General features: G+C 39.1%; 2 protein-coding genes across 2 annotated transcripts; both read left to right on the top strand.

Annotated features, from left to right (window-relative positions):
* Window positions 1–210: 210 nt before the first annotated feature.
* LOC149838741 (serine/threonine-protein kinase CTR1-like) lies at window positions 211–43,181 on the top strand. Its single transcript, XM_090006779.1, has 15 exons — window positions 211–1,114; window positions 2,073–2,371; window positions 2,464–2,608; window positions 5,542–5,657; window positions 31,689–31,861; window positions 32,730–33,290; window positions 33,406–33,446; window positions 34,070–34,138; window positions 34,797–34,897; window positions 35,037–35,121; window positions 35,212–35,310; window positions 35,396–35,464; window positions 41,575–41,706; window positions 41,873–41,967; window positions 42,554–43,181. The coding sequence occupies exons 1-15, from the start codon at window positions 617–619 to the stop codon at window positions 42,648–42,650; spliced, it is 2,580 nt and encodes an 859-aa protein (XP_089862905.1). The 5' UTR covers window positions 211–616; the 3' UTR covers window positions 42,651–43,181.
* A 6,844-nt stretch (window positions 43,182–50,025) lies between these two features.
* LOC149838740 (uncharacterized) lies at window positions 50,026–50,611 on the top strand. The gene is made up of 2 exons (XM_090008308.1): window positions 50,026–50,171; window positions 50,305–50,611. The coding sequence occupies exons 1-2, from the start codon at window positions 50,026–50,028 to the stop codon at window positions 50,609–50,611; spliced, it is 453 nt and encodes a 150-aa protein (XP_089864434.1).
* Window positions 50,612–60,948: the final 10,337 nt, after the last annotated feature.

Raw genomic sequence — 60,948 nt, 5'->3', positions numbered from 1 at the left:
CATTAACGAGCCGGCCATGTGATCCTGGCTCGTTACCTGCGGGTCACTGTCCTAACAAAAGCTATTCTCCCAAACTTGTTGGCTTTCCCCGCAGCAATGATAGATGTCCCCTCGCCATTACGGAAAACCACCTCCTAAAGAAAAGACTATTTTACCCTTAATTAAAAACTGGGAAAGCGAAACAATCCGAACGACCAGCCCGTTATTGTTATCGTCAGAAGGGTATTTTAATCATTTTGGCTGATGTAATCTCCCCCACGCGCGTCGGGAAATATGGAGGGTGACGAAACGGACGGATCGGCCGCCGACCACAGAACCCCCTGCTCTTTCCCCTCGCCGGACCCCGCCGAAACCGCCCTGAGCCAGCTCGGAAAACCGGATTTGGGCTCTATCTTACCAGTTAAGTTCGTCGTTTCGGAGGGCCGGGAAACCGTTTCCCGGCGAGTTGGGAAGTCTTCGTCCTCACGTGGCTTCCTCCTCCTTTTCACGAGTCGGTGACGTACGAGAGAGAGAGAGAGAGAGAGAGAGAGAGAGAGAGAGAGAGAGAGATTAGGGTTAGGGTTTTAAAGAGAAATGCGGCTCGGGGCGGTGAGATGGCGAACCCGTGAGGCTCGTGATGGCGATGCCGACGTCCAACCGACCAGCGGACCCCGTGGCCGGACGCCCGCTCCGGCACGGAACAAACGGCGGGATTGATGGGGACGTCGACCGGAGGAGTCCGGAGATAGCGACGGGCAGGGCTGGGAGGCGGCCGAGAGGGGTTTATTACGGGGAGGGGCGCGAAGACCCGGTGGTGGGAGTGGACGGGATGATAGGCGGGGCTAGGGTTCCCGGCGTGCGGGAGCTGGGATTCCGGACGGGGCGGACGTCGTCGAGCGGAGAGAGCGCCGCGTCCGGCGAGGCGTCGTCGACGGCGATTGTGCGGGAGGTCCGCGAGGAGTCTTCGAAGGGGGAGAGCCGGGCGAGGCGGGCGCGCGAGAGCTACTACTTGCAGCTGACGCTCGCGCTCCGGCTCACGACGCACGCATTCCTGGCGGAGGAGGCGGAGCTCCTGCGCGGAGGCGAGCCGGCGTCCAGGGAGGGCTCGGCCGCCGCGATGGCGTACCGGTTCTGGGTATCACTCTCTCTCTCTCTCTCGTGTGTGATTTCGTGATCAATGGCATGTTGGAATTGTGATTAGTCCTTTTGATGATTGTTTTGGAGAGTTGATTGAATAAGTGATGGTAGTGTTAATTAATTGTTGATTAATCTAATGCAAGATAGTGTCGAGGGGGCTCTTGGGAGTTTGGTTAACGTGGTTTCTATTTTGGGGTTGAGAGTCTGGATTGCTTGGGGATTGATAAAAAAATGGAGCGGAGTTAGAATTTAGTTCAATTAGTATAATTAGAGTATGCTACTTCTGGTTTTTCGCGTTGTTGGGTGTTCTGATTAACGATGATTATTGGGGAGAGGGTCGAGGGGATTGGGGAGATGAGGAGATCGATGGATAGAGGGAGAAAAAGAAATTTTCGGCGACGTGCTGCACCGTTGGAATGTTGGTTCTCTGATATTCAACGACTCGGTGACTCGAGTAGTACGAGTCGGGCTGGCGTGGGTGGAGTCGGGGGACTGAGGCCATCCAAGTCTCGCTCATGGAAAAACGGAGACAGGGCTTAGGCTACCCGAGTCGTCACGGAGTTGTCTGAGTCTTTGAGACCTGTATCTCGTCTGGAGCATGCCACCCGAGTCGATTCGACTTCAGGTCGTCCAACGCTGCAGATTTTTTTCAAATTATGCGCTACTTTGCCGCTTGTTTTTTTTTAATACCAAAAAAACTTTGGATTAACTTAACATGGATTTCTTTCTTGACTGTTGTTTAGCAAATATCGCGTTTTTTGTGTTAAGTGAAACATATTTGAAGTAACAAATATCGGGTAATGCGTGTATGTATATAGTTTTCCTATAGTTTATTTGTTTTTCATTGCTATAAAAAATCTTGATTAAGATGTGTATTCGTGTTGGATGGTTCTTTTGTGTCCAAGTCTGATTTTTGAAATTTCATTCTCTTTGTTATGATTCGTTTCTTCTTACAGGTTACTGGTTGCTTATCATATACTGATAAGGTATCTGATGGGTTCTATCTTATTATGGGAATGAACCCGTATCTGTGGGTCATGTGTAATAGCGCAGAGGAAGGGAGACGCATGCCTCCGCTATCATCTCTTCGGTCTATTAATCCTAGTGACTCCTCGATGGAAGTGGTTCTTGTTAACATACATGGTGATCCACAGCTTAGGGAGCTTGAAGAGAGGGCTCTGTTCTTTTACCATGCTTCAGGCAACACCACAGAACTGGTAGATAAACTTGGAAAGCTCGTCTGCATGCTTCTGGGGTGAGTTTTGGTTTTTATATACAGGGTCTTCATGCTTATTTCATTGTTATGGATGCCCATTCCTTTTCTCTTTTCTTTTTATGGCATTGAAGTGGCTCGTTCCCATCTGAGCATGGTGAGCTCTATAGGCAATGGCAAGCGTCTAGCGAGATGTTGAGAGAATGTCATGGTTCTGTGGTGCTTCCTATTGGCAGCCTCACCAAGGGACTCTGTAGGCACCGTGCGGTGCTGTTTAAGGTGGGTTATTAAACTAGGTATGTTCATTCTCATGTGCTTCTGAATAGTGGAAAAGTATTGGCTGCCCTCATGGGTTCCAAACCCCCTAGTTGAAACTAATAGAGGCAGGCCGTTTTGATCAAATCTGACCCCATGGATGCGTTCAACGTGGTTGTGGTCAAAGTAATCGGAATCAATCCTTGGATCATAGTTTTTCAACGTAAAAATCTGATCTTAGATTTTTTGAGGGTTCATAATTTGGTACATTGTAGGCCATTGATTTTTCAACCCCAGAAAATCCAACATACACAGTGGAAAAACATGATCCAAAGGCCGGTTTCTACTAAACCAAACATGTAATCTGGAGGGTCAGATCTGAAAAAAAAATAAGGGAAGTTTTACTCTCGTGAACACCCACGAGTGTAGCCAACATTTTCCCGTGAATAATTAAGTTCTTTTTTTCTCTATCAATACATATCTAAATATGCACTCTTTTATTGACTGCGCTCAGTCACCTACTGGTGGACCGGTAACATGAATGGTCACTCTGCCCATTTCTTCCTTAAAAAAAAAGAACATGTGCAACCTAACTTACAAAAAGGTCCAATTTTCCCTTCTTGTCTCCTTACCAATTTTCCCTTCTTTTCTCTTCCTTTTTTCTCCCTTGTTCACATGGTTTAGCTAGCATTTACTATCTACTTGTGTTTGAAGTTTATCTTGTGTTTCTATGATCTTTCTTAATAATTCCTTTATTTTATATGAAGAACCCACCAGGATCGAGCCCTGATTGGCCTCATCCTATAGTGGTAGGTCCCAAGGAAGTGTGTTGGCTCCTTAGTGCTGCTACATACCTGTTGTCAGTTTGATCCCAGGGGCAATTAAAGATGTCCGAGGCCTCTTTGGGCATTGGACTCTTGCCCTACCAACTGGGTAACTCGCGGGGGCTTCCTGATGTTCATGATTGTTATCAGTTAGTTTGCAGTTTGAAGAATGAATTGCAAATCCAACAGAAACATAATGGATGAACATATGTTATCATCTGCATCAGATACTTGGTGCAATAAATGATTGTGTCATCTCTGTTTTGTAACTCTGTGAAGGGGACAAGCCTCTGCAGCTGCAGTTTGGTGGTTTTCTTGGCCTGTTGAGCAATGAATTGTTAGATAATTTGGGGCCTGCAGGAGCTTGGTTAGGTCACATTTCCATGTGTACATTGACCTGATATGGTTCTTACCATTGATCCTCAGTGTTTAATCCTCAACAACTAAGAACTTTAGGTAATGAAGATTGTTACCTTGGGCTTCATGTGTAATTTTTCTTGGGTGACCCTTGGGTCTGGAAATGATGAATATGAGTGTTATAGATTCTGAGAACAAGTTTCACTGAACTCGTTTCTGACAATGGTGGGATGCCTACATAAATAGGTTTCCCTTGGTTGCTCCGGTTATGTTGCATGACTTCTAGTTCTCTCATTTGGTCACTGCGGAGTGGAGTGGAAACAACTGAAGTTAAAGGGAGTGATTTCAACATGCATGAGTAGCTTCTTTCAGGAAAAAGGTTCATATGCTATGAATTTAGTTTTTAGAGTGTGTACTTCACCATTGTGCATTTAGAAGTAATGTCATTTTGCATGTAACACAAACCAGGAAGTCTCAAAGTTTTTTTTTTTTATGGATAATCCAAGGGAAAAAATCTCCCATCACCGACTGCACATTGGCTGGCCTCCGGTTGGTAAAACCCTTGAGGTCCTTTTTAAGATAGAAAGTTTTCCTTAAATTATTTTGTCTGAACCTCGAGGATTGACTTGAACTACCACATAAACGTATATTATTATTATTTGAAAACTAGCTGATTAAATTATTTTATCTGATCCTTGAGAATTGACTGTGAACTTGGTTGGAGGGTCACTTTTTCGGTGATACTGACACTGGAAGCATTTATCAGACCTTGATGACTTACAACAATCATTCAAGGACTTTTCTCAATGAACTTGGTCGGAGGATCAACTTTTCACTGATACTGTCACCAGAATCATTTATTTGACCTTGATTACTTACCAACAATTGTTCTTCAAGGTTTAGACCAATCTATCAATATTGAGCAAGGAATCCCTGAAACTTTAGCTACCAAGAAGATATCAATCCCAATTTCCCCCCTCATTGTGGGTGTATATTACAACATTGATCTGCTGGAACAATTCTTTTTTACTGTTTATAATTTTCATATTTTTTCTTTTCAGAATTTGTGTTTCAAGGAACAATAAAATGCAATAATATGACATGCTACTGGGCCATTGGCACATCAAGGAAGCTGAGGGAGACTGGGAAGTTTCTTGATCTTGACTTCAAGAGTAGGTTAGAAGTTGTTGGAGAATATCGTGGGCTGGTTACAATGGGCCATGATATCCAGTTCTTATCCCCTGGTTGATGCTTCATTAGGGCCCATCGGGCATATTAATATATTTAAAAAATTTGACATGCCTTATTGACTATCATATTTTATACTTGATGTTGTGTCTGGTGATCTTATATCATTCTTTACACCGTGTATCCTGAATAGAATTTGACCCTTTTACCGGTTATAGGTCTCTTTGTGAGTGAGACAAAAAAGTAGTGACAAATAAGGGAGGACATAACTCGTCTGGACATGCATTTTAAAGTATCCGCTAAACAATTCTTTCCAATACCATGACATTCTTATTAAGACATCTGTTTGTTGGAACTATTGCTTATCTCATTTGACAGCAAGTGATTGAAGCCTCTGCCAACATATTTTTGTCCAGTTCATTTTGTTGATTGGATTGCAAATGTGCATATCTTTGTGTTGTTTGAATATTTCCAGTATGTATTATTAACCTTTAGTGTATACCCTGCTCTTTGAATTACGACTGTTACTTCAGATGTATTGTATATGTGGTTCCCTCACCATCTCCTAAAATATGTTCTATGAAGCAGGTATTGGCTGATGCAACTAAGTTGCCATGTCGAATTGCCCGAGGCTGTAAATATTGTGCTTCAGAATGTAGTTCTTCTTGTCTCATCAAATTGGCAGTTGAGAATCGGACATGGAGGTTTGCATTTTTTCCTCTCCCTCTTTTCTCTTCTCATTCTGAAGTTAGTTTTGTTTACGTTTTCTGTTGCATTTTGTGGTTTTTTGTCATATACCAGTGCTGCCATGGGTTTTTTTGCTTGTTTGTCTCTTTTGCCATTGCCATGTTTAATGCTATACTTTATGAATGAGTTTTAACTGTCATTGCCTCTATATTTTACGAAGAGGTGAATGTTGATTGTAATCTATGTCACAGGGACTCGCCAAAGAGGCCACCGCACCCACGTTGACGTGACGCGATGCGGGTGCGGCACCTCAATGTGACACTAGGTGTGGTCAACCCGCACCTAGGGTTATCTTTGTCCAAAATGGACTTTGTCAACTTTGATCGAGTCCATTTTGGTCCATTAAAAAAAGGGACGGGGCTCCAAAATGGGTAGGGGTACCTCGAGGCCCCCTCCCATTAAAAAAGAAGGGGTACCTTGAGCCCCCCCCCCCCCCCCCCAAATTAAAAAAAGAATGGGTACCTCGAGAAGGGGTAAAGGGGTGGTGTTAAAAATTATATATATACCCTCCCACACCTAAGTTTTTTTAAAGTGCCGCACCCGCACCTATGTGACATAGATTGTAATTGTGTTGACTGATCTCAGAATTAGCACTTCATGTTTTTTGGCTGAGCGAATCTCCAGATATTTTGACAGTGATGTCATGTTCAATCCTTCTATTGCCTATCTACATTAATCGTTGGAGTTTTTGTCACTCCAATCGTCTTTCAAGCTACTTTTTGCACTAGTGGTACTCTGCGGAAACTCTGCTATGATTTGTTAGTACTATTGAGAATAATACTGTACTGTATATACAATAAAATAATAGCTTGAAACTCCACTGAATCTCTAGTAGACTTGGCACAAAGTTTGAGACAACACTACTTCATTTGCATCCAGAATCATGAGTTGGTGTATGGTTTTTGTTCTCTTTCCTATATCCAACCCACTAGTTTTGCCCACCAAATGTGACTTGGTTAAGTCAAATCTGGTTTTGGGCCACCCACATGGATCTGACTTTGTGTATCTTGAACTTGTGCCAACACAATGTGAAAGCTGCAACGTCTCTTGGTGTGCGTGCCATGTTACACAAAGAAAAGAGAGAGAAAGGAAAAGTTAAGAGAAGAATAGGAGGTCGTGCCCTAGCTGGGACGTCCCTCTTGTTTTTGTATTACGTTAAGATTACATGGATAAAATACAAAAATACCCTTTAGGTATTAAATACATTACAATCTATGTCACATGGGTGCGGGTGCGGGGATGCGGCACTTCCAAAAAACCCGGGTGCGGGGGTGTGGCAGGGGCAAAAATGTAAAAAAAAATTATATATATATATATATATATATATAATTTTGAAGTTTTAACAGTTTAACATTTAACAGTTAACATTGTCATAATATGATTCATCATGCATGCAGTATATCAACCTAAATATCAAATTATCAATCAAATAAGTAAAGCAATTACATAAATCTACCTAAATATCAATCAAATAAGTAAAGCATAAAAGAACTAAATTACATACCAAAGTATATCCTGATAAAGTAATGAATGTTAATAATTTTCTTCTTCACCATCAAATGCATAATTAGAAGGAGTACTGGGCTCAGCTAAATCCATGTTTGTTATGTTGAAATCATGTTCTCCCTCGAAGTCACACTCTTCTCGGTTTACGTACCAAAATTTGGATGTTCATTGTCTGCGTTACGAGCCCAATTTGAAAATGATAAATACAATACAAGTATATTTACATGAAAATTAAGAAATAATCAAATAAATAAGAGAGCAAATTAGTACCTGTATTCATCATTGCTTCGCGAAAGTTATCGAAGATTTGAATAAACATATACTAAATCCTCTGCACGCTTGCTGGTGAGTTTGTTTCTCTTCATGTTGTGGATTTGAGAATATGTGCTCCAATTTCTTTCACAACAAGATGAACTAGCAGGCTGCGATAGCAATCTTAATGTAAGACGTTGGAGAAAAGGTGTTTCTGATCCAAATGTTAACCACCATGTGATAGGATCTATATTATCTTCTTCTCTCGCGAATAATGTCGGTCCATATAATCTCGAAGATGAAAATTTTCTAAACTCTTGTGTGACTTGATGTAGAAGATATGCTTCTGGAAAAGGTTTTGTCATACACATATTTCTATGTCTTGATAGCTCTGGGTCTAAATTTGGAGGGACACGACCAATACCACCAGCCCGCACTTATTTGCATAATATTTTGGATTAAGAGAATGTGTCATGCAATGCAAATGAGTGTTGCTCTTATCCCATCTTCTGACTAAAATTGAATGAATATGATTAAAAAAATCTGAATCATTCAATGCAGGATTTTTTTCTGCATGCTTGAAAACTATAGCTTGTATTTTTTCAATCATATTATCTCACATTTCATAAACTCTGTGAAGCATGGGCGCATCCTTATCAACTTCTCTTAACATTTCCCAAATAGTTTGCGTAAATTGAAGGAAGTATACCACTTTGTTCCAAAACTCATCATCAAGAATGAATTTTTTAATTTCTTCAGCCTTGATATCATCATCAGCACAATAGAATGTCCAATTTTCATCCGTCACCATGTTAATCAAAGCATTATTCACTCTTTTAATCCTCTTCATCATCACAATGATGGACGCAAAACGTGTTTCAGCGACCTTCAACAATTTCAAATCAGAATGCCTATTAAATATAACATTAGCACGATGGTGGTTAACAACAAAATTCTTAATGCTTTTGACATTTCTTTCTAAATCTTCAATCCATGAACATAAAACATATGCTTGTGAATTTTCTTCTTCTTTGGGGTTGCAGATGCTCTTTAGGGCTAGATTTAAGTTGTGTGCTACAAAGGGAGTCCAAAAAATATGAGGGTATTCACTCTCCAAACTCAACGCTGCACATTTACAAACCGGAGCGTTGTCTGTAATGATTTGTACCACTTTCTGATCACCCATTTCTTTTATCACTTCTATAAACAATCTCTTTAAATACTCTGCATTTTTATATTCCCTAGATGCATCAACTGCTTTCAAGAATATTGGGCCACTAAGCGAACAAGTAATGAAATTGATTAATGGACGCCTTTGAATATCTGTCCATCATCATACACAATAGAAACTCCATTTTGCTCCCATGAATATTTTTTAATCTCTAGCAACCTCTCCACATTTGCCCTCTCTTCTGCAAAAAGTGTGGTTCGTATTTTTTCTGAACTTGGAGGCACATAACCACTCAAATTACAATTTGCCAATGATGCTACTAAATCCTTCCAATAAGGATTTCTAGCCGCATTAAATGGGAGTGAACCAGAATAAAAATATCTCCCAACTTTTCTATCCAATTCTTCTCTTCCATATGTATTGAATGCTGCTTGTATCGTTCCTCTACTTCCTACATTGATTTTTTTTTCAGCATCTTCTTGGTGGCTTGCAAATGGCACACTGACTGCAGAAGAATCGGCCATTGTCTTTCTCTTCTCATATTCTTCTTGTATTTTCTTGTATTGTCTTCGCATTGCCTCATCAACTTTTTTACAAGCGAAAATGCCATGTCCTGGTATCTTCAACAAATGAGCCTTCACTCTTGTGTAAGACCCAACAAAATCTCTTTCGCAGAGCTTGCATCGAAATCTCTTGTTTCCACCACCTCCTTCTCCAGTTTTTGCAAGTTTATCTACATGCACCCATAGTGGTCCCACATCATCAATCTGTAATGAAAAGAGGCGGAAGTTCCAATGGAGTAAAAAGCACTCTTTAAGAGTGACCTCAAGAGCCAAGAACACAAACACTAAAAGTGCACACACAAAACTCTCAAAAGTAGAAAATGACTTAAAGTCATAGGTTGGATTGATTGAAGAAAGGAAGAGAAGGGTGAAAACTCAATGCTTACAAGAGGAGAATACCTCCTCTATTTATAGAGGAGGGAGGCTCAAAGAAGGGACCACAAGGGGCTCCCTTGTAGTCGTTGGGAGCCCCAACTACTACAAGTGTGGGGCCCTTGTGGTCTTACAAAAGGGGAAAAAAGAAAAAGAAAAAAAGTAAAAAGAAAAAGAGAAAAAGAGAAAAAGTAAAAAAGTAAAAAAGTAAAAAAGTAAAAATACATTGTGGTTTTACAAGAATACCCCTATCGGGTATTTCACTAAAAAGGAAACTGTATATATATATACATATATGTATATATATATATACATATTTTAACACGCCCCCTCAAACTTTACGGGGAGAAGACCGAAAGTTTGCTAAGAAGAAACATAAATCGTGGAGTTGGAAGCGCCTTGGTGAAGAAGTCAGCTAGTTGATACTCTGAAGTAACATATGGTAATGAGATAGTCCTTCTGAGATATTCGTCTCGAACATAATGGCAATCCATTTCGATATGCTTGGTTCGCTCATGAAAGGTGTGATTGCTGGCAATGTATATCGCACTTTTGTTATTACAGCAGAGCTTGGTGGGAGTGGAAATGTGGACTCCCATGTCACTAGGGAGACTCCTGAGCCATACGATTTCCATAGTTGTCATTGTCATGGCCCGATATTCAACTTCAGTGGATGACAGTGAAACCTTCTGCTGCTTCTTGTATCTCCACGAAATGAGGGATTCACCTAAAAAAATTCAAAGGCCCGTTATTGAGATACGATCATTGGGATTTCCTCCCCGGTCAACATCAGTAAAAGCAGTTAAGTCAAGAGATGAAGAAGAGGATAAAAAGAGTCCTTTGGATATAGTATTTTTGATATATCGCACAATTCTCATTACGGCCGCCATATGAACCGAAGTAGGTGCATGCTGAAACTGGCTTGCTCGCATGAGCTATATATGGACGTGTGATGGATAGATAGGTGAGAGATCCGATTAATTGACGGTAGGGGGTTGGATCCTCAATTTTCATCAGATATTCCTGATTTGGTACAAATTTCTGCAGCTAATTTCATTTGAGATAGGATGTATCCTGGCGGGGAATAAGCCACTTCAATCCCTAAAAAATATCTTAAATATCCAAAATCAGACATATCAAAAGTTTCTTTTAGCATAAACTTTACATCATTTACTCCCTTTTTGTCATTCCCAGTGATGATCATATCATCAACATACAGTAGAAGCATAATAATGGAGTCACCTGTCCTTTTAACAAAAAGTGCAGTGTCAGTATAGCAAGAAGAAAATCCTAAATTGATTAATACATTACTAAACCTATCATACCAAGCTTTAGGAACTTGCTTAAGTCCATATAAAGCCTTTTTTAATTTCAAATTTTTTCCATTTAAATTCATACTTGGAGGTGGTTCCATATAAACTTCTTCATTTAAATTATCATTCAAAAATGCATTTTTGACATCAAGTTGAAAGATTGGCCATTTTTTAACAGAGGCTATAGCAATAAGAGCTCGAACACTAGTCATTCAAGTAACTGGGACAAAAGTTTCATCATAATCTACCCCATACTCTTGGGCATATCCTTTGGCTACCAACGTAGCCTTATATCTTTCCAATGAACCATCACTCTTAGTTTTAACTTTAAAAACCCAATTACATCCAATGAGTTTCTTGCCATTGGGAGGATCAACGATTTCCCAAGTTTGCACCCTTTTAAGAGCATTAAGTTCTAGTTCCATAGCTTCATTCCAATGAGCATATTGTTTAGCATCATTGTAATGAGATGGTTCATGAAAGGAGTGAAGAACAAGTAGGCATGCTCGAAAGTTAGGAGAAAAAAAATCATAAGAAACAAATCTATTGGGTATTTTGGAAATCCGATTTGATTTTCTTTGAGAGGTCTCTTCGATTGACTCACTTTGAGAAAATTTTTCAAGGGCACAAGGAGGATTTCTTTCATTCCTTCTAGAGTAGACTTGTATTTGTCTTGAAACATTTTCTTCTAAGTTTTGATCATCATTTGGATGTTCAAAATGATTTTCACCAAGGGGTTCACTAGGATCAATATGATCATCTATGATGTTTTCTTGAGGCAATAAGTCAAATAAAAAACAATAATCAATATTTTCATTTGGTTGGTGCGAAAAACCATTTTCTTCTAGGAATGTGACATCTTTTGAGATATAAAGTTTGTTTTTGAGTATGTCAAAACATCTATAACCTTTTTGTTTTTCGCCATATCTCAAGAAAATACATTCAATAGCCCTAGGAGAAAGTTTATCATTTTTGTGAGTTAGAACAAAGCATTTACATAAAAAAATCCTTAGTCTTTTATAATCGGGAGACATATTGTAAAGTTTTTCAAATGGAGAAAGATTTTTCAAAGAGGATTAAGGGGTTCTATTGATAAGATACGTTGAGGTTAGAACCGCTTCGGCCCAAAAGGATTTTGGGATATTTTTTGAAATTAATAATGTTCTTGTCGTTTCTATTATGTGTCTATGCTTTCTTTTCGCAAGACCATTTTGTTGCGGAGTGTTGGGACAAAAACGTTGATGACAAATTCCATTTTCTTTTAAATAGCTTTAAAAATCATTGGACATATATTCGCCTCCCGAATCGGACCTAAGAATAGATAGATTTCCCAAAAATTGATTTTTAACCATTGCATGGAATTCTTTAAAGAAAGAGAAAACTTCGGATTTGTGACTTAGGAAGTAAATCCACGTGAATTGAGTGAAGTCATCAATAAAGACCACATAATACGAAAATCCTCCTTTAGACAAAATAGAGGAAGGTCCCCACACATCGGAATGAACAAGTTCAAATGGCCGAGTGGTAAAGTAACTTCTTTGAGGAAATGGAGTAGCTTTAGATTTCCCAAAAATGCAATCTTTACAAGTCATGTGATTGTCTTTACAAGTATTGTTCAAAAACGGGAAAAGAGACATTTTTACAAAATTTGGATGACCAAGTCTCTCATGCCAAATTCCAATACTTTTGTCTTTTACAAGATTGCAAGATGATTTAGATGGAAGAGTCAAAAGGTCCATAAAATAGAGATCACCCCTTCTATGGCCTTGCCCAATCAGCTTCCCTGACTGGAGATCCTGCACGGTGCAATCTTTAGGTGAGAAAGAGACTTGACATCCATGATCGGTGATTTGAGAAACGGAAAAAAGATTTAAATTAATTTTTGGAACGATTCTTACTTTAGGAACGAAATTTTTTTGAGAATTTTTAAAATCAAGCGTTCCAATACTTTTAATTTTCAATGATGTTCCATCGACCGTTGAAACATAAGAGGATATGGGTTCGGAAAAACATTTGAAAGAGAGTTTTTATGAGATGTCATATGAAAAGAAGCACCAGAGTCTAGTATCCACATACCTGGAGGTGATGAAGAATAGGCGATGGCGGCTCTGGATGTTGAGGAAGAAGTCTTGAGAAGATGTTGGAGAACTTCAGAGATATGATTAAGAGTCTCTTTGATATCTCCCTCTTTGGCATTTTCTTCTTCCTTCTTTGGAGAATTTTCTCCAACCGCGACTACTTTTCCTTTAAGTTTGGGACAAACCGGTCTAATGTGTCCCGGTTTATTACAATAATGGCATATTATTCCCTTTCTAGGCCCATTACTATTTTTGTTATAGTGATGAGGTCTATAGACTTTAACATTTGATCCGGGCCTAGTAACGGCCAAAACTTCATCATTCTTAATGCTTAATCCAAGTCGAGTTTCCTCTTGGCATATTTCGGCAATGGCATCTTCAATAGGTAGGGCTTTGCTTCTATGGAGAAGAGATGCCCTAACTTATTCAAATTCCGGGCGAAGACCATGAAGAAATTGAAAGAAGTGCTTCTTTTCAATTTGTTCTCTTCTTAATTCAATATCTTCCGGAGCCACTCATTTAGGCTCAAGAAGAGCAAGTTCATCCCAAAGAGGGGTTAGAGAGCTAAAATAGTCCCGGACACTCATATCCATTTGTTTGGTGGAACGGATTTTTTCTTGACAAAAAAATTGTCGAGCAAGATCCTTTTGGGTATACATACTCTTAAGGAAAAACCATGCCTCATTGGCCCTTATAAATTTGGCAATATTAGCACAATTTTTAAGGTCAACATTGTTCATAAACCATGCCAAAATTTTGGCATGGTTACTTTCCCAATCCTCAACTTTGGATTGATGGTCATTGATAGCTTTGATGCGTTCATCGCCATCTAAAGCTTTTTCAATCTCATTTTCGATTTTAGTGAAAACAAGAGAGGGTTCGGGAGTAGTTCCCATAACAAAACCCCAAAGTTTCTTACCTCTTAGATGATTTTCCATTGCGGAGGCCCACATGAGATAGTTGGACCCATTTAGCTTAAAAGAAAGCTCCACTTTAGAATCACGTTCCATCGGCACCAAATCCTTCATTTCTTCTTAAAATTTGAGAGGCACACGTTCCAAGATAATAAAGAGAAGCCCAATCACCAACCGAGCTCTGATACCATGTAATGAAAAGAGGCAGAAGCTCCAATGGAGTAAAAAGCACTCTTTAAGAGTGATCTCAAGAGCCAAGAACACAAACACTAAAAGTGCACACACAAAACTCTCAAAAGTAGAAAATGACTTAAAGTCATAAGTTGGATTGATTGAAGAAAGGAAGAGAAGGGTGAAAACCCAATGCTTACAAGAGGAGAATACCTCCTCTATTTATAGAGGAGGGAGGCTCAAAGAAGGGACCACAAGGGGCTCCCTTGTAGTCGTTGGGAGCCCCAACGGTCAGAAATCTGACCGTTGGGGCCCCAACGACTACAAGTGTGGGGCCCTTGTGGTCTTACAAAAGGGGAAAAAAGAAAAAGAAAAAAAGTAAAAAGAAAAAGAGAAAAACTAAAAAAGTAAAAAAGAAAAAATACATTGTGGTTTTACAAGAATACCCCTATCGGGTATTTCACTAAAAAGGAAACTGTATATATATACATATACTTATATATATACGAATGTATATATATATATATAAGTATATATATATATATATATATATATATACATATTTTAACACAATCCCACTGCAACTATCAACAAAACTAGCAGCAGAACTCACATGTTGGGATGAAGATGACGCAAGTCCTTTTCCTTTATCCGTCATTTTTATCCTGAAAACACAAAAAAAAAATACATTAAATTTTTCAAATCAATTATACTCGACCCCCTCTCTCTGTCGAAAACACAGGGAGAAAGGGGGGCCCGACCCCTCTCTTGTCGAAAACAGAGGGAGCAAGGGGGGCTTAGCCCCTCCCCTGCCGACCCAACAAGAGAGCGAGAGGGGGGGGGGGGGGGCTCGGCCCCTCCCCTACCAAAAACAGGGAGGGGCTCAACCCCTTCCCTACCGAAAACAGAGGGAGCAAGGGGTGCTCAGCCCTTCCCCTGCCGACCCAACAAGAGAGCGAGAGGGGGGGCTCGGCCCCTCCTCCCTTGTCGAAAATAGAGGGAGCAAGGGGGGCGGATCAGTATGGGTCCGGGTCTGGTGTAATGTCCAGACCCGAAAGACCAAAAATGAATAAAACATACAGACTCGGGTCCTAATATTCAGACTGTACATACAATGGATTCGGTACATACAATGGATCCGGGTCTTACTATCCAGAATACACTTTTTCACCCCCCTCAAGTTGATCATGGTTTTGGACCATGAACAACTTGCCTTTAAGCATCCAAAAATGATCTTTTGTCAAACCCTTTGTAAATATGTCTGCAACTTGTCTTTCAGTATTGACGAACTCAGGCTCGATCTCTTTTTCTTCAACCTTTTGTCTCACAAAATGTTGGTCGATCTCAATATGCTTAGCACGACTGTGATGTACAGGATTGAATGACATGTTGAGAGCGCTTTGATTGTCACACAGCAAGGTAGAGTGAGATATCTTTTCTCCCACTTCAGTTAGTAGATGCCTGATCCATGTGGCTTCGGCAGTAGCGGCAGCCATGGATCGATACTCAGCCTCAGTGCTTGATCTAGCGACAACCTTTTGTTTTCTACTACTCCAAGAGACTAAATTTCTACCAATGAAGACACAATATCCTGATGTAGATCTTCGTTCATCAGGATCTCCTGCCCAGTCTGCATCACAATATACAGTAAGTTCATGCTCATCCTTGCTGCCAGATGACTGTGGTGAATATATCAATCCGTCCCCAATGGTTCATTTCAGATATCGAAGGATCCTCTTAACCGCTTCCATATATCCAGTACGTGGTGCATGCATAAACTGAGACACTTGATTGACTGAATAAACAATATCAGGACGAGTGAATGTGAGATACTGTAACATCCCTATTAGACTGCGATATCTGGTAGGGTCCTCATACAGGTCTCCATCATGAATGCTAAGTTTTTGGTGAAGCACACTTGGAGTTCCTAGAGGCTTGCAGTCTTTCATACCTGCCTTACGGAGAACATCTACTGTATACTTGTGTTGAGTGAGAGTCAAACCATGAGCCTGACTGTCAACTTCTACACCAAGAAAGTAACGCAAGACGCCAAGATCTTTCATTTTGAACCTCTGGCCTAGCAAGTTTTTTACTTCTTTGATGTGAGCTTCAGAGTTTCCTGTGATGACAATATCGTCAACATAGATTAACAGAAGGGTGGTCACATTCTGACTTCTAAAAATGAATAATGAGTGGTCCAGTAGAGAACGTGAAAATCCATGCTTTTGAATCTCAAGCGAGAAGCTGTCAAACCAAGAACGAGATGCTTGTTTTAGACCATAAATAGCTCTCTTTAGCCTGCATACATGGGTTTTGCAGTTTTGTTCTTGATATCCAGGAGGTTGTTCCATATAGACTTCCTCCTTCAAATCCCCATGCGGAAACGCATTTTTTACATCAAGCTGACTCATCTTCCATCCATGTTCAACGACTAGGGAAAGAATGATTCGAATCGTTCCCATTCTCACCACCGGGCTGAAGGTCTCATCATAATCTTGCCCTGCTTCTTGGGTGAACCCTTTGTAATGAAATAAGCGGAAGAAACCAAGAATGCTAAAGCATTCACAATGTCCCACACGGACAAGTGCAACAAGCACAAGAGAGGAAATCCACTAAGGGATATACAAAGGGCCTTATAAAAGGCTACACACATGAAAAATAATATCACTATTATTGAAGAGGAGCTCTCAAGAGCAATACAACATACATGGGGGGTTCCCCCTATTTATAAGAAAAGGAGACCAAAGGGGCTCCCAATAGAGTCGTTGGGAGCCCCCAACGGTCATATAATGTGACCGTTGGGGGCTCCAACGACTCCATTGTGGGGCCCCTTTTCGGTATCCAAAAAATACAATTTAAAAAATAAAAATAAAAATAAAAATAAAAAATAGTAAAATAAGAGAAACAAAATAAGTACCCCTATGGGGTACTTTGTATTATGGTATTATTACATATGTTTTAACACCCCCCCTCAAACTTTACGGGGGAATGACCGAAAGTTTGCCAAGAAGGAACAAGAAGCGAGGAGCAGGCAGGGCTTTGGTAAAGAAATCTGCAAGTTGATATTCTGAAGTGACATATGGCAGTGTAACTGTCCCACGAAGATATTCATCACGTACATAATGACAGTCCATCTCAATATGTTTAGTCCTTTCATGAAAGGTGTGGTTGCTGGCAATATAGATGGCACTTTTGTTGTCGCAACAAAGCTTTGAAGCACCGGTAATTTCGACTCCCATATCTTGAAGAAGACTTCGAAGCCACACAAGCTCCATTGTAGTGGTTGCCATAGCCCTGTATTTTGCTTTAGTAGAAGACAATGAGACTTTCTGCTGTTTCTTGCACCTCCAAGCAATTAGCGAATCTCCTAGAAACACACAAAAGCCAGTAGTTGAGATTCGATCATTTGGGTTTCCTCCCCAGTCAGCATCAGTATAAGCTAGTAAATCTAAGGAAGAGATTGAGGATAGGAATAGCCCTTTAGTCAAAGTATTTTTAATATATCGAATGATCCGGAGCACAACACTCATATGCACAGATGTAGGAGCATGCTGAAATTGGCTTGCAGAGTGCACAACATGAGCGATATCGGGCCTGGTGATAGTCAGATAGGTGAGGGAGCCTATGAGTTGCCTGTAGGGCGTAGGATCATCCAGCAGAACTCCATCCTCCAGTCGTAGTTTAACATTGATAACCTCGGGAGTCTCCACCTTTTTATCATCTGAAATCCTAGATTTGGAACATATATCTGCAGCAAGCTTCATCTATGACAATATATACCCTCGAGGAGAGTATGCAACTTCTATACCAAGAAAGTACCTGAGAAAACCCAGATCAGACATATCAAAATTATGTTTTAACATATTTTTAACTTTAAGAATACCACTTTCATCATTGCCAGTGATGATCATATCATCAACATAAAGCAGAAGGATGATGATACTATTACCTGCATGTTTAACAAAAAGAGCAGTGTCAGTATAACATGAGCGAAATCCCAATTGTAACATGATAGCACTAAATCTATCATACTAAGCCTTAGGGGTTTGTTTAAGACCATATAAGGCTTTTAATAACCGAAGGGTTTGACCTTGGTTAACACTGATTCCCGGCGGAGGGTCCATATATACTTCTTCATTCAACTGACCATTAAGAAAGGCATTTTTAACATCTAATTGGAATATAGACCATTTCTTTGATGATGCTACCGCAATTAAAGTTCTAACGCTTGTCATGCGAGCCACGGGAGCAAAAGTCTCCTCATAATCGATGCCATATTCTTGTGAGTATCCCTTAGCAACTAATCTAGCTTTATAACGCTCTAGGGAACCATCACTTTTTGTTTTGACTTTGTAGACCCATCGACATCCTATAGCTTTCTTATTTGGAGGAAGGTGAACTATTTCCCAAGTTTTAGCTTTATTTAAAGCATCTAGTTCAACTTTCATTGCTTCAACCTAATGAGGTATACTTTTTGCTTGATTATAATGGGAGGGTTCATAGTAAGAATGCAAGGCTATTAGACAAGCTCTATATTTAGGTGAAAGAGTTTCATATGAGACAAACCTATTAGGTGGAATTGATTCTCTAGAAGAACGCCTAAGGGAGGCTTCTTCTAGAGGTTCATTAAGCCGCAAGAATTTTTCTAAAGCACTAATAGGTTGGGCTTCCTCACGCCGAGTGTATACTTGGAGATTGTCACCATTAGTTGGTGATACATCATTATCATGAGAATCATGAGTATTTTCTAAAACTTCCGGATGACTCAAAGAGTCATCATTTGAATCTTCTAAAAGATCATTGATAAACATATAATCAATTTCATTTGATTTTTCCAATATGTCAAATCCATTTTCATCTTCTAAAAAGGTTACATCTTTGGAGACAAATAACTTATTGTTTTTATGATCAAAGCATCTATAGCCTTTTTGATTTTCACCATATCCTAAAAATACGCATTCTATTGCTTTAGGTGACAATTTATCTCTTTTATGCAAAAGAACAAAGCATTTACACCCGAAAATACGAAGACGATTGTAGTCGGGTGTCATATTGAAAAGTTTTTCATAAGGGGAGATATTATGCAATTTTGAAGATGGCATCCTATTGATTAAATAAGTGGAGGTCAACACGGCTTCGGCCCAAAAATTTTTAGGAATATTTTTAGAAATGAGTAAGGATCTAGTGGTTTCTAAAATATGTCTATGTTTTCTCTCCGCTAGACCGTTTTGTTGAGGAGTCCTTGGGCAAGATTTTTGATGACAAATGCCATGTTTTTTTAGATATGATTGAAAATCATTTGATAAATACTCTCCACCCGAATCGGATCTAAAAATGGATATTTGACTTTGAAATTGATTTTGAACTTTTGCATGAAATTCTTTGAAGAAGTTAAAAACTTCCGATTTAGCATTAAGAAAATAAATCCATACGTATCTAGTATAATCATCAATAAACGTAACATAATACGAATAACCACCTTTGGATAAAACCGGAGATGGTCCCCATACATTGGAATGCACCAATTCAAAAGGTCTTGTTGTCACAAAGGTTCTAATAGGAAAAGGAGTAGACTTCATTTTTCCAAAAATGCAATCTTTGCAATTGATATCTTTTTCTTTACAAAACTTGTTTCCAAAAGGAAAAAGATACATTTTTGAGTAACTTGGATGTCCAAGTCTTTTATGCCAAGTTTCAATATTTTTGTCTTGGACATAAGTACAAAATGAGGTATTTGGAAGTGTTAAGTCATCCATAAAATAAAGGTCTCCCTTCCTATGGCCTTGCCCAATCCGCTTCCCGGACCGGAGATCCTGCACAAAGCACCCTTGGGATGAGAAAGATATTTCACATCCATGATCGGCTATTTGAGAAACGGAAAAGAGGTTAAGATTTAATTTAGGAACTATTCTAACTTTTGGAACAAGAAAATTTTGAGTATTTTTAGAATCAAGCGTTCCAATACCATTTATTTTGAGAAAAGTTCTATCGGCCGTAGAGACACAAGACAATTTTGAATTGGCGTGCACATTGGTCAATGCATTTTCATGAGGAGTCATGTGAAAAGAGGCTTCGGAATCTAAAATCCAAGAGTACGTACTGGGAGGTGATGATGAGGCAATGGCGGCACCGGAGGTGGAAGAAGTGACCTTTAGAATTTGTTGAAGAGCCAAGGAGATTTGTCCAAGAGTATCTTTGAGATCCCCGTTCTTGCCGTCATCTTCTTTGGTGGTGGATTCTTCAACGGAAGCCACCTTTGGCTTGAATGCCCCATTTAGCTTTGGGCAAACGGGTTTAATATGTCCCGGCTCATAACAATGGTGACATATAATCATTTTTCTTCCACCACTCTCTTGCTTACCAAAATGAGGTGGTTTGTATGTTTTAACATGATTGCCGGGTTTAGATACGGCAAGAACTTCCTCTATGCTTTTACCCATGCTATGCCTAGTTTCTTCTTGAGTAATCTCGGCAATAGCCTCTTCTAAGGGAGGAAACGTGGATCTATGGAGAAGTGAGGATCTCACTTGTTCAAATTCGGGACGAAGCCCAAATAAAAATTGAAACAATCTATCTTGTTCCATTTGTTTTTGTCTTAGAACCACATCCTCCATAGATACCCATTTAGGCTCTAAAAGAGCCAATTCATCCCACAAAGGATTTAGAGCACTATAGTAATCTTGTATGCTCATGTCACCTTGTTTTGTGGTTCTAACTTTTTCTTGCAAGAAATAGGCTCTTGCAAGATCCTTTTGGGTAAACATACCCTTCATAAAGAACCAAGCTTCATTTGCCCGACGGAATTTTGCAATATTTGCACATACCTTGAGTTCGACATTATTCATAAACCATGCTAGGATTTTTGCATGGTTGCTCTCCCAATCTTCCATTTGATGATTATAGTCTTCAATGGCCTTGAGACGAGCATCGCCTTCAAGTGCTTTCTCTTGATCTCCTTCCATCTTTGTGAGCTTAAGTTGGGGTTCCGGAACGGTTCCCATAACCCCAAAGCTTCTTGCCTTTGAGATTATTCTCCATTGCGGATGCCCACATCATGTAATTTTTTCCATTGAGTTTGAATGATAGATCGATCTTGACTTCCATTGCTACACAATGAAGATGTGAGAAAGAAAGGAAGTAGAGAGAGACAAGATTTTACCTTTAGAAGATCGTATGGCTCTGATACCATGTAATGAAATAAGCGGAAGAAACCAAGAATGCTAAAGCATTCACAATGTCCCACACGGACAAGTGCAACAAGCACAAGAGAGGAAATCCACTAAGGGATATACAAAGGGCCTTATAAAAGGCTACACACATGAAAAATAATATCACTATTATTGAAGAGGAGCTCTCAAGAGCAATACAACATACATGGGGGGTTCCCCCTATTTATAAGAAAAGGAGACCAAAGGGGCTCCCAATAGAGTCGTTGGGAGCCCCCAACGGTCACATAATGTGACTGTTGGGGGCCCCAACGACTCCATTGTGGGGACCCTTTTCGGTATCCAAAAAATACAATTTAAAAAATAAAAATAAAAATAAAAATAAAAAATAGTAAAATAAGAGAAACAAAATAAGTACCCCTATGGGGTACTTTGTATTATGGTATTATTACATATGTTTTAACACCCTTTTGCCACCAGTCTTGCCTTGTATCGTTCAATGGTTCCATCTGGTTTATACTTTATTTTGTAGACCCATTTGCATCCGACAACATTTTTGTCAGGTGGTCTGAGAACAATTTCTCAGGTTCCACATTCATGTAATGATTGCATTTCATCATTCATGGCTTCGACCCATTTGGTAGAAGTAGCTTCCTGACAGTACATAATAGGTTCATCTTCCTTATTGAAGCCTGTTAAAAACAACTGAAAATCCAAGGAAAAGTTGTTGTAACTTACCCACCTATCAATAGGATGTCGTATGCGATTTGATCTCCTAACGTCAAGGGTACGAGAGGGAGTAGGGTCGGTTGCTGATACGGGATTTAGATAACTTGATGTTCTCGTTCTTTGTCTAGAATAGGAAATGCCCTTGTATCTGCCTGGTACGGATGATGATACTTCTTCCTCATTCTGTGATCTCGATGTCCCGGTGGTTTCAAACACTTCTTCTTCTTGCTGCACACAATCTGGAGGGCAGACTTCATTGGAGCTAGTAAAAAGTTCTGAATTCAGCCAAGGATAATAAACTTCAGTTGCATTAGGGGATATGTCCGTTGTGTCGACTTTGTGATCAAAATTTTGCTCGTCAAAGACGACATTCCTTGAGATTCTGATGCGCCTGTTGGTTGAATCATAACACCTATATCCTTTGTAGTCGTCTGCATATCCCACAAATCTGCACTTTTGAGCCTTATCCTGAAATTTATTTCTCAAGGATCGATCAATGTGCGCATAACAAACACATCCGAAGGCACGCAAATCATGATAATTAGGATGAGCTCCAAAAAGACAGTAATAAGGGGACTTATTTTCCAGAACAACCATAGGCAGTCTATTTATCACATGTATGGCAGAATGAAAAGCTTCTGTCCACAGATTGATGGGAAGATTAATGTCATGAAGCATACTCATGGCACTTTCAACGATATGTCTATGTTTTCGCTCAGCAATCCCATTTTGTTGAGGGGTGTGTAGACATGGCACCCTTCTTCCTATCCCATTATTTTGAAGAAAGGAAATAAAGTCACTAGAGCTGAACTCCCCACCTCCATCACATTGGAAAAATTGGATAGACTCAAAGAATTGAATTTTTACTAAGGAAAGAAAATTTCGAAACAAAGAGAAAACTTTCGACTTATTTTTTATGAAATATATCCAGGTGTATCGAGAATAACTGTCAACAAAGATTAGGTAGTATCTGCTTCCAGATCCAGAGGCAACTGGGGCAGGTCCCCATACATCAGAACAAATTATCTCAAAAGGTTTTGAAGCTCTCTTATTAATGGAACGAAAAGGTAATACATGACTTTTGCATAAAAGACAACTGGAACACTTCTGACTGTTCTCATCCCCATTGAGACTTTCTTTTGGGATGAGATTATTTGAGACAAGTTTCTCAATAAAATGACTCCCACAATGTCCTAATCGACTATGCCATAAGAAAGGCTTATTACATTCAGAAATACTAAAAACATTTGTAGAAGAGGAAAAACAAGACTCTAATGAAGACTTCGAATCCAGATGAGCAGGGGAGACGGAATGACATGGAGCTTCTTCAAAGACATACATATTGCCTCGTCTCTTTCCTTCAACGAATGTTTCCCTCGTGCGAAGGTCCTTGACCTGCACAGAAAAGGGAGTGAATTCAACTGAAGCATGATTATCATCAATAAGTTTGGAAACAGAGACAATATTTTTCTTGATGTTGGGAGCATGAAGAACATCAGAAAGTTCAAGGGTGAAATGTGACATGGGAATGACAGTTTTTCCAACATGAGAAACAGGATGGTGGGATCCACCGCCAGTGACAATTTTACTTTTGCCAAAATAAGGAATAGGGTTGGAGAGTTTACCTGCATCACCAGTCACGTGAGTTGCTGCCCCTGAGTTAACAAACCAAGCACCTTGATCATTCTGCTTCAATTTCAATTCTGACAAGGCGGATATCAACAGATCTTTAATCTCTCTATTGTCTCTGATATTGGTGAAATTTCTTTTGTGTTCTGTCTGTGAAGCCTTTCCTTTATTTTCTGGATTGTGCCAACAATTCGCCTTGATATGCCCTCTTTTGTTACAAAGGAAGCAAGTGGGGATGGATCTTTGTCCCTGTGCATGAGTCATCATGTTCGGAGTGGGGAGCAAATCACGTCCTCCGTGTCCACTTCGCCCTTGCCCCCCTCGTCCTTTTCTTCGACCGTAAGTCACCCCCTGTGGCAAGAATTTCTTGGGAATTTGTATGAACATGAGTTTCTTCAGAAAAACCTTTCAGAGTCATTTCATACTGAATTAATTTAGCTCGTAACTCATCAAAGGTAGGAAGGGCAGGTAGACACAATAGTGAAGTAACAATCATGTGGTAGTCAGATCCCAATCCACTCAGAGTTTGTTGCACCATATCACTGTCACTTACGGCACATCCTATAAGTGCAAGTTAGTCTGTGATAGTCTTCATCTTGTTCAGATATTCCATGATGGTCATGGAATCCTTTTTTAGCAACTGAAATTCTCTCTTGAGAAAAATCATTCTCGCCTGTGAAACCTGTGAATACGTCTGAACCAATCTTTCCCAGAATTGCAGGGTTGTACAATTGTCGGGAATGGCAACAAGAACCTCTTGGGACAGGGTAGAAGTGATATATGCAACTACTGACTGATCTTTCTTTTCCCAGTTGAGATACTCCACATTTTTAACATACACAATTGAACTTACCCCTTTGTCATCTTTCTCTTCTCTCGTAACAAACTCTAGTGGTACTGGAGTGGTTCCATCCAGGTGGCCTAAGAGTCCTTGGCTCCTTATAAAAGGGATGATTTGTCTCTTCCAGATCAAGAAGTTTGAGGTGTTTAGCTTTTCGGAGACAAGCTGATTTAGAAAACTCGAAGAGATGCTCGATTGAGAGGAATGAGAATCCATGAAGAGAAAGGAGGGAGGAGAAAATTAGCAATAATAATCACGAAGTGAAATGCTCAATTTGTTGCCGAGAAGGGTACTGGTCACCCTCTTTTTTTTTTTTTCTCTCGGCTGTCACTTTTCAAGAGATTGACGATCTGAGTCTGTCAGATCCAAAAAAAATCTTTTCTTCCTTTTTTTTATAAGGCTTATGTTTGAAGTAATAAAAAAAAAGAACAAATAGCCGACTGTTTTCTGAATACCAAATGAGACAGCGTGAATAGAAAAGATAGAGACGCTGGTTAGGAATGAAAAAAGCCTTAGATCTGCTGTAAAGGTGAGATCAGATCTGGATATATCAGACGAAAAAGGAGGAGAACTGAATATTTGAGATATTTCCAAGTACAAACGATCAGACCAAAACAGATCGACTTTAGGGACTCACGTGAAACGTGAGTCCACCAAAAAATCAGGGAGAGAAACGAGGGATGAGGGAGAAAATCAAAATTTCAGGTTACCGTGATAGAATTGGGGATTTCACGTGAAACGTGAATCCACAGAGAGGAGATAGAGGAGGGAGACACGGTTCACGTTACCGTTATGAGATTAGGGATTTCACGTGAAGTGTGAATCCACAGAGAGGAGAAAAATACGAGAAATGAAGAACACGAGAGAGATAAAACCTCAAACCTCTAGTTCTGGTTGAACCCTTCTTTGAAGCCCCTTCGACCTTCGATCCTGGATCTCGGCTCTGATACCATGAAAGTTCGAGAGACACCTGTGAAAGAGGAAAGAAAAGAGAACAAAGGATGCGGCTGTCACGATTTCAATCAAAATGAAATCGTGACCTAAACATTCTATTAATAAGTGTAAATCAGTATGGGTCCGGGTCTGGTGTAATGTCCAGACCCGAAAGACCCAAAATGAATAAAACATACAGACTCGGGTCCTAATATTCAGACGGTACATACAATGGATCCGGTACATACAATGGATCCGGGTCTTACTATCCAGAATACACTTTTTCACTCAGCCCCTCCCCTGTCGACCCAACAAGAGAGTGAGAGGGGGGAGGGGCTCAGCCCCTCCCCTGCCGACCCAAAAAGAGAGCCAGAGGGGGGGCTCGGCCCCTCCCATGCCGAAAACAGAGGGAGCAGGGGGGGCTTAGCCCCTCCCCTACCGACCCAACAAGAGCGAGGGGGGGGGGGGGGTTGGCCCCTTCCCTGTCGACCCTACAAGAGAGCGAGAAGGGAAGGGGGTGCTCGGCCCCTCCCCTGCCAACCCAACAAGAGAGTGAGAGGGGGGTGTGGCTCCCTTGCTGACCCAACAAGAGAGCAAGAGGGTGCAGGGGGGGGGGGCTCGGCCCCTCCCCTGCCGACACAAGAAGAGAGCGAGAGAGGGTACATACCTGCGAAAGGAGAGGAGGAGCCTGGGAGGTGGAGCTGGGGCGTCGATAGGAGAGAGCTCGAGCTCAGGGGAAGAGGAGAGGAGAGATTAGGGCAATTTTTTTTTTTTGCCCTAATCCTCATTTTCATCGGGGATTTTTTTTAATGCCAAAAAGTGGACAAAAATGAACCTGGGTGCGTTGACCGCACCCAGGGTCGTGTTGACCGCACCCGGTGCCGCACCCGCATTGCGTCGCGTTGACACGGGTGCGACACCTGTTTTGCCGAGTCCCTGTGACTTAGATCACAATAGGATTACATAAATGAGTAATATGTAAAGTACCCTTTTGACGTGATTTCCATTTCTTACAACCCCCTTCAAACTGGGTCTTGAATAACCATGGATAGTTTGCTCTTAGGAAACCAATGACGGAAAGAGGATAGTGGTTTGGTGAAAAGATCTGCTACTTGGTCTTCACCTCGCAGAAACATAGGATGGATCTCTTTACTTTCAACTTTTTCATGAACGAAGTGTTGATCAATCTCCACATGTTTCATTTTGCCATGTTGCACGGGATTGGTGGCAATGGCTACGACACTTCTATTATCACAGAAAAAGAAGTGATTGGGATAGAGGTTGATGTAGATTGACTAACAAATGTCTAGTCCATAAAACCTCTGCCGTGACAGTGGCCATGACACGATATCTTCGGTACTAGACTGTGCAACTGTCTTCTGTCTTCAACTGGACCAAGAAACAAGATGTCTCAAGAAGACAGCATAACCTGTTACAGATTGTCTGGTTGAGGGATCACTATCCTAGTCGACATCAGAGTTGGCTAGAATAACAAGTTTCAAACCATCATGAGGCCGGGAAGGGGGTCTTTTATAAAAAAGTCTGTCATTGATTGTGCTTTTCACATAACGGAAAATTCTTTTTGGCCGCTTCCATGTGGTTGAGACGGGGTGACATCATAAATCTGGAGACTTGATTGGTAGCATATACCAAGTCTGGTCTCGTGAAGGTAAGATATTGAAGGGCGCCAACGAGGCTTCTGAATTGCTTTAGATGAGACAACGAAGGATCATGTGGGTGATCATCAACCAATTTCACTCACTATAATGGGAGTGGGAACTAGTTTGCAGTCGGTCATCCCAAAACGAGAAAGAATGTCAAGATCATATTTTCGTTGAGATAAAATGAGAGAGCTACTGGTTGGATCAATCTCAATGCCAAGGAAATACCTTAAGGGACCCAAATCCTTCATATGAAACTGCTTCCTGAGCATGGACATCAGGTGAGTGATTCTACCTGGATCACTGCCTAGAATAACAAGATTATTGACATATACAAAGATGATAGTAATATGAAACTGTTCAAAATGAACAAATAATGAATAATCACATTGACTTTGAACAAAGCCTAAAGATCGAACAATAACACTAAAAGTCTAAAAACCATATATAGCCTTTCTTAAGCGAAGCACAATAGTCTTGGTATCAACTTCCGAATATCCAGGAGAGTGTTCCATGTACACTTCTTCATGTAATGTGCCACGAAGAAATACATTTTTTACATCCATCTGAGATTTCATCCATACATAGTGGCAAGAGACAAAACTACACAAATGGTACCCATGTCAATAAGAGGGCTAAAGGTCTCATCAAAATCTAGGCCATGTTCTTGTGTATACCCTTTCGCCACCAACCTTGGTTTATATCGCTCAATGCTGCCATCAGCTCTATATTTAATTTTGTAGACCCACCGACACCCAATGGCATTCTTATTATCGGGCTAGGGTACGACTTCCCACCTATCACAGTCATGGAGAGCTGAAATCTCGTCATTCATAGCCTCCATCCACTTAGGATGATGTTGGGTTTCATGATAAAATTTGGATTCATGACCAGATTCAATGGATGTGGCAAAAGCATGAAACTTAGTAGAAAAGGAATCATAGCTTACCCAACGCTGTAGTGGGTGCCAAATCCGGTCCGACCTTCTAGGCTGATCGAAGGGAGAGGGATGGACAGGTTCAGCTGTAGGAGAGGGAGCAGATTCTGACAAGATAGGTGAGGGATGAGCATGAGGAAGCTGATCAGCATCGTCACGTGGAACACTATGGTGACGCCAATGGTAAGTTTTTTGATAAAAAGAGAAGGAGACACGTGGCTGTGACAGATCTGCACCTTCGATGAGAGTTGTTGCAGCATTATTTGGAACACATATAGGTGTTGACATAACATCACTTTGTTGTCCATTGGCTGCTGATTTTTCTGGACTCGGTGAAGCACTTGATGGCCAGAAAATTGAGAAATGCTCATTTGAGTGGAGTGGGCTGGGAGGGCCCGCTGCCATTGCTAATAACATCAAATTCATTTTCATGAAAAGTAACATGCCTCAAAACAATTAATTTTCTAGTGGTATGATTGTAACTCCTATACCCTTTATAGCCATCATATCCAACAAATTTGCATACCTGCACCCTGGGTGAAAACTTATCACTTAAGGAATTATGCACATGCACAAAACATCTACTGCCAAAGGTGCTTATAAGGGAGTAATCAGGCTGCTGTCCGCGAAGCATAAAGTAAGGAGAGAACCCTCCAAGGGGAGTAAGAGGCATGCGGTTAATAAAAAAAGCACACGTTGTGAAAAGCTTCTGTCCATAGATTTAGCTGAATCTTGGATTCCGCTAGAAGGGTGAGCTGTTTTGGAAATGTGCCGGTGTTTTCTTTCAACTACCTCATTTTGCTAGGCAGGATAACTCACATTTAATTTCATGATCATCTAGGTAATTAGAAAAGGCCACAAACACATATTCACCACCACCATCACTCGAAAATGCAATATTTTGCGTGAGAATTGATTGTTGACAAGTGTTTTAAACTTTTGAAAGACATGTAATACATGATCTTTGGTTTTTAAAAAATAGATCTAAGTATAACGAGAAAATTCATCCACAAAAATCACATAGAAACGAGATCTAGATAAAGACATCACAGGTGCAGGACCCCAAACATCAGAATGTATTAACATAAGAGGAAATGAAGCTCTTCGATTAGAAATTCCAAAAGGAAGCTCATGGTTCTTATAGACTCAATATTGAACACATGACATAGAATGAACAATGGACTTATTCTTTAAAGGAATAAGCCCTTTATTGCACAAAATTTCAAGAAATGTAGAGTTATAGTGTCCCAATCGCTTGTGTCACAATAAGACATCATTGTTGAGGATAACGACATCCGACACGAGAATTTGAGGATGACCAACATGAGCTTTATTGAGAACGAACAACCCTCTGCATCTCTTTCCTTCAACAAGATTCCTCTTTGTGTGAATGTCCTTCACAAAGATGAAAAAAGAAGTAAAAGAAATACGAGAGTTAGATTGATCAGTAAGTTGAAACACAGAAACAAGATTACACTTAATATTAGGAACAAAAAATATATTTGGAAGATGAAAATGACCATGGAGAGTGTAGATAGTGGTGGTTCCAATGTGGGTAATGGAATGTGCTTTTCCATCACTAGTGACTATTTTCCCATTATCATGATAAGGAATAAGATTTGTGAGTTTACCTGCATCACCTGTGAAATGATGAGCAACACTTGAATCTAGAAGCCAAGCACTCGGCTGTGGGGCCTGAGAAGAAGAGGTTGTCCAGGTGAGCAGATCTGAAATGATAGGCCATGATGAGTTAATAGGATTCACAAGCTGCTGATAAGCTCATGCTGACCAAGGAGAGCCGTAATGATTTCCAGTGCCATGCATGCCAATCCTAGAAAAGGAGGCACTGAAAGAATCCATATCCTGGTTATGTCCCGGAGGGAAAGAAGGATCTAGACCCTGTGGCTGCTGCACTAAAGGATGCTTGTCGTAGGCCTCTTTCCCCTCTCGTACCGCTAGCCTGTGGTGCAAACTGATGAAAACGGGATGGATAAGGAACTATAGGAGGACGATATGTTGGGACATATCTCTAGTAGCAATATGAGCATGAATGTCCCCGCTTTCCACACATGACATGTTATATTCTGGCGATTTTTATTTGTGTTGGAAGTGTGGGGATTAAGAAGGATCCCTGAATTTCTGTTATCATATTGATTTTGGCCTCTTGTCCACGATTTGAGATAGCAGCCATCATCACCTCATGATTGGGATGAGAGTCCTCTTTCTTTGATGAGATGCCAAATTTTGATTTAAACTTAACATATATCTAAGCTTGTCAAAGTTACTTCTTTTCTCGAGACCCATATACATCGCCTTGAACATGTTATACTCATCACCTAATCTACGAAGTGTCAGGCTGCATACATCTTTATCTGTCACTGGACTCCCTATAACTGCCAACTGATCCGTGATATACTTCACTCAATCAAGAAAATCTGCCACACTGTTGCTTCATCTCTTCAACGATCTAAATTCAGACTTGAGATGGTAGACCTTAGGCATGAAAATCTGCTCATACCATTTGTGAAGAACGTCCCAAAGTTCCCTTGTTGTTACTCCTGTTGGAGTATGCAAAAGAATCGGTCTGGAAAGTGTTGTCATAATAAACGCTATAACCATATGATCATTTTTGAACCAAGCAATATAGTCAGGATTCTTAATATAAACTATCTGATCAGAATCACCATCTTTTGCTATCTTCTTTTCTTTTTCCTTGGTAACGGGCACAAATTTCAAAGGGACAGCCGTGCATCCATTGAGATATCCCGTCAGGTCATGGCTGCATGTCTGCAGATGAATGGAATAATCTGCTTTTTCCAGGTTATGAAAGCGGATTTTAACAACTAAGCCTAGGCGCTGCGTTTAAAAACTAAGCCTCCAACTTGCATAAGCCGAAGCCGATGAATCCCTGGGGTCAAGGGGTGCACCTGTGTTTACACCCCTCTGGGGTGGTTTTCCTGTTCCTATATGAAAAAAAAGCCCTCCTCCAACTTCAATTTCACACAATCAAACCCTTAGCGTTCAGTTTTGAGGGTTAGAGGCCAAAAAGAAAAGGATGTTTAAGATGAAAATAAGTAGACTTTGGGTACACACTAATAGGCTCGGATCTAGCAAAAGGGTTGATTTGAACAAGAAAATCAATAGGTAGACTTAGAAACAAGGTTTGGTGAGGGAGAATTCAAAAAAATGGGGGTCAAAATGACCCTTGGGGGCTTAAAATTGACCCCCATAAGTGATTAGTTGCCACTTTTCCGGTGCCAGAAAGTAAAAATAAAAAAAATAATATCAACTTATGTGATACGGGGTATGTACGATACATCCCTATATTGCACAATATGGTCTAATCCATACTGAGAATAGTGATTTTGCTGATACAAGGGCATTATTGTATCTATTCTCCTATCAATAAACGGATACAGTGTACAATACCATAGGATACAATACTGATAACACTACTTGGGGTTGTTTCGTTAGGAAATCATACATTAAATATTTTTCCATATTATTATTTTTCACGTGTGCTCCTAGAACATCTAAAATAGCTACTCACTATTCTGGTGTTGAGATGCATAAATGATACACTTCTTAGTTCACCTTTCTTAGTTTTAGGCAGATAATGCATCTGTACCTTTTTAACATGTTTGGTGGACTGCAGTCTGCATTTTTATTATGGTTGTGAGATGTATAATATATTTTGATACAGAGGTTTTATGTCTATTTTTTCCCTGTTTTTTGTTGTGATTTCTTGACAGGGAATATGTAGTTGATTTAGTTGGAGAGCCAGGAACTCTTCATGAGCCTGATTCCTCCATAAATGGGCCTTCTCTTTTAGCAATGCCATCACCTTTTCAAATTTCAAGTTCTTTCTGTAGTCCATACCGGACAAACAAGGATGACATTCTTCATGGAAACTCTCAAAGCACAGGTGATAATTTTATACCTTCAAAGCATGCGGACTTTAGTTTAGCGTTTTCACTTTTTTCCTATTAAATCTCCTTCATGGTATAGTGGCTGAGTAGAGGATGGAAGTACAGTATGGTTGCTTGTGCATATGATTTTGTGTTTTTCCCCAAATATCTGATTTTTAGATCTAATGCTGCAAAGATTGGAAAGATGTTTTGATGGGTAAGCTGTCTTTGTTTTCAAAGTTTATGGTGATATTTTGTCATCTTTTCTCTCAAGAAAACAAGTTCATTACAAACCAGTTAGCTTATATCAATCTTTTGCATGAGCTAGGAAGTTTCTCTCTCTCTCTCTCTCTCTCCAGGACACAATTTACAAATTCTTTGCGTTTTTAATATTTTTCCATTCTTTGGTTGTTTTTTGCAATATATTCTGGTTTTGGTCTCTTCTGTTCACATGGTTTCTTGGCCACATTCTCTTATCCAGTCTTTACCGGTGTGTGTGTGTGTGTGTGTGTGTGTGTGTGTGTGTGTGTGTGTGTGTGATTTTTCAGTGATTTGTTTTCATTTTGTTCTGACATTCTGTTCCTGTTTTCTTTTGAATCATATTGTCTGTCCTTTGAATTTGCTTTTGATTGTGGAAGGTATCATGCTACACTCATCCTTGAGGAGTGAATTTGTCTTTCTATTATTGAAAATTTAATTTCTTTTAAGTCACACCATCACAATCTTTTTATCACAGAGACAGTTTAAATTGTGCCTGAGGTTGTGATTGTTTTCTGGTTGTGTCTGGAAGGAATGCATGATTGAATTTACAATAAGATCTTCTCTATCAAATTATTAGCATGTTCTCGTTAATTGATTTGGATGTGTTGATGGCTCATGGCTTAGGGGGGCGAGGTTCTGTTGATGTCATTGATACAGCAGGTCCTCGTGAGGCAAATAACTATTACAAAGTTGGGATGGGTGCTGGAAAAGCAGCTCTACCCATGCTGGATCATAGAATATATGATAATTCAAAAGCATGTGAACCATTTCAAACTGAGGTAGCACATGGAGAGAACATGCCACTGATGCTCATGGAGTTTAAAGAGTATGCCGAGGGTCTTCCTCACAGCAAGAGCTTGGCCAGTCAAGGTTGCATGTCAGAGGCTCATCAAGGTGTTTGTGAAAATGCTTCAGTTTTCCATGCTGCTGATCAATCTGTAGGCTTTGTTGAAAAACCTTGTGATGTGGAGACTAGTGTTGCATCCAATATTCCATTGGATGGTAATAAATCTGAGAAGCCAAAATTGGAGATTCCCGGTCGGCAATTGGAGGTTGACAAAAAAAGGAGCTTGCCTGGTTCTAGTGTTGCCAGACCAGGTTATTTGAGTCTTGAACCATCTCTTGCAATGGATTGGCTTGAGATTTCATGGGATGAATTGCACATAAAAGAGCGCATTGGTGCTGGTATGTTCTGCTTTAACAGATTATTTTATGTGTAGTGTTTCATTCTTTTGGTGCTAGTTTTCTTCTCTCTTGTTTGTTTACTAAAGTTAACTATTCAAGGGAATGTTCATTGCAGGTTCCTTTGGAACTGTTCATCGTGCTGAATGGCATGGATCGGTTAGTACTTCTGACCTTATTATCATTTCAACAAGTTTTTATTATAGTTTTTTTTTTCATACATCAAAGAGTCATTATAGTTGAAAATTGAAATGAGCGATTGATGTTCCACTGTCAATTTCTATACACTTAGAGGAATATGTTTGAGATGCTGATGCAGATAGATGATGAAATCAAAACAATGAGGTCTGACTTCATGATCTCTCATAAGTGCATCAATAAATCTCACTAAAATTAGAATAGTAACCAGAAGTCAGCTTTGACTTGCAGTAATGTCAATATTGCATATGTTTCTGTTCAATAGCAAACATCTGACAATTTGCAATTCAAAAAAAAAGAAAAGTACTAGCACAACAATAAAAGCACTTATTTCATCATATTGTACACAAAAGAGATATGTGAAGAAGGCACTCCAACAAATGCATCACAGGAATCCGCAACATAAACACAGTGTTCCAAGTCATTCAATTTGCACATGTTCATCTGTTAAATTTCTGACATTGTTTTTTTTTGTGGACTAGCAATTTCTGACATTGTTTCCATTGTGGTCTATTGATTTCTGCTCATAGTTTACTTTTTAAGGTCTGTGCTAATGAGTTTTTTTGTTGGAAACTTGATCTCAGGATGTTGCAGTCAAGGTTCTTAGTGATCAAGATTTTAGTGAAGATCAACTCAAGGAGTTTCTGAGAGAGGTATCTAATGTTTGAAATGATCCTTTTTTCGACTGTTGAAGCTATACCAACTTGTATGTGGTTACTAGGTGATCAAGCATGGTTATCTGATAAACTTACCGTCTTATAAGTTCAGATCAGTTATGATTTCTATTGTTGCATGTGCATTTCATTTTATTTCCTGTATTGCTTCCTTTTCGACTTCTAGTTGAAACTGAACATTTGTTTTAGAGTTCATTCAGTAATTTATATTATCAGTTACATTAGTATTGAAATATTAATCACTCTAGGCAATTAGCATTATGCAAGTCATGATTGCTGTAATTTACTGTTTCCACTACAATGTTCACTTAAACGTAGATATGTAAACCAGATAAAAGGCTCTCTTTACCATACTTACATTTGGATCTATGTTTTCAAGTTTTACAGATAATCCACTTACACATGCATATCAAAATGTTTCCACCATCACACTCATGCTCACACGTGTGCATCTCCACATTCAATGAGATTCTTATATATAGCCACAGTACCCTGTTGTTGGCTTGAGTTGCTCTGCTCCCTGGTTTATCTTGCCTTCTTTTTTCTACATGGTGCACCTTTACCCAAAGCTGGTTGATAATTCTGGCTAAATGTGTATATGTTTGTCATCATCCTGATTTTCTCTTGATTGTCTTAGGTTGCTATTATGAAACGTGTCCGTCATCCAAATGTCGTTCTCTTCATGGGTGCAGTTACTAAACGTCCACATTTATCGATAGTAACTGAGTACTTACCAAGGTCAGATGTTTGGTTAAAAGGAACTGGAACTGGAACTGGAACTGGAACTGGAACTGGAACTGGAACTGGAACTGGAACTGTATTAACTATCAAATTTTATTCTAGTAGCACATGTTAAAAGTTGATTCCTGTGTGGCAGGGGTAGTCTGTATCGTCTGATTCATAAAGCAGCTGCTGGTGAGATCTTGGATAAAAGGAGACGGTTGCGCATGGCATTGGATGTGGTTAGGACAACACTTGCCATTATTTATCCCCTGAAGTCCTTGAGAATCCCACGATGTATTTAGCAGTTTGTATTTGTGTGCTATGTGCAGGCCAAAGGCATTAACTATCTTCATTGTCTTAGCCCCCCTATAGTTCACTGGGATCTTAAATCTCCAAATTTATTGGTGGACAAGAATTGGGCAGTCAAGGTATTACATTGGAATAATGCATTTACTGTACTGGTTATCTTCACTTTGTTGGCTGACTATGATTTCTTGATATTTGTGCATTCAGGTATGTGATTTTGGGTTGTCCAGATTCAAGGCCAACACATTTATCTCATCCAAATCTATAGCTGGGACGGTATGAACTTTTTTTATCTTCAACAGTATACTTTGGGTTTAATCTTCCATTGAACTTCAGTGATTGTTTTCAGGAAATGCTTGCATAGTTGAAATATTCTTTTAGAAAAAGATTATTTATTGCCTTTACAGCAAGATAATCTATAATTATGCAGTCAATGTAATTATTCTTTTTTGATATTATTACTTTCAGTTTAGATAGTGAAAAAGGAAGTTTCTTCAGTTCTTAATTCTGTTTTTCCTCAAAAGAGACAAATAAAAACCTCCCTAATGGTGAAGGTCTATGGATCATTGGCTGCTATTCTTTCTTTCATTTTTTGTATTGTTCAGAACTGGTTGTCACGTTCTTGTAAGAAATATTTTGAGATCATTGGCTATGATTGTGAAATAATATCTATACAATGGTTCAATACATAGTACACTTATGCTTACTCTTAATTTTACTGTACTTGTGCACTATCATCTTCCACTGACATGAAGAGTATGATTAAAGCGCTATTCATTGTGAAAACATATATTAGTGAAAGTTATGGATATGATGTTATTCATGTTAAAAATTGTAATCTCATAGATAATCTCATATGTAAATATCCCATAATATGTAATCTTTTTTTTCCAGTTTAGTTACAGTAGCATAGGTTAGTTAGGTTTTTACTTTTTAGTTTATTTTTCATTTTTGGACATAATATAGACCTTTTGCTTTTTGACTAAGTCAAAAAGCAAAAGCTGAACATAATATAAACCTTTTGCTTTTTGACCAAGTCAAAAAGCAGAAGCTGGGAGAGTCGTTGGACACTCCAACGACTCTATTTAGAGATGTTGGAATGTCCAATAACTCTCCCTTGCCCTCTCTTTTTGTGTATATATACAAGGAGAGTTACCCCATTGTATTTTATCTTGTGTATGTGGGTTTTGTCCCACTTAAATGAAATCAATTCTTCACTTTTTCATTTGGAATCTCTCTTTTGATTATTTTGTGTGTGAACCCTAGTGGTTCTTAAGTGTTTGCCTTGTGTGTGAACCTTTATGGTTCTTGAGAGAGTTTATTAGTGAGGAAGCATTTGAAGTTTGTTTGAGGATTCCATTTTCTTACATGGTATCAAAGTTTGGTTGAAGCAATCAAGATAAGTTCTTTCCGTGCATTGAGAAACGTGCCACACAAGTTTCTTGCAAGAAAGTGATCCTTTTTGAAATGGTGATCGTGTGAAGGCATAAAAAGCTTGAAGGATATTTGTACTCATCATTTGTGGTAGAGTATTCTTCTATTTATTTTTTCTCTTTCTTCTCTTATCTCTTTTTCCAAATATTGTAAAATGGATGACAATGATAATGTCACCATTAAGCTCATCAAACTAAATGATTTAAACTATGTCACATGAGTTTCAATTATAAAACATCTTATATGGGGGAAGGGTTTATGGGGATTAGTAGATGGAACCAATGAGGAACCTACTCTAATTCTTACAAAGGATGAAGGAGAAAAGAAAATACTTCTCACGGAGGTAGAAAGAATTAAGGCCATATCTACTTACAAGAAAAAGTGAAAAGAATGGCGTATGGGACATGCCAAGATCATGTCTTGGCTTATTTCAAGTGTTGATATAAAAAAATGCTCAAGTTTAGCAAAATTTGAGCATGCAAATGAAGCTTGAGACTATCTTAAGAGAATGTATTCTTTTAAAGATATTGCAATCTTCAAATTAAAGTAAGAAATATGGTTCAAGGAGACAAGAGCATTAGAGTGTATTATAATGGCTTGTCGGAATTGTGGAAAGAATTAACTCTTTTTGAATCAAAGTGGGCATTGTCCATAAGATATTGAACTCTGCCAAAATCAAATCAATGCGGAACACTTTTTTCATTTCATTAGTGGATTAAGATCGGAATTTGAATCCACTAAGTCTATCCTCCTTCATCGTGAAAAAGTGTCTTCAATAGAAGACACAATAGAGGAGTTAAAGTATGAAAGAAAATAGACTCAAAAGTAGAATCTCCAAGAATGATGACCCAATTCTAGCCGTCTCGAAACCCAAAAACTATGTCAGGATTTACAAACCTTCTAACTATAGACGCGAAAATGATGAAAAACAAGGAAATAATTTTGAGAGAAGAAAAATCATTTGCTACTATTATCGTGATCCGGGACATGTAAAAACCCGTTGCCTAAAATTAAAAAGGCCCTATGAGAAAAAGGTCGCCACCATCAGACCACCACAAGAATCAAGTGAATCTTCCATTGGAAGCATGTCACTGACACAATTGGTAGAAGCTCTTGGACCTCTACTTAAGGGAGCATCTTCATCTACGGGAGCTGCAGTCTCTTCAGTTAGCACTTTCGATCCAGGTAAAACTCTATGGCTTCTTGACTCAGGTGTTTCTTTCCATATGACTCTGAATATTGAAATGCTATATGAATGTCATAACTCAAATAGGTCCAATGTTTTTACTGTTGATGGAACATCACTAGAAATTAAAGCAAAAGGGAACTTTGAAAAAACTTTTCAAAACTTAAAAGGATTTCATATTTCTCAAATTAGATATATTCCAAAATTCAACCTCAATCTCTTATCCGTTTCTCAATTATATGACTATGGATATAACATTTCCTTCTCTTCTCATGGTTGCCAAGTGCAGGATCACCAGTCAAGGAAGCTGATTGGGAAGTTCATAGAGAATGAGGCATATACTATATGGATTTTTTAGAAATTCTCAAGAATACGTTTTGTTATAATGTTCAGAAAATGGACTTGGATTTATGGCACAGGAGACTTGGTCATCCTAACATATCCAAAATTCATTTTTTTTTAAATATGAAAAACTTTTGTAATTCTGAGACATTTAAATGTGAAAAATTTATTCTTGAAAAAATGAAGAGATTACCCTTTCAAGAAAGAAATTTTATCTCATCTCGACCTCTTGAGTTAGTACATTCGGATGTATGGGGTCCTGCACCTGTCATATCAGAAGGAGGGTTTTCATACTATATCATTTTTGTAGATGATTTTACAAGACATACCTGGATTTATTTTCTCAAACATAAATCCGAAGTATTTTTACATTTTAAAATATTTCATAAACTGGTTAAGAACCAATTTAAGAATGATATCTCTATATTTTGCACTGATTCAGGGGGGGAGTATTTATCAAAAAAATCTAGCGATTACTTAAATCTACATGGTATTTTACATCAAAAGTCATGCCCATATACTCCACAACAAAATGGTTTAGCAGAACGAAAATATAGACACATTAAAATACAACAAGAACTCTGCTCATTACTCACCAAGTTCCAATTTTTTTTTCGGCCGAAGCTACTCTAACCGCAGTATATCTCATTAATAGAATGCCATCGTCTTTGTTAAAAAATGTATCACCTGTTGACAAACTTTTCAAACAAATTCCAGATTATTCGCGATTAAGAGTATTTGGTTGCAAATGTTTTGTTTTCTCCAACAAAAATGACAAACTTTCCCCCAGGCCATTCATTGTGCATTTCTTGGTTATGCAAGCAATCAGAAAGACTATAGATGCCTTGATCTCAGAACTAGGAAGTTATATGTGTCACAAAATGTATCTTTTTTAGAAAATGAAAGTTTTTTTAAAACTAAAAACCCTAGAGAGGTTGATGAATACTTCTTATTGGACTTAGTTTCAGAAATTAATGAAGAAGAAGTTGATCAAGAAGATCAAAATAGTATAATCAACGTTGAAACATCTCATCCAGACTACATTCAAATACTTCAGGCTAGGAAATCTAGAGCAACCTTGTGCTCTAGAAAAATATATCAAAGCACAGGATCAAGTTGAGACCAGAAAATCATCTAGGGTGTCAAAGGTGCTCGAAAAATTTGTATCCTATATATCTTTTTCACCAAAACATCAAGCATATATTGTCCTGTTACACTCCTATATAGAACCTTTAAACTATAATACAACAAAAGAACATTTAGAATGGGTCGAAGCTATGACAACCGAGTTAAATGCCTTGGAAAAGGCAAACACGTGGACTATTCAAGATATTCTACTTGGGAAAAAGCTCATAGGATGTCGATGGGTATACAAAGTTAAAACTAAGAGTGATGACACTCTTGAACGATTTAAAGCTCGACTAGTCGCCAAAAGCTATTCCCAAGAATATGACATAGACTACGAAGAAACCTTTACACAAGTCGCTAGAATGACCACCGTAAGAACTCTAATAGCCCTTGCCTCCATAAAGAAATGACATATCTTTCAAATGGATGTCAAGAATGTATTTCTCAATGAAAGTCTAGCCGAAGAAGTCTATATTGAGCCACCTCCTGGCATTGAAGTTTCTCAAGGAAAAGCTCTTCGGTTACATAAGGCCTTATATGGTCTTAAGCAAGCCCCAAAGGCTTGGTATGATAAATTCAGTAAGGTTATGCTTGATTTTGGCTTTCAATTTTGTCTTACTGACATAACTTTGTTTATTAAGAAATCTAATGTAGGGATCATCATTCTTCTTCTCTACGTGGACGACATGATCATCACAGGAAGTGATAAACATGGAGTTGACAATATCAAAAAATTTCTCAAAACCAACTTTGAAATGAGTGATTTAAGTTTTTTTAAATTTTTTCTTGGTATTGAAATAACTTATTCTCCTAGAGGTTATTTACTAACTCAATCTAAATTTGCTCTTGATATTATTGACAGGTCAGGAATCACAGATGACAAACATGTTAATACCCTTGAAGTTGTGAACATCAAAATGAAAATTGACGATGGGGAACCTCTTAAGAACTCAACACCTTATAGACAACTTGTTGGGGGCGTTGTCTTACCTCTCTATCACAAGACCTGACATTGCAGATGTTGTTTACACAAGTCAATTCCAGCATGCCCCCACCTCTGTTCATATGAGAGTTGTGTTACGCATTATTAGATATATTAAAAACTTTCATTTTTAGAGGACTATTTTTGTCGGCTTCTTCTACATTTGAATTAACTCCTTATACTGATGCAGATTGGGGAGGTGATCCAAATGATCGATACTCAACTATTGGACTTTGTGTGTTCCTTGGAGAGTCATTGTTCTCATGGAGGTGTAAGAAACAACAGAAGGTTTCTCTTTCGTCTACTGAAGCCGAGTACAGAGCCATGGCTACCACCACCATGAAAGTGGTCTGGTTGAGACGATTACTTCATGATATGGGTGTTACAAGTACAAGTGCATCACAGTTATGTTGTGACAATAAAAGTTGCATTTACATTGCCAGTAATCGAACATTCCACGAACGAACCAAGCATATCGAAATGAACTACCACTGTGTACTTGAGAAATTTCTACAAGGCACCATTGATCTTCCCTATGTTTCATCAGAACTTCAACTGACAGATTTCTTCACCAAACCGTTTGCTACTCCTCGATTTCACTTTCTCTTGGACAAACTTTCGGTTGTTCAACCGTAAGTTTGAGGAGGAGTGTTAAAAATTATAATCTCATAGATAATCTCATACGTAAATATCCCATAATATGTAATCTTTTTTTTTCCAGTTTAGTTACAATAGCATAGGTTAGTTAGGTTTTTACTTTTTAGTTTATTTTTCATTTTTGGACATAATATAGACCTTTTGCTTTTTGACTAAGTCAAAAAGCAAAAGCTGTGAGAGTCGTTGGACACTCCAACGGCTCTATTTAGAGTTGTTGGCATGTCAAACAACTCTCCCTTGCGCGCTCTTTTTGTGTATATATATGGGGAGTTACCCCATTGTATTTTATCTTGTGTATGTGGGTTTTGTCCCACTTAAGTGAAATCAATTCTTCACTTTTTCATTTGGAATCTCTTTTTTGAGTATTTTGTGTGTGAACCCTAGTGGTTCTTAAGTGTTTTCCTTGTGTGTGAACCTTTATGGTTCTTGAGAGAGTTTATTCGTGAGAAAGCATTTGAAGTTTGTTTGAGGATTCCATTTTCTTACAATTCACTCGTGCCCAATCTCTCATACCTCTACTGACGTGAAGAGTATGATTAAACCGCTACTCATGGTGAAAACATATATTAGTGAAAGTCATGGATATGATATTGTTCTTTCATGCCCAAGCTCTCATATTTATCTTTTTAATTTGACAATGTTCATGATCGCTTTCAGCCTGAGTGGATGGCTCCTGAGTTCCTTCGTGAAGAGCCCTCAAATGAAAAATCTGATGTATACAGTTTTGGAGTGATCTTGTGGGAGTTTGAAACCATGCAGCAACCATGGGTCGAGCTTAGCCCTGCACAGGTGAGTTTGCTCTGACTCAAGGCTGCTATGTTCATCTGTTACTATTTTGTATCTTTTAATCCAAAATTATGGTCGTTCAATTTGCACTAGATATATCCAACCAAGTTTGCATAGATTTCCCTCCTGCGACTTTTGAATATGTTAACTAAAAGAAAAATAAAATCAGGTTGTAGGGGCCGTTGCTTTCCAGAACAGGAGACTTGTCATTCCACCAAATACCAACCCCACATTGGCCGCTCTGATGGAGGCTTGCTGGGCCAAGTAAGAATTGTTTGTGTATTTCTTTAGCTAAATCTCCTTGCATCATTTTTGGTTTATGAATTGCTCTAATGGCTTGATTTATGATATCTCAAAAAAAACTTGCCCATTTTTAAACGTGCATGTATCAATTGCTGGATGCTATGTCACTCGGATACCCCATTTTGACTGCTGTTCCGTATCCCTTTTTATGCTAGTCATTGGAAATTTCATAAAAATGGCTGTATCCCCATATCCTCATCCGTATCCATGTGACATAAGCTGGATTGTAATGGATCACATTTAGAACTGCTTCTTGGGAATTAATATAAAAAAGGAAATTTCAGTTTATTCTTGTATTAGTAACTAGTGAATAGAGTTGTTAGGGGAAGATGAAAAAAAGAAAAGCACAATTATTTTGATACTCTTAGTGCCATTGAGCTTATACTGATTACACCCAAGTATCTTGATTTGTCTTGATGTGGCAAAAATCAGCTGGTGCATGGCAATGTGGCTGTTGGCAAGGGCTTCGGTTGGTCTAGATCAATTTGGTTGCATTTTTCTGTTTGCTTTAGGTCTTTAAATATCCATTTTTTTGGCATCTTGGCAGCGATCCGAAGCAGCGACCATCTTTTGCAAGTATTGTTGACACGCTGAAGAAATTATTGAAATCACCTTCTCAGTCGTCGCATATGGGGAACACCTGACAGTCCTCGAGGCAGTTTCTGCTTATCTATTTTTTCCTTGGAGCTTTTGTGATTCTTTTGGTGATGCTGCGGTCAGGGGATTTTTGTCACCCTGGAGGCACGATTCAGCATGCTGGATTTCAAATGATTCAACCAGCAGCCTTTTTTGGCATCGTTTGACAATGATGCTTTTTTGGTTTTGGATGATAATAATGGACGTCAGGATGATGACTTACTACTATGATGATGATGAACGGTTATAGAGCTTGTTTTTGAGAGTCGCAGTGAAGTTATTCTGGTGTCTGATGAGATCTTGGCCAACAGGGAGCTGTTCTCTGCAGCTTGTGAAATAAAAACAAGGAAAGATTTGTGAATTTTGTTCCATGGGACACTGTATGCGCGTTTTTTTTTCTTTTTGCTTGTAAATAATCACAATGAATGATAAGATCGAGTTCTTGTCAACCTTGTACAAGGGAGAATAATAACTGTATCAGGACGCCACGATTAATATGATAAGGCGAGTTTGTAAATAGAAAAGTTAATATTGACCAAGTTTTGAAGTGCATTGTCAAATTCAAACCTGTTTTAATGAGAATTAATTTTCGAGTATGTTAAGGCCTTATGTTGAATCTAACTGTCATCTTTGATTTGCTACGTTTGATGCTCTTCAGGTTAAAATTGTTTTTCAAATATATATTTTTTGGATAATCCAAGGTAAAACCCCAGTTGGTAAAACCCTTGAGGTCCCCCTGCCCACCGAGAATCACGCCCAGTTTTTGACCTTGTGGCAAGAGATGCTATTTGTGGGTTTCGAATTTGTGATGTCCTGTCAACTTGGTGACATTTACAAGTCGCCTCTACCAGATGAGCGGAGCATATAAAGACGGAGAATCAGTAGAGTTGTTTTCCCTTAAACGGAAAAGAAAACTTGGCATTGTGGGCAGCGAACACTGTCAATATGTTGAGATTTTATTTTTCTTACTTTATTTTTTATTTGATAAGATGGGAACGTAATCCTATCAGTTATATTAGTGTGCCAGCTGAAAACTGGAGTAATTGGTAAGGCCTAACAAGTTCTCTCTCTTAGTGGTCCTATCCACTGCAAAAAAAACAAAGTTGTAGGGTTTTTCTCTCAATCTGAAACTGTGCATGTATCATTGCTTATTTATTTAACATGTTTTAAGTTGAATTAATTTAATAAAAAATTAAAATTTTTTTATCATAAAGTTCTAATGCAATTTGAGCTGTTGATTTTTATCACTTTAAAAGCAAACCTGAACTTGAAAAATGTCTGATCTGATGTATTTGTTCTCCACTAAGTATTTTTTGATGACGAGGAACCCTCGCCAAAGCGAGGAAAACCCCGGGTGGGGCCCCACGACCACCCTGCCTTACGTGGCCCACCCCATGCACGAGTGGGGTTTGATCTATTGCCTTCATCTCAGCACCTTCACAACCACCCCGCTATAGAGAAAACACTTGTAAGTTCAGATTAAGCAAACGACCGTGCCTTTGGAAACCCTTTAAAGACGGTTTGGAGATAAAACTGGTGATGACCTAACAATTGGTCATTTAAACTGTATTTGTATTATCGATTAGGGGTTAACTAATGGTGAAACCGCTAAAGACCCTGTATTTTCCCATGTTAAGCAAGCTGGAGTACGCCCGACTCGGGCCTTGTCCATTGCATCTTGATTTGTACTGAGTTCAGCATAGGATAACAAAATATCGAATGCCATGGTTGGATTGCAAAGTCACACTTATAAACAAGGGTTGGGGTCTATTCCCAGATTTCCAATTAAATTAAGAAAAAAAGTGTCTCATGCAAACTAGAGAATGAATCTCATTTGCACAACTACTAAACATCAAAAAATGAAAATGAAAATGAAAATGAGAAACAGAATATGATCTGAAATCACATTTGGAGTCAATCTCATATGATTCGAAATCACCTGGTGGAATATGTGATTTGAAATTACATGTGAATCCAAATCACATGAACATGAGATGCAACCATACATGCTATGAGTATGTAACCGTGCAAAGAAAAGAATTTCCATACATTTGGTTAGGTGATTCGGTTTAAGGCATTCAAGTTGAACAATATCTAATGTTTCGATCCTATCATTACAAGAAACCTGTGGATTAGCGATGACCTAAATTCGTCGCTAAGCTGTTTAGCGATGGATTAGCGACAGATCACTTTCAACGTAAATTTTTCGACGATAATTAGCGACAGAATATATTCGTCGCCCATTCCGTCGCTAAGTAGCGATGAAATGTATCTGTCGCCAGTTCCGTCGCTAAGTTGCGACAAAATAACAAATGCCAACATCCATCGCAATGTCGTCGTTACTATACAGTGATTTTGGTGTTGCGATGGATTTATAGTCGTCGCTACATTCAACACTAATAGTAATTAGCGGCAGATATATCCGTCGCTAATCCATCACAAACAAAGAAAAAAATTTAAAAAAATATTTGAAAATTAAATATCGAGAAAAAATTTCTCGTGATACAATTTATATTTTCTATACAATTTATATTTTCTGTGAATAAAAAACAAAGTACACATCAAAATACATATAAAAGGAAACTAAAACAATTAATCGATCCACTGTAAAATTCGCAAGTTCTAATTATTTACAATTCAACATTTACATTTTTGAAACAAAAAGAAGGTAGAACAAATTCAATACATGAATCTAATCATCGCCAAGATTTTGTGCGTCCTCTTGTTCATTGTTTTGATCTGTCCCTTCAGCTTCACTACGCTGATTATCGTCAGCATTCTACACGAGAAAAAAAAAGGTCAGTATTGATAAACAAAATATATTGAAATAAATTATACTCTATATGTGATTTTATCATGCTCATATGTGTTCTAGAGCAGTAAAAACACTGTATATGTGATTCTATCATGCTCATATGTGTTCTTAAGACAGTAAAAAAACCTATATGTGATTCAATCATGCTCATATGTGCTCTAAGGCAGTCAAAAAAATGTATATGTGATTCTACCATGGTCATATGTGTTCTAAGGCAGTAAAAAAACTTTATATGTGATTCAATCATGCTCATATGTATTCTAAGACAATAAAAAAGTTATTTTTGTGATTCTATCATACTCATATATGTGCTCTAAGGCAGTAAAAAAACTGTATATGTGATTCTATCATGCTCATATGTGTTCTAAGGCAGGCAAAAAACTGTATATTTGATTATATCATGCTCATATGTGTTCTAAGACAGTTAAAAAACTTTATATGTGATTTAATTATGTTCATATGTGTTCTAAAGGCAGTAAAAAAACTATATATGTGATTCTACCATGCTCATATGTGTTCTAAGGTAGGCAAAAAACTGTATATATGATTATATCATGCTCATATGTGTTTTAAGGGAGTCAAATTTTTTTTATATGTGATTCTATCATGCTCATATGTGCTCTAAGGCATTCAAAAACTGCAATGCCTTTCTACCAATAAGCCTCAAGTGCAATGTGGGAACTACAAAAATAGGGTTCTTTTCCTTTCCTATACTTATAGTTATTATGATCAGTTCTTTCATTTTGGTAGTTTCTGGAGTTACATGGATTATACCTATTTGCACAAATACCTTTACGTCTACCCCTAACACACGCAAAGGAGTCGTAGACAGTGAAGTGAAATCCAATCCATGAACAAATTTGATCTATGGGCATTGTTGCGGTAAAGGTAGTAATGCCAGAGGAATCATTACCGCAAGGCATAGAGGGAGAGGTCATAAGCGTCTATACCATAAAATCGATTTTCAATGAAATGTAAAAGACATATATGATAGAATCATAACCATAGAATACAACCCTAATCAAATTGAATTATATGGAATCATACTTTCATAAAATATCTTAATTTAATTATATGTAATGATCAATGAATTTAGTTTTATTCCGGATTTACACTTGTCAAATCTCAGAAACTTCTTTCTTCCATAGATACTGGGCTGAAATTGACGAACACCCGATACCAATATTAATGTATATTCGTGTTGGATAGAAACATAGATGGGGTGTGGCCAAGTGGTAAGGCAACAAGTTTTGGTTTCGATGACTTTCACAAATAGCCCTTACCTTGATGAACGTATTGTGTATAACAATCAAAATATTTCAGGAAGGATCAGGTGAGATAGGTTGCACAACTTTAGTGTGCTGCTGCACTTGACCACCCTCAATCAAACCTTGTGTTGATGCACCCGATCCACTAAAAGCCTTACACTATAATTACACTGCATCGGATCCTTCTTCAAATAATGAAAGCAGAGACACAACTTCAGCCTCTGCACAAAACCCGAAGCATACAATCAAACAAAAAGTGTAGCATTTTTTAGTTTTACCACCCAAAAAAAACTCTCACTGTAAAAAGGTTGCAACAAGAACTATATGGTAACTAACCTGCCTCTAGAGTTATGTGTGTTCTTCCTACCTCTCAAAAAAAAAACAAAAAGAGCCCTTAATGAAAGGAGCCTTTGCCATCAATGTATCAATGTAAGTAGTAGTAGAATAAGAGAAAGAGAGAGAGATGAGGATGGAGGTATTCGTTTTATTGAAAACTTTATAAAAATGGTCATATCCCATATCCACATCCATGTCACAGTTCACAACAGAAGAAGCTTCTTTGATGGCAAACAGAAAGCCGCTAGATTGTCCAGGTCCTCAACCTTAGCCTTGTTATGTTCCTGAGTAACCTCCTGGTCTTCTGCTTGATCAGGGAAGAAAATGGGCTCAATCTTGACTGCTAAATTATCAGCAAACAACACTTAATTGGCATCGTTATCTCATATTTTCTCTGCAATGCCATGGTATAATGCTGTCCGGGTTTAACAAACCTGGTTGAAATGACAGCTGCTTATGTCAAATCCTCAGTTAGGGCTCGTAAACAAACTGAGCCGCTTGTGGCTAGCTCGGTTCACAGTTCGACTCATATGAAGCTCATTCATGCTTATCAAATGAGCTCTGTGAGCGGACGCCACAAGTTTGAAACCCACGGGTGGCGTCCCTTGCCTCAAGGTCGAAGCTGCGTGTACTCCTCGGTGGGCAGGGGGCCCTTAAGGGTTTTACCAACCGGATCAGGAGAGCCAAGGTGCAGTGTGATGGGGCTTTTCCCTTGGATTATCCAAAAGAAAAAAGAAAAAAATGAACTCTGCGAGCGGAGCCACAAGAAGCTCGTGTAGCGTAAGTTAGCCAAAACATGAACAATGGTTGTTCGTCACTGCTCAGGTTGCATCGGCTGTCTAAATAGACATATATATGATTTATATAGCACTTAACATCAAAATTAGCACGTTGGTTCAGCTGGTTGGTTAATATGCTTACAAACTCCAGGTCGTGAGAATCAGTCACCATGAAACATATTAAAAGGTAATATCACTTTATTTCAATGGGGCGTCTGGGGCTTGGCTTATTAGTCACTGGCTCATACGGAATTGAGTTTGGCTCAGCTCACCTGAGAGCCAGACAAACCGAGCTCGACACCCAGTCTGGGCTCGTTTACCATTCCTAGCTGTAATTAAAAATTTGAAAGGGTAACTTATGGCAAGCCTCTTGAATTTCAGCAGTCACAAGTGACATCTTCAGAACTGCTTCTTGTGTTGGTAGGATTCAGAGCCTTGAACTGTGGTCAATTTTACTTATTTTTTGTTGGCAATCAAATTTGCTATTGTTTCTCAACTAGTTACTGAGTTCTTGCATAACTTCAGCCAAATGTGGTTTATCTCTCCATGGAGAAGTGCGTTGAAGGTTTGCTCTCGACCTCCCCGGCAAGGGAAGAGAAGCACACACGATATGCTGCTCACAACTAGTTACTGACTTTCCATGGAATGTTGGACACGAGACGTTTTCTAAGGGGTGGCTCGTTTTCTGCAGGGTCAACTCCTTGAGATCAACAATTACATCCGAGCCATGGAAAGAGGAGCCTTCGCATGGATCTGCGTTGTTGTTATGTTGAATGTGGTTTCGAAATCCACAATCAAGATTGTGATTCTGAACCGCCGTAGTTTTCATCAGGAGATAGTCTACGACCAGAAGATAGGATTTTGTTCGCAATGAGGGTCGACAAATCACTCCCTCACAATCCCTCTATCGAAAAAACAAAATCCATGTTTTGAAGAATCGACTAGGCATGCACACCAGCCGAGTTCAAGTTGAGCCTGGGCAGTTTTTACTCGGCTCGTTTCAAAATGCATGTGTTCAAGCTTAGCTCAAGCTCGGAGCCGAGCTTGAACATCATTGTTCAAACTCGGCTCAGTTCCAAGCTCGAGCTGAGCCAAGCCTGGGTTGTTCGAGCTATTCTTTATATTTTTGCAAACATATTTTATATATACTATTTTTAAGAGCTTAATCAGGCTTCAGCGAGTTTAGTAGATTGATCAAGCTCGGCTAGTTTATGTAGATCGAGCCTGGACTTGTGTACAATCTTGACTCATTTACTTTCACGAACGAGCTCGAGCAAAGCTTAAACGGGTCGAGCCCGAGCCGAGCTGAGCCTGAGCTAGCTCGGGTCATTGTGCATCCCTACTCCTCAAGAAGAATGGGGGAAAGTGACACTCCATCATCGTCCCAAAGTTGTGATTGTTCATAAGATGCCTAGAAATCATCCAAATAGATCCACAATGCTATCTGAAACGGAGATTGCAGAGCCTGAAGGAAAGGAAACCTCCAGCATCGCTTAATCAAATGGAGGTTGAACCTGTAAGTTTCCTAGATGTGTGCCTTCTCAAGGATGCCTTGTACACGTCTCCCTTCCATGATCACCCTCTCCTTCCTCCCATCTCTTGGTTTCCTATTTGAGATAGGGACTTCAATGCTTATAACAACCGTTTTCCTGCCCTTGCTAATTTCCCATTTGAGGTGGGAACGTCAAGATATACTCACCTATTTAAGCCCCATTTCCTGTATCCAAATGTACCATTGAATAAGAAAAGAAAAAGATATTCTTCCTCCCGTGGATATAGGCTGCAAGCCGAACCATGTAAACCAGTGTTGTGAGAGGCGTACGCCTCAGTACCTGAAGCGTACGCTTCAGAGGCGAAGCGCACGCTGAAGGTACTGAGGCGTTGCAGTGATGCGCCTAAGGTAAATTTCTGATTATTCAGGTAACTTTTATTATATGAAAGGCCACACCCCAAACAGTTGAAACATGTTAAGTCGATAGATTTCAGAAAAGTGGTATTTAAACAAAGGACCCACGTGTTTAGACATCCATTTATATTAACCAAAACAGCAAGAACTGCGAGACTTGGTTGTGAGAGGAGGCGAAGCGCAGGCTCAACGCCTCCCTTCGCCTCATGGCATTTAACAACCTTGATGTAAACCTTCTGCCTTCGTCTAGCTTTCATTTGTCACACATCATGTTTGAACATGGTATTAGAGCAGGTCTCCTTGGCTGACCACCCTTATCATGCTTCGCCCACCATATCGCCTGTGCAACAGCCACCACATCCAGGTCATCCTTCCCTCCTTCAGGTCATTCCTCTCTTTCATTCATGGCTGAGAAAGAGAGCGAAGTAAGGGCAACTCCTTGGCACATACCACATCCAAGATAGTCATGCAGGAGCAGGACCTGACTCTCAAGATCACCGTTCCTCTGAACGGATCAAACTATTTGGCCTAATTGAAAGGTGCCACCTTTTTTCTCAGTGGCAAATCCAAGTTGGAGATCGTTAATTGCAAAATTACACCCCCGAAACTTGAGGATCTTGCGTACGATGAGTGGGAATCCGAAAACCACTTGGTCACGTCCTGGCTGTTGAACTCTATGGAATCTAGTGTTGCTGAAGGTTTCCTCTTCCTTGACACTGCCAAGGACATCTGGGATTCACTGCAAGACGTTTACGAAGAGCAAAACAATCTAGCTATAATCTACCAACTCCAGCCAGAGATCGCTCATCTCTCCAAGGAGGAAAAGCCCTTCCATTCGTACTTCCCTATGTGCAATGTGGGGTGAGTTGAGTATATACCGTCTTGTTACAATCGATGTAGAGACTACATGAAGGTAGATCAAAGAAGATAAAGTTTTCAAAATCCTTATTGGTCTGGGACAAAATTATGACAATATAAGGAGTCATATCCTCATGTCCCAAGAGTTGCCTCACTTCAATGAAGTCTGCTCAACTATCCAACGCGAGGAAACTCATTGAAAGGTAATGAACTCGAAAGTAAAGGTCCTCATCAATGCAATTGAAAAGGTTGCATTCACTAGCAACACTAAGGATGATTTAATGCCTCCAACGATTGAATCTAAGGATGGTAATTGCCCATGAGGCCGAGTGAGACCTCAATGCAGTCACTGCAAAAAGCTAGGCCATGTGAAAGACAAATGCTGAAAAATTCATAATCGACCAGGACAAGAGAGACTACAAAACAACAAGAGAGGATTAAAGACGATGACTACTATCAATGACCTCACACAACTGTTGTAACAAATCAGCAAATCAAACTTAGTTGCGATGCTAGGAGACTAGACAAAGGTACGGATAATGGTTCTGCCCTAAGTTCAAAATTAATTAATTCAAGATGGGTTGTAAACATCAGTGCTATCGACCACATGACGGGCAAATCGACCACTTGTCCAACCTCAGATCGGCCACCAAAGGCCTTATAACCATCGCTGATGGGTCTTTAATTACTATTCAAGGCATTGGTGACGTTTCTCTCCTAGACAGTTTGCGGCCTCTTTATCTGAGACTAAATGTGATGAAATTTTTTCTCTTATCCATTTTGACGTGTGGGGTACGGTTCCAATTGAGTCATACTCTGGCTTCAAGTACTTTGTTACTTTTATTAATGATTATTCACGTGCGACTTGAGTATACTTCTCAAACATAAAGACAAAGTTTTCAAAGCTTATAGGAAATTTGAAAGTATGGTTGAAACTCAGTTCAATGCCTAAATTAAGACCTTTCATTTTGACAATAAGGGAGAGTACAAAATATTGCCTTCACAGAATATCTCACCAGTCATGGGATTACCCATCAAACCACTTGTGTGGGCACACCCCAACAAAATGAGGGTAGCGGAGCGCAAGAACAGGACCCTTCTGAACATAGCTCAGGCTTTCATGTTTCACATGAACGTCCCTAAGACTTATTGGGCATATGCAGTCTCAACCACATGTTATGTGTCAAATCGCCTTCCAAGTCAATCCTTTCACTATATGACTCCTATGAAACTGTTGAGAGGTAGACACCTAGCCTTATCTCATTTACATGTCTTTGGATGTAAGTGCTTTGTGCACTAGCAAGAACGAAACAGGGACAAACTTGAGAAAAGAGCAACCAAGTGCATATTCCTTGAATACTCCTCGGTTAAAAAGGGATATAAATGATATGACCCTTAAAATAAAAAGTTCTTTTTCTCTCATGATGTAGAGTTCTTTGAGAAAAAGTTGTACTATCTTCAGAGAGACTCACATTATTTTGATGATGAAAAACAGGAAGAGCAATCGACAAAGGTTGAAACCCCTGTACAAACTGTGATCGATGCCTGCGACCACCTATCCATGAGGACGGTAGACACCACTGCTCCTGAAATCACAAATGATAATGTAAGTGAGGCCCCAAGAGACAAGGAAGAGAAAATGCCAAGTATTATAGCGGAAGAAGTTGACATGCCCCGACGATCTACTAGAACCACAAAACCTCCAAGCAAACTGAAAGACTTCTACACTTATTGTGCATTAAAGTCCACAGATCACCTGATCGAAGATCATGTGTCATTCAATGGGTTCTCAAGAGCGTACCTCTCATACATCTTCAGTGTATAATCCAATACGAAACCTGCCATATTCTGTGAGGCCAACACCGAAATTGTGCAGAGAAAAGCCATGGGTGAGAAACTTGCAACATTGAAGAAAAATCAAACTTGAGAAGTAGTTCTCCTACCACCAGGTAAGAAATCAGTGGGCTGCAGGTGAACATAAAATCAAGTATCGAAGCGACAACTTGATAAAAAGGTACAAGGCTAGGCTCATTACAAAATTATACACCTAAGTGGAGGGCATCAATTACTATGAGACGTTTGCACCAGTTGCCAAAATGAACACAATCAGGGTCTTCATATTTGTTGCAAGAAATAAAAACTGACCCCTATATCAACTTGATGTTAAGAATGACTTCCTTCACGGAGACCTTAAAAAGAAAGTATATATGGAGTTGCCCCTAGGGCACCTTAGTGAAGGAGATGAAATCTTGTTTGTAGGCTTAAGAAAGCCCTCTATAGACTCAAACATTTGTCTCGAGCATGGTTCACCAAACTTAGTGACACCCTCACCTAATTTGAATTCCAAAGAAGTCTTGAACATTCCATGTTCACCAAAAGAAACACCACTGAAAATGTTATTGTTCTAATTTGCGTAGATGACATCATAGTAATTGGTGATGATCGAAAGTCGATAAGTGAACTGAAGGATTACCTCCATCAAAAGTTCAAAATTAAGGACCTTGGCAAACTCAGGTACTTCCTCAGTATAGAAGTATCACAATCAAATAAAGAAATATTTGTGTGCCAAATAAAATAATTGATGGACCTTCTCAAAGAGGTTGGCATGTTGGGAGCCAAGCCTATCAACACTCCCATCAAGCAAAATTGCAAAGTCCCAAAAGATAAAGGCAAAATCATCAAGGACCTAGGCAACTTTCAAAGACTCATAAGTCGACTCATATATTTTACAGTTATGTGGCCCAACATTACGTATGCAGTGAATCTCATTAGTTAGTTCATGCACAACCCAAGATTGCCTCACCTGAAAATCATCCACAGAATTTTAAGATACATCAAATCATCGCCAAGCAAAAGGATCCTTGCAGACACAATGAAGTTGTTGAATACTCAAACACTGATTGGGCAAGAGATCCCAATGACAGAAGATCTACTTCAGCATACTTCACGCTCATGAGAGGGAAAAGCAAAAAACAAAGCGTAGTGGCTAGATCAAGTACGGAATCCAAATGCATAGTAATAGCCGCAACCTCATGCCAACTCATTTGAATAAATGCCTTACTGCACTACATGGGGGTTTCTTAACTCCAAACCCATGAAACTAACATGTGACAACCAAGCTGCTATGCACATCAGAGAAAATCCATGAACGAACAAAGTACATTGAGTTAGATTGACATTTCATAAGAGAAAAAATTCAAGCAAAGACCAGCTGGCAGAGATGCTCACCAAGGTTGTGGGGAAGGATAAACTGCAAGAAATTACGAGCAAGTAGGGACTGATTAACATCGACGCTAATAAACTCAGAGTTTAAGAAAATACACAAAAATATATAGAAGCTGATATATGTGGTTTGACTCTGATGAGTCTACGTCCATGACACAAAGGATCTCTCTATCTCTCTTCAGGTTTTTCATGAGATGAGAGGTTCTCTTGATTCTATTTTATATTACATTGTTTCTCTTTTTTATCCTTCCCAGAATCATAGATATTCTTTACATTTGATTAGTTAACATATTTATCACAAGAATTACTGATCATATATTTGTGCATATCTCTATGTTTGGCAATGCTATCACCATCATGTTGGCAACTTTATCTGTGACAACCCTTTCATTATCCTCTTCTATTACAACAGTAACTCTTTCCTCAATATCCCCCCTCAAGCTCAATGACCGAGAAAGGGTGTTGAGCTTGATTTGTATTGTTTCAAACCGTATTCGAGCAAGAGATTTGGTCATAATATCAGCGAGTTGATCTTGAGAGGGCATATAGTGAATCAGTAGATGACCTTTTGAAACATGATCCCGAACAAAGTGAATGTCAATCTCAATGTGTTTAGTGCGCTGATGTTGAATGGGATTGGTAGTAAGATAGGCTGCTCCAATATTGTCACATAAAATGCATGGAGGAGAGGCAACCTGAATACGCAGCTCAACAAAGAAATGAGTGAGGGACAAAACTTTAGCAGCAGTAGCAGCTAGAGCATGATACTCAACCTCTGTGCTGGACCTAGCAACAATATTCTGCTTTTTAGATGACTAGAAAATCAAAGAGGCACCAAGGAAGACTCTAAATCCACCAGTATACTTGCGATCATCAGGATTGCCTGCCCAATCTGCATCTGAATAGGCAGTGAGAGTCCAATCAGAAGTAGACCTTAAGAGAAGTCTTTGTTGCACAGTATGTTTCACATAGCATAGAATATGCTTGAGAGCAGTCCAATGAGTCATGGTAGGAGCTTGCATGAACTGAGACACTTTATTCACTGCATAAGTGAGATCGAGTCTTGTAAGAGTAAGGTATTGAAGTGAGCCAACCAGACGATGATAGGCAGAAGGATCAGTCAATGGTTCCCCGTCATAGCGAGACAAAGGAGACCCAGGGGCTAGAGGTGTGGAAATTGGCTTAGCATCAAGCATGCCAGAATCAGTCAAGAGATCCACCATATATTTGTGTTGGGTAAAAAATAAGCCACGAGCAGTACAATGAGCTTCAATGCCTAAAAAATAATGTAAAGGACCCAAATCTTTGATAGAAAATTCTTATCCCAATTGTGAAATTATAGAGCTTACTAACGAAAGGGAGTTGTCGGTAATAATTATGTCATCCACATAAATAAGAAAGAACATCTCATGATAATCGAAAAATCTCATGAACAAAGAGGTATCAATCTTAGATGCCACGAAACCAAGAGTATTCAAGAAGGAGCTAAGACGATTAAACCAGGCTCGAGGAGCCTGTTTGAGTCCATACAAAGCACGTTGTAATTTGCAAACATGATCAAGGTATTGGGGATTAACAAATCTCGGTGGTTGTTGCATATAAACTTCTTCAGACAAGACCCCATGTAAAAAAGTGTTGTGAACATCCAACTGTCGAATGGTCTATTGTCGAGAAATAGTAATAGTAAGGATGATGCGAACCATAGTAGGCTTTACCATGGGACTGAAGGTGTCAAAATAATCAATGCCTTCTTCTTGAGTATATCCTTTCGCAACAAGCCGAGCTTTGTATCTCTCAAGACTGCCATTTGATTTGCGTTTAATTTTAAAACCCCACTTACTGCCAATAACATTGTAGTGAGGTAATGGGGGCACACGACACCAAGTTTGGTTTTGCATAAGGGCATGAAACTCATCAGCCATAGCTTGTCTCCAATGAACAATTTTTGAGGCTTGAGAAAAGGAGGTAGGTTCAGATTCAGTAGGAAGTGTAGTGAGTAGAGTTTTGGGTAGTGGATATTGACTGGTATAAAAGGTCTGGGTTTTAAGAGAGCCGGTTTGAAGCCTAGTAACCATAGGGTGACTTTTTATAATAGGTGGCATAATAGGTTCAAGGGAAAAAGGAGGTGACTCTGGGAGGGTTGTAGCAAGGGGAGAGGAACTAAAATCAATGGTTATATCAGTTGAGAGATCAAGGTGAGAATGTGAAGATTCAAGTGTAGGAGAAGGAAAAGGGATGACTAAAGAGTGGTCCTGGCTGGATATGGAAGTTGGTTTAAAGTTGGTATTTAATGACTGATAAGGAAACTCTTGTTCATCAAACACAACATTTCTGGAAACAAAAGTTCTCTTGGTAAGATTGTCAAAACAAAAATACTCTTTATGATGTCCACTATAGCCCAAGAAAATGCGTTTCCTACTACGAAATTGGAGCTTATGAGTATGGTACGACCTTAAGTGAGGGTAACAGGCACATCCAAAAGTCTTGAGAAATGTGTAATCTGGGGAGTTATGAAATAACATTTGATAAGGGGTCTTAATCTTGATGACAGGAGAAGGGAGACGATTTATCAAATATGTAGCAGTAAGAAAAGCATGATCCCAAAATTTATAAGGAAGGTGAGCATGAGCAAGTAAAGTAAGTCCAATTTCAACTATGTGACGGTGCTTGCGCTCAACACTTCCATTTTGTTGGTGAGTGTGAGGGCAAGTGATCCGATGCTCAATTCCATGCTCCTTGAAATAATTTGAAAGGGATCTATACTCTCCACCCCAATCACTTTGAAATGCCTTAATTTGTCTGCCAAGTTGTTTTTCAACTAATTTTTGGAAATTTTGAAAGACACCCAACACTTCATATTTGTGTCAAATAACAAATAACCATGTGAATCTCGAATATCCATCAACAAAATTAACATAATAAAAATGCCCATGCATAGTTGGGACAGGTGCAGGTCTCCAAACATATGAGAAAATTAAATCCAAAGGTCCTTTGACTTTGTGAGATGAAGATGGGAAAGGTAGCACATGACTCTTTCCCATTTGGCATGCTTCACAAACTTTATTTGCATTTTCATAAAAGAAAGGTAGGCTGAATTTATTAATGACATGTTGAACCACTTTCAAATATAGATGTCACATTCTTGCATGCCATTCATGAACCGTGGCTTTTTACCAATAAGAGCTGCAAGTTTATGTGGAGTTCTCTCGAGATTCACCTTATATAGGCCATGCTCAGTTGCGCCTGTTAGAAGAACTCGCCCTGTCTTGATGTCCTTCACATAGCAAGAATTATGATGAAATTCAAATAAAACCTGATTATCATTTGTAAATCTATGCACAGACACAAGATTTTTGGTAATAGCCGGTACGTGTAATATATCATTCATAGAAAATCTAGCATGAGAAGAGGCAAAAGTAGAGTTACCAATGTGCTCTATAGGCAAATCGGTCCCATTGTCGATTTTGACTTGTTCATCTCCCAAATAACTGTTATGAATTGATAAGTTATTGAAGTCAGATGTGACATGATGAGTTGCCCCAGAATGAGGGTACCATCCTCCATCACTAGCTGATGAAAGAACAATGACTGCATTGGCTTCAGGAGAACGATCACCCTTTTGAAATCGATAACTTCTATATTTTAAGGCACCAGACCTTGTTGCCGACAAGCTTGGCATGTTGTTCGACAATTGGCTGCTGCATGTCCAAGATTCTCACATGCATGACAGATAATGCCATTGGAAGACTGAGTTTGAGAACCCATAGTTCTCTCTTGAAAACATCCTTTAAATTTTCCTTTATTATTTTTATATGACCCCCCACGATACTCTTGATTTTGATGTTGGTGATTGAGAGTTAAATTCAGTTCAGGTCCAGAACTCTCTACTCCTATATTTTAAACTTCTTGCATTTGAGCCTCATGCGCTAATAACATGCTCAACAAATCCTCTAGAGAAAGAGATTCAGTTCGGGTATTGAGAGCAGTTCTTAATGAACCATATTCACAGTGAGGGATCCCAAACAGAATATATAAAATAAGATCTTCATCTTTAACTGTCTTGGATGCCAAGGCCAATTGATGAGACAGATTCTTAGCTTTACAAAAATATTCAGAAATGTATTTTGTTCCTTTCTTTAGGTTTTGTAGTTGGCTCTTTAACTGCTGAATTCTGGCACGATACCGTGCAATATACATTCTTTTAAGTGCAATCCATATGTCATGAGATGTTGTGAAGCCCACGACTTGGCTATGCACAGAGTCAGATAATGACGATAAGATCCAACTTAGTAAAAGTTGATCCATCCTTTGCCACTCATCGAACTTGGGATTCCTTGTTATAATACCACTAGATTCAAATGTTATCCACCCACTTGGACATGGATTCGATCCATCAACAAAACCCAATAAATTATAGCTTTTCAATAGTGACATGAACTGAGATTCTTACGGTAGGAAGTTCTCAGTTCCAAGCTGGATAGACAAAAAAATATTGTAGATTGGTAGGTGCTGGGAGAATAGGAATACTCTGACCTGATTGCATTTGAGGCCCGTTAGCACCACTATTGTTGACGCCTTGTGCATTTCTTGAGGTATTACTTGAACCAATACTGCTTTGGTCATTGTTTGCCATATTCTCTATCAAACTTCACGATATGCTACACACTGAAACCTAGTGCTTTGATACCATAATAAACTTAAATTTTAGGAAAACACACAAGAATATGTAGAAGTTGATATACGTGGTTCGACTCTGATGAGTCTACGTCCATGGCACAAAGGATCTCTCTTTATCTCTCTTCAGGTTTTTTACGAGATGAAAGGTTCTCTTTATTCGATTTTATATTACATTGTTTCTCTCTTTTTATCCTTCTCAGAATCGTAGATATTTTTTACATTTGAGTAGTTAACATATTTATCACAAGAATTACCAATCTTACATTTGTGCATATCTCTATGTTTGGCAATGCTATCACCATCATGTTGGGCAACTTTATCTGTGACAACCCCTTCATTATCCTCTTCTCTTACAGCAGTAACTCTTTCCTCAATAGGCGCACCAACTTGTTGGGAAATGTTAAGTTTCTTAGATGTGTGCCTTCTCAAGGATGCCTTTCCCACGTCTCCCAGCCACGATCGCCCTCTCCTTCCCGTTTTCTCTGGTCTCTTGGTTTCCTATATGACATAGTGACCTCAATGCTTCTCACAATCATTTTCCTTCGCTGGATAGTTTCCCATGTGAGGTAGTGATTCAATGACGACAGGCAGTGGGCTGTTGGTTTCTACAGTGATCGAACAACATCCAATATCTTCGACTGAGGTCAACCTCATGACCGGGGATCACAGTTGTCAATGTTGTAATTAATATGTGTCCAGACCGGACTCCCCCCTTGTAATTATCTCTGTTTTTTTTGTTTCAGATCAATGCCTAACCCCGGGTGATGAATCTTATTTTGCCCCATGTAACATGAAAGACGTCATATATGACAATTCTAAAGTGGAAATGATCAATGTTGAAGATTGTAGAGAACGAATCGAAGGAATCATGTATTTTTGTCCTTAGTACTGTCAAATAGGAATTTTGAAATTTTTACCAGCAAGTTTTTCTTTAATTATTGTTTTGCATATCAGAAACATGTAAAAGCCATACCTGTCCTTTTTTCCTTGTGCTTCCTATTCCATTTCGGCACACACACAATTTTGATGTCTCTAGTTTGATGGCATATATGGTCTTTGAGATGTGCCTTGAATTTCATGTTAGAACCTTGATACATATCACTTGCCATATTGAGAATTTTTTGGGAAGTCTGACGATAGTAGAGAGACCAGTCAGTTAGGTAGGGATCTGTAAGGTCCTATAAATACTTTTTTAGGGTTTTCTTGCTAAGATAACTTATTTTATGAGTTTGGGTGTTCTGTGATAGAGAGCCTTCATCTACCTTGTAATTCCTTTTTTAACATAGTGAAATCCTTGCTCTTCCGCTGCTCGTGAACTTAAGCCTTTGGCCGAACCACGTAAATCATGTATCATTGCGTGTGCTTGTTTTCTTCTCTGTCGTGTTCGTGTTTTCACTGTGTAACTTTCTAACATTTACCATATATTAAACTTACAAGGAGTCTTATATGTCAAACCCATAACTCATGTAATGCATGTACGCCTAGGGGCATCATCCCATGCTGTGGCCCCCTTTTCATTCAAACCCGCTGCGTTTTAGTCTTTTTGAGCCTAGCCAAGTGCTAGTGGTTAGTAAAATCAAATTCTCTTCTTCCTCTTCTCTATTCTAGAACACCATATACGAGCTAGAGCAGACTCAGAACAGAAAATTGGATGCACATCAGCCATCGAATCAGCAGCATCCAGCAGGTCGATCTGGTCTGCAGCCACTAGGTAACCTCCTTACTAGGCTACCCAACAGCTTCTAGGTCCGGTTGAGCACCACCTCTGTGGAGTTCCTCGACCCTGGGCGTGTGTAGCATCTCTATCAGAGGTCTGAGGGTGTTGTTTGGAAGAACCCAACCCTGTGCATGTTGAGATTGCCCAGAGTGCTGCACACTTGGCATGTCAACTGCCTTCTAGCTGCATAGTGCAGCCCATTCCTTCCTTGGCCCATTCCTAAAGTCTAAAACATTTTTTAAAATATTTAAGGCTTAAAATTCATGTTTTTTTTGTCAGAAACACAATGAAACTGTGGTTTTCTAAAAAAAAACTCTCATTCACTGGTAGGCACCTACTCCCAACTATATATAATATTTGGTGCCTTTGAAGGAATCGAATTATATGGGACTATTGAGCTAAAAGTGCAAGCTTTATCAACTCAATTTAACCACATAGATGTGTTCAGGAAGGTATGTTCGCTGGGCATCAAGCCTTGGATTGTGTTATTTCGATCAAAAAATATGATTTGTTGAAATTTTAGTGCATTATAGACCGTTTATTTTTGAAGCCCTTGAAAAACCTGCTTATGTGTCACAATCATATGACTCAAAACTCATTTCCTACTAACAAACATTGTAGATCACATCCATAAGATTTAATTTACAAAAAAAAAGCTAATTAACCCATATATGTATCCGCTTTAATGCCATTGCCTTTTGAACACATACCCAAACTATGTAAAA

Source organism: Nuphar pumila, chromosome 5, assembly GCF_984573655.1.
Source record: "Nuphar pumila chromosome 5, dmNupPumi1.hap1.1, whole genome shotgun sequence".
Taxonomy (NCBI): domain Eukaryota; kingdom Viridiplantae; phylum Streptophyta; class Magnoliopsida; order Nymphaeales; family Nymphaeaceae; genus Nuphar; species Nuphar pumila.
The sequence above is the reverse complement of the archived record's forward strand: the minus strand, read 5'-3'. Positions and strand labels throughout refer to the sequence as shown.

Bases quoted from the DNA above. Each gene is read 5' to 3' on its own strand.
- LOC149838740 (XM_090008308.1), top strand. From the start codon at position 50,026: ATGGTATTAGAGCAGGTCTCCTTGGCTGACCACCCTTATCATGCTTCG. The intron at 50,172-50,304 runs GTAAGGGCAACT...CTTTTTTCTCAG, and splicing joins TGGCTGAGAAAGAGAGCGAA to TGGCAAATCCAAGTTGGAGA.
- LOC149838741 (XM_090006779.1), top strand. From the start codon at position 617: ATGGCGATGCCGACGTCCAACCGACCAGCGGACCCCGTGGCCGGACGC. The intron at 2,609-5,541 runs GTGGGTTATTAA...TCTATGAAGCAG, and splicing joins ACCGTGCGGTGCTGTTTAAG to GTATTGGCTGATGCAACTAA. The intron at 35,465-41,574 runs GTATGAACTTTT...GATCGCTTTCAG, and splicing joins CCAAATCTATAGCTGGGACG to CCTGAGTGGATGGCTCCTGA.